Below are 72,089 nucleotides of genomic sequence, written 5' to 3'. Positions count from 1 at the left end.
AGGAATATGTATAAACAAAACACAGTTGTTGATCATTACTGTATGTAACAAAGGGAATCAATGCTTGCCTTAATTGTTTATCTAATGGAGACCTGCCTCGGGAGGGGAACCCCTGCCCATGAGTACTCTCCCCTTGCAAGTGTTAAAGAAAATAAAGCTGCCTCTGGCTTGTTGCTTCAAACTCAGAGTGAGGACTCGTTTTTCTCTGACAACTGTCTTGCCCCCTAGAACAGTCCAGAATCCAGAGGGTGCATAGGTAAGACAAATGCCATCTTTGTCTCCTTTGTAATGGGGCTTTGTCCTATATCTCCAGCAGGCAGTGGTTAGGGCACTAGCTTCAGTCTTAAGAGACCCAGGTTCAGTTCCCTGCTCTGCCACAGCCTGTGTGACCTTGGGCAAATAACTTAGCAGCTCTGTGCCTCAATTTGCCATCTCCACAATGGGGATAATTCCCTAATTCATTGGGGGTGTTGGGCCCCAATAAAAAAACTGATTTAATATAATACCACCCAGTTCTTATATAGTGCTTTTCATCAATATATCTCAAATCACAGCATGTCCATTATTTCCATTTTATAGATGGGGAAACTGAGGCACAGAGATGACGTGATTTGCCCAAAGTCACCCAGAAGGCCAGTGCCAGAGCCAGTAATAGAACCAGGTCCCTTGATTCCCAGTCCTGTGCTCTATCCATTACACCACATTGTCTAAAGGGAAGGTACTTATGACAGTTAAGGAACGGCGATTCCTCTCTTGGATTGCAAAATTCATTAAAGTTTGCACTTCTCTGGCAGAGTAAATTCTTCCAATGAGAATAAATTGCACTAACACCCACTATAATGCCTCTTTTCACTGCCGGAACCGTGTAAAGGGGGCTTTAATGTAAATCAGTGAGGCCCATAACATTCAAGTCTGACTTGAACGTCAGAGGTTTAAAAGTTTTACTGAGTTTGTAAACAGGTGAATAAGATTGTCCCAACTTCGCTTTGCCTATTCTGCATTGCCCTTTCATGTACAGCTCCATTACGCAGTTGTGACTCAACGCACCAAACACCAGCAGAGACTCCGCAATCAGACCCTCAGGCCTGTTGTACAGAAATCAGAAAACTCTTGCCCTCTAGAGACAGGAGACCTCCAACTCTGCTGAATAAAATATTTGCCACAAAGTCCTTTTGAAGCTGATGCTGCAAATGGATACAGTTTGATTCCCACCCTAGGGCCCAGGCAACCAACTTTACAGTGCATCAATGTCTCTTCCCCCAGACCTTGATGTCCAATTCACAAGAGAAACAGCTTTCACAACCATTCCCTTCCAAACCGACAGATTATTTGGAGAATTGCTGAATAAAGCAGCTGCAAACAGTGGCATTGCTTCTTTAAGAATTTGGCCCTCTCTTCCTATGATCTAATGGATAGTGCACTGGATTTGGGACTCAGGAGAATTGGATTCGAGCTAGCAAACAAGACCAGCAAATGAGAGATTTGTAAGGGAGTTCTCCAGATTAAGGAGGAGTGACTATGTGACCCTTGGAGTGAGATTGTTTGGTGTTGTGTGCTTGCTTGCCTTGTGCCTGCTTGACTGAAATTTATAGTGCGGTCTGTTTGTGGGGCTGCGTGCTGAGCCTAGCGATCTGCTAGGCAAGGCTAAGAGTTTCCTAACAAGGCTCTAGCCTGCTGTCCTTTGGTCCCTAGTCCTTTGGCAAGGGAGCAGAGCCAACTCAAGGAAAACAGGGGCTTAAAAAGACAGCTGCTAATTGACCAGAGGAGCTAGAGAACAGGGGAATTTTACAAGGGAATTTTACAAGGGAATATGAGAGCCAGATCTAACAAACATACTTGAAACTTAAGCCAAAAATCACCCTCGCCCCCAAAAAACAAAGAACAAACAAATGAACAAAAAGCCTGCAAGACTAAAAATAATGCAGGCAGAAGCCCAGCAGCAGAATGGGGACTGATTGCAACATGTATGATTACCTGCCTTGTGGGCAGGTGACATGTGTCTGCATTTGTTGCAAGCAACTCATGACCCTCAGAGACCAAGTATGGGCTCTTAAGACCCAAGTGGCTGAACTGGAGTAGCTAATTGAGACAGACGGGTACACAGTTGAGACCTCCAGGGACACAGCAAATCTGACAGCCTCAGTGTTGTTGAGAAGGATGAAAGTCTCAAAGGAGAACATCAAGCTGGAGCAGAGGGAAATAATATCATGGTTGGGATCCTTCCTCCAGATGATGTCATGGTATCCTCTCACACTGAGGATACCCAGGGAACCCCAGTTATTAGGAAGAGCCAGGTAATAATAATGCGGGATTCGATCATTAGAAATATAGATAGCTGGGTTTGTGATGGCCGAGAGAACCACATGATGAATTGCCTGCCAGGTACGAAGGCTGCAGACCTCTTGAGATATCTAGACAGACGTATATGCACTGCTGGGGAGGAGCTTGTTGTTGCAACCCATGTAGGTACCAGGAACATAGTGAAAGGTAAAGGTAAATCATTCCTCTCCAATCTATTAGAATTCTTTAAGGATGTCAACAAACATGGGCAAAGTGATCAAGTGTACTTGGACTTTCAGAAAGCCTTTGAGAAGGTCCATCACCAAAGGTTCTTAAGGAAAGTAAGCAGTCATGGGATAAGAGGGAAGGTCCTCTCATGGATCAGTAACTGGTTAAAAGATAGAAAACAAAGGGTAAGACTAAAAGGTCAGTTTTCACAGCAGACAGAAGTAAATAATGGGGGAGTCTCCCAGGGATCCGTACTGGGACCAGTGCTGTTCAACATATTCATAAATGATCTGGAAAAGGGGGTAAATAGTGAGGTGGCAAAGTTTGAAGACCATACAAAATTACTCAAGATAGGGAAGTCCAAATCTGACTGTGAAGAGTTACAAAGGGATCTCACTAAACTGGGGGATTGACAAGAAAATGGCAGATGAAATTCAGTGTTGATACATGCAAAGTCATGCACATTGGAAAACATAATCCCAACTATACATACAAAATGATGGGGTCCAAATTAGCTGTTATCACTCAAGAAAGAGAACTAGGAGTCACTGAGGATAGTTCTCTGAAAATATTTGCTCAATATGCAGTAGCAGTCAAAAGAGCTAACACTGTTAGAAACCATTAGGAAAGGGATAGATAATAAAACAGAAAATATCATAATGCCACTACATAGATCCATGGTAGGCCCACATCTTTAATACTGTGTGCAGTTGTTCTGGTCGCCCCATCTCACTGGAAAAAGTACAGAGACAGGCAACAAAAATGATTAGGGGTATGGCCAGGGGCGGCTCCAGGCCCCAGCACGCCAAGCACGTGCCTAGGGCGGCATGCTGCGGGGAGGGGGCTCTGCCAGTCGCCGGGAGGGCGGCAGGCAGGGTGCCTTCAGCGGCATGCCTGCAGAGGGTCCTCTGGTCCCGAGGTCCACTGGAGCCGCGGGACCAGAGGTCCCTCCGCAGGCACGCCTGCGGGAGGTCCACCAGAGCCGCGGGACCGGTGAGCGGCAGAGCACCCCCCGCGGCGTGCCGCCGTGCTTGGGGTGGCAAAATGTCTAGAGCTGCCCCTGGGTATGGCACAGCTTCCGTAGGAGAAGAGATTAAAAAAGACTGGGACTGTTCAGCTTGGAAAAGAGACAACTGAGGGGAGATATGATAGAAGTCTGTAAAATCATGACTGGTTTGGAGCAAGTGAAAAAGGAAGTGTTATTTACCCCTTCACATAACACAAGAAGCAGGGGTCACCCAATGAAATTAAAAGGCAGAAGGTTTAAAATAATCAGAAGGAAGTACTTCTTCACACTACACACAGTCAGCTGTGAAACTCATAACCAGGGTGAAGGCCAAAAGTATAACTGGGGTCAAAAAAGATAATTCATGGAGGATAGGTCGAACAATGGCTACTAGCCAAGATGGTCAAGGATGCAACCCCATGCTCTGGGTGTCCCTAAGCCTCTGACTGCTAGAAGCTGGGACTGTACAACAGGGGATGGATCACTCAATGAATTGCCCTGTTCTGTCCACTCACTTTGAAGCATCTGGCCCTGGCCACTGTCAGAAGACAGGACATTGGGCTAGATGGACCATTGATCTGACCCACTGTGGCCCTTCTTATGTTCTATCTGTGGCTCTGCTGCTGGCGTGCTGGATGGATGACCAGGGACAAGTCACGTCACCTCTCTTTACCTCAGTTTCCCCATCTGTAAAATTGAGATAACGATACTGGCTGACCTCCTTTGTAAAGCACTTTCAGAGCCACTGAGTATTATTGTTGTCATTATGAGTGTTCTGAACCAGTTTTGCCCACTCAAGAGGTCTGGAAAACATCTAGATGCTTATCTGAGTTAAATCTTTGAACATTTGGAGGTTTGCCCAGGACTAGTCAGTTGAATCAGCAGCAGGAAATAGTCCTAAATGCAGAAGAAGAAGCTGACAGGCCCAGAATACTACATTCCTCCAAAAGCAGGCAGATTTTAGCTGACTGCTGTACCTGGCTGCCAATCAGTTAAGCCTCAATCAATTCCCAGTGGCTTGTGGGGAGGGGAGGGATTGGTTAAGCTACAGTGAATTTGTGAAATTGAAAAATTGATTCATACTCTCGCCTCGTAGATGCCTCGGGGACATCATTTTAATCTGTTTCCCAAAGTGAAACCTGCTTTGGGAAACCAAAGGAATTACAAGTGCAGAGTCAAGTTTCCCTGTATCTCGCCATTAGCAGGGTTTTGAAGGTGGAAAGATTTTTCACCCCAAAGGGCAGCATATCCTAATATCCATCCACTGTTACCAGTGGCTAAAGAGATGAGAAGCATTCCTAGAGATCAATGCCTGCCCTTTCTCTCACAGCGTAGGATCTACTTGGATAGCCAGCTCAGTAAAGGAGGCTCATACTATCTGGCAGAGAGATTGTAGTGGTGTGTGCTGTCCCTTCAAAGCAGAATAAATGCCCAGCATGGGCTTGGTCCTGACTGAATATTAGTGAGAAACTGCATAAAAAGGAGATCTATGAGACTGTGGAATTGTATCCCAGTCCAAGTGGTGGAAGCCCCATCTCTTGAGACACTTTAGGACTAGACTGGCCAGAGTAGTAGAAATTAGATGATAGGGAACAACTAAAACCTCTCCAGGATCTACAACCTATCTCACAGACCTTGGGAGTCAGGCCAGTCCTCGCTTACAGACAGCCCCCCAACCTGAAGCTAATACTCACCAGCAACCACACACGACACAACAAAAACACTAACCCAGGAACCAAACCCTGCAACAAGTCCAGATGCCAACTCTGTCTACATATCTATTCAAGGGACACCATCATAGGACCTATCAGCCACACCATCAGGGGCTCGTTTACACATCGACCAATGTGATATATGCCATCATGTGCCAGCAATGCCCTTCTGCCATGTACATTGGCCAAACCAGACAGTCTCTACGCAAAAGAATAAATGGACACAAATCTGAAATCAGGAATCATAACATTCAAAAACCAGTAGGAGAACACTTCAACCTCTCTGGTCACTCAATAAACAGACCTAAAAGTGGCAATTCTTCAACAAAAAAACTTCAGAAACAGACTCCAACATCAGAGGGGTAGCCATGTTAGTCTGGATCTGTAAAAAGCAACAAAGAGTCCAGTGGCACTTTATAGACTAACATATGTATAGGAGCATAAGCTTTCGTGGGTGAATACCCACTTCATCAGACGCATTCACCCATGAAACCTTATGCTCCAATACATCTGTTAGTTTATACGGTGCCACAGGACTCTGTTCCTTTTTTCAGACTCTGACATGAAACTGCAGAACTGGAATTAATTTGCAAACTGGACACCATCAGATTAGGCCTGAATAAAGACGGGAAGTGGTTGGGTCATTACAAAACCTAAACCTATTTTCCCAATACTAATTTCCCCCTATTGTTACTCGCACCTTCTTTTTAACTGTCTGAAATGGACCATTCTCATTACCACTTCAAAAGTTATCTTTCCTCCCTTGGTATCCTGCTGTTAAGTGAATTGTCTCGTTAGACTGACCTCACAATTGGTAAGGCAACTCCCATCCTTTCATGTATTTATACCTGCTCCTGTATTTTCCACTTCATGCATCTGATGAAATGGGTTCTAGCCCATGAAAGCTTATGCCCAAATAAATTTGTTAGTCTCTAAGGTGCCACAAGGACTCCTCATTGTTTTTGCTGATATAGACTAACACGGCTACCACTCTGAAACCTCTCAAGGGAAACAGCATTGAAGATTCTATGGTACTTTCATCAAGAAAAGGCATATGTTAGCCATGGTATCCTGTCGGATTCTGTGGTCCTAACTATCGGAAATTCCTCCTGAAATTTCAGTAAGAATGTGGTAATCTTCATTTCCTGATCTAAACTGCTATATAGTTGCTGTGCATCAATGAGTATCTGCTTTGCTTCATGCCAGAAATGGTTACATTTCAGTAATTCCTGTATCGATTGTGTATCTTTTCCTGTTGAAAAAGCACTTTAGGATTATCGCTGATCAGAAAATGGATTTCCCATCCTGTGAAAAATATTGAGTTTAAAAAAAAAAAAAAAAACCACAACCCTTTTGTACTGAATCAGGAAGAAAAGTCAATTTTTTTTCACAAAGCAGAATTCAATATATAGATAGATTTATCTATATTTAGGTCAAACAAAATGTTTTGTTTTGATAATTCAAAATATTGTGTTTTTATTTTGACCCTTTTAATTATTTTATTTCTATAAAATAAATTACTAAAAGGAAAGTTTTATTCAAAATGAAAAATGAAAATTTCAAAAAAAAAATTCAAATTTTAAACAAAATTGAAGTGAAATCAATATGATTTTGCAAAAAAAATGGAGTTTAGTAGAAATGGCATTTTCACATAGCTCTAATTATTATCATCATCATCCCTTTATGGTAGCTAGATGCTTCCCAGACATGCAATAAGAGTTGGTGCCTGACCCAAGGAGCTCATGGTATCATATATGCATAAGAGATTTAATGCCAATAAACAAAAAAAAATTACATACCTCAAAGACTGATCGTCTCAGTGATATATGGAGTACAAACTTGATATGTTTTGAAAATTCCATGTATGAGAAAGCAGTGGTTGTTGGCTAAAAGCATCCAGTTAGGTTACAGAGACCACATGCTATAAGGAAAAGCATTGTGATTTGCCTTGTATAGAAGTAAAAGGAGGATGTTTCCCAATGTAGCTGAATTACTTAATAGCATGGAAATGGGGAAGCTAGCAAAACCAGAGGAATTAAAATCAGATCCATCTGCTTGGAATTAGCTTTGCACTGGTAGATTGTACTAAGGGAGAATGGGACTATGGATGGGTGAATTTGAGCCATTTGGAACACTGTCAACTTAATTAGAGTTCATCTATTTTATTGAAGCCAAAACATTTCGTGGAGACGTATCCATTTTGGCAAAGTTTTCATCAGGAAAAGGTGTTTGGTACAGGACTCTCTGATCATTGCTGATGAAAGAACGACAGAGGGAGACCTGAATCAAAAAGTTCAGGTTTTGATCCAAAAACGGATGTTTTGACACAATTCTGTTTTGTGAAACCCTTCAAAAAGTTTTGGTTTTGTTCCAGTGTAGAAAACAAATTTCGAAACCTCAAAAGTTGCTGCAGAATGGAATTATCATTTGGACACTTCTAGTGTGAATGTTCCAAGGCTTAGATGGTGAAAAGGATCACAAACTGATCTAGGTTTACATGGACATTGGATATCAGCAACCCACCCTGCTCTCTCAGCTAGTGCGTGGATCAGTAGGAAAACTAGGGACCTTAGATGTCTTCAGGAAGGCAGGTTTGGAGATTTGTGGGGGGTAGAGGAGAAGCAAGATGAGCCATCTCAGGGATAAATGGATGTTTTCACAGCTCTGCCTATGGTCACCAAACTTTCCCAAGCAAGAGGTCCAAGAACATTTCACATAGCTCCATTAGAACCCAAAATTTACCACTGCCTGCTGCTTACATTGGAAAATAAACAGGACCCAGCATAATTAACTGGGGTAATTGGGATTTCTGTGCTCTAGAGGGAGAGGTGGTCTGAGTAAAGGGCTGGAAGCCGGGAAGTCCTGAGTTCTAATTCCGTTTCTGAACTTGAGCAAGTCACTCAATCTCTCTGTACCTTAGCTTCTCCTAGGTAAAATATGGATCATACTTGTCTTGCAGATGTGTTGATTGTTTTGTAAAGGACTATCACATATGATCTTCAGTGTTTGGTCTCAGCACCATTATCCATAAAACTATAAACCTGAGGCTGTTTTTCTGGTATTCAGGCCTTGTTTAGAATGTAGTGTGCTATTCCAAACTCTTAGTTTCTGACAGAAATATTGCAGGAGCTACCAAAGTGCAGCTGGCATTTCTTCCTCTTCAGATCAGATCCCTATCCTTTTCCACCGTCTCTCTGGGCATCGTCTGTAATTCTGGGCCTCTCTGGTTACTCAAGGCTTGTACCATAGGGAGTAGAGGGGGAAAGGGGGAATCTCAAGGAGCGACTTGAGTTCATTCCTGGCCTCTATACCACAAAATCCTTTATAGATCAGCATTGCTAATATAGTTTCCCACCTCTTCCCCCAAAAAATGAAAAGAAAAATCAGTGTATCATAGTTATCATCGTCCAAAAGAAAATAATAATATAGCTTTCATTACTAATACAGAGATTGCATTTTTATTGCAAGTGAATAAGAAGAACCTGCAGGAACCAATTAACTTGAAATGATATGATTGAAAGGAAAAGCTTTCTGTACTTATTAACCAAACCACAAAATTGCTGCGACATGGTTTTTAACACCAGTTTAACATCTTGTGAGGTTGTTTTTAAATCCAGGAAGAGAGCTTGGCCTTTGCCTAGTACCCCCTGTCTTATGTGCTGCTTTTGTAAAGAAGAACATTCTAAGAAAGTCACACTGGGTCATTATCCTTGGCTTCTTGGGCAGATAAAGTAAATTAATATACTGCTTTTCTCATTAAATTCCTCTTCTCCTCCTTGCCACCCTCCTTGCTAAAGTGAGTCAGAGTTTTTAAGACACAGTATGATGGTAGCAAAATTAGCATCAGGTTCAATAATATTGTGCTGCAGGGTTAAAGAACCACAATTATCATTCGTTTTTCTCTTTAGCCTAAGTTGCTCAAGGATCGACAACAAAGAATTGACTTGCTCTCCCACCTGCCACATACACACCGTTTTGGGTTGGTAAATCAAACAGGAAGAACAAGAAAATCCTTCTCCCTCAATTTTTCCAAACTAAAATCTTTTCTGCTTATTAGTCTCCTGGGGATATTATTGCTCCAGGCTGCAATGACTGATCTTAACTTAGAATTCTCAAATGGACACAGCACATTCTGTTTAGAGCCATGGCAAATTTTTGTATCAAAATCCGAAACTGCGAGTTGATTTTCTTGAAGCTTATGAGCCAGATCCAGTTTACGGTTTTTGCATGGAAAACATAAAAGCCAAACTAAACTAAAAGGCTGGGGGTTGGAGGGTTTTTCAATTAGAATCTTATCCCAAGCCACAAAGTTCAGCGAAGACTTGGATCCAACTTACTTCCCCAAAGTTTGTGGCTGTTCAGATATAGGGTTTTTGTTCAGGCTTGTTTTTCAGTATAAAGAGAACTTTAAAATCCCACATCCCAGCCAAAAAAAGTAGTATGCACAGACATCATGCAAATCAAAGGCCCTGAGCCTATAAAAGGTTGAGCACACTCAACTCTTATTGTGGTCTAATAGCAAGGTGATAGCTACATTAGAGATTCACAGGTGTAGGCCCCAAAATTGCTCGAGTTTTGCAAACTCTAAGGAACAGCGATTTTCAAAGGCACAAATAACTCCAGTGTAATTAGTTCATGGAAATGCCAGTAAACTGAATGGGTTTACAAACACAATTCCCATTTTGATTGATCATTGTTGGAAGATTAAGGGGGGGATAATAGTTTCCATTCACAGGGAACCGCTCATCTGAATATCTCAAAAGACTTGACCAATATTAATTAATCCGTAGAACACCTCTGTGAAGTAGGTACTTATGTTCTTTCCCTAAGGCACAGAGTCAAATATCAGTCAATGACAGAGCTGGGAGTAGAACGTAGGAGTCCCGACTACTAGGCTTAGCTCCACAAAGAGATTTAGCTACCTAAACCCCAGAGTTAGGCACCACTACGATCTACAAAACAGCCAGGGAGCCAGAGAGAGTAAGAATGACGCTCTAGGATGGTGGCTTAGAGCACCCACCTGGGAGCAGAGGCACGCCTGGATTCCTGTCTCCTTGTTCCAAATATAATTATTTATACTAAATTATTTATTTAGCGGGTGCATAGTCGTCTAGCCAAGCGATGGCATCTTCAGTGGCGTGATGCAGTTCTTCTAGGCTACCACTGAACCTAGTCAGCAGATGTTCATCGACAACATGTGTCATCATCTGTGTTGCACCGCAGCTGCACAAAGAGCTGTCATGAAGGCCCCAGCGATACTAGTCGGCTGCACAGAGACCTTGCCCGGTCCAGAACCGTTCAACAGGGACCATGGGCAATGGGGTAGGTCAAAACCAGGTGGGTGAATTGTGGGGTCGGCAATGAGTAACCGGTTGGGGACTATAACCGATATCCATTCCTCTCGCCAGAGGGTTTCCGCCCTAACATCCTGGTGTGTGGGATGAGACCATAATGGGCACCGTGATGGCAAACGCGCAGCTGGTAGTTTAAAATGAAACAGCTTCAACAGAAGAGATTGAGGGAGACCCACGTCTGACTATCCCCTAGTTCAGTTGTTAGGGCACTGTCCTGAGAGATAGGAAACCCCCATTCAAATCTTTTCTCCTGCTCCTCCTGTGTTTCTTGCAAGAACAGAGCTAAGGCCATCTGACTCTCAGAGACGGTTGTGGATCGCAAGCAGAGATAGGTGCCGGCCTGTAATCCAGACTTTGGCACCTAAATCCCTGAGTGGGATGAGGTTTAGGACACACACTTTTTGTTAGCGTCTTCCATTGGCTAGCTCAGGCAGCTCCCTGCCTAGCATGCTGGCTTTTGTGGATCCCATTTATAGGTTCATAGCTTTCCTCATGCATTGTGTAGGGAATCTAAGTGCCTAACTCCGGGTTTGTGGATCCCATTGTTGCTCCAGCTGTGTTGATGCAGTGTTTTAAGTGTAGACCTGCCCTCAGCGTCACAACACTGAAGTCCTCTGTGGACCCTAGAGCCTGATTCTCCATTGCCAGGCATCTTGTATAGCTACTTACCCCTGTGCAGAGTCAGTGTAAAACAATTATGTGGAAGCATTTTACTGCAGCCACTTTGCACTTGCATTGCACAGCTGTAAATGAATGCTCCAAGAGAATCAGATCTCTATCTCGCTGCTCTAACCACAAGGCCTACTTGGTAATTCCCATTTGTTATTACTGTGAGTGGAAGACTCTGATTCCTTTTATACCTCTACTTGGCATTTAACATGTGGTCTGAACCTACAAGAGTTATTCCTTAGAAAGAATTACTGAGCAATTGACTGTAAATTTATCAGCCTCTCCTCCATTGACAGAAGAAGAGAATTTGTATTTCCTCCCTCTAATTGTGCCCTTAGTCCCTTAGGGTATGTCTACACTACCCGCCAGATCGGCGGGCAGCGATTGATCCAGTGGGAGTCGATTTATTGCGTCTACTCTAGATGTGATAAATCGATCTCCGAGCGCTCTTCCATCGACTTCTGTACTCCACCGCCACGAGAGGCGCAGGCGGAGTCGATGGAGGAGCGGCAGCAGTCAACTCACCGCAGTGAAGACACCACAATGAGTAGGTCTAAGTACGTCAACTTCAGCTATGTTATTCACGTAGCTGAAGTTGCATAACTTAGATCGATCTCCCCCCTCAGTGTAGATCAGGCCTTAGATAGCCAGCTATTTGTGGTTAGGGTTGGGTCCGGAGAGTGTTAAATAGCACAATACATCATTCCTTCTTTATGAAATATATCATGCTTTTCCACTGTAACAAACAGCCCATTTCTTTTCACTCCACTCTAGCACAGGTAATATGCAATTTCAAATTTAAACTGCTTTGTAATCCATGTGACAGTGGAAGTTGTTAGGAATAAATTGTGTTCTCCTGAACTTTCATTCATTGCCATAGAAGGAAAACATAGCTCATTTAACCATTAGGGTGACCAGACAGTAAATGTGAAAAATTGGGATGGGGGTGGGGGGTAATAGGAGCCTATATAAGAAAAAGACCCCAAAATCGGGACTGTCCCTATAAAATCAGGACATCTGGTCACCCTATTTAACCATACACTTTGGTATACAAGTTGGCATTCCCAATGGTATTTGTTCTTTGTGCTGATTAGCAGTACTTCATTCAAAGTGTTATGGGAATATGAGAGAGAGGAGGTAGGTGAGATAATATCTTTTATCTGGCCAACTTCTTTCAGTGAAAGAGACAAGCTTTTGAGCTACACAGAACTCTTCTTTCTCTTTCACTGTCAGACGCTGGTCCCATAAAAAATAATATCTCAGTCACCTTGTCTCTCTCATATCCTGGGACCAACAGGGCTGCAACAACACTGTAAACAATAAAGGAATATAATAAATCTATTAGAGCTTCCAGTCCTCTGTAAGATCGTCCCTGACACTGTATAGTGTTTTAGCATTTTCTAGTGTTCTGTTCTGGTGGTTTTTAAAGCACTTTCTATTTCATATGACTTTCCAAAACAGACACAGAAAAACCCTATTTTCAAACCCTGGCATCTTACAAATCAACTCAGACTAAGCACATACATATCAGTTTTAGATGCTGATTTAAATGCCCAAATGTGGGATCTGAACATTCTCTGCTGGGGGAGGGCTTTGCAAAATAGACCCAGTGTATTTTACTGCTAGCTTCTTGAATTGCAAATGAACTTTAAACAGCAACATACTTCAGGGCCCAAACTGGTTTTATTTGTGTCTTATAGAATGACAAGTACATTAACATTAGCAGGGATCCAGATCCAATTACTAACACCCTCAAAGTTTAGGTGTGTTTGGATTCAGGGTTTTGCTTTAATCTATTATAGAGATAGGGAACAAATGTAACATTTGGAAGTGGAGTTGGCATTTTTACAGCTGAGTACTCATGAGTGTAAGTATCTCCATGAAGCCAACCCACAATATTTAAAAAAAGTTTGAGCTGAGTCCAGTTCTAGAAATGGGTGAAGGTTGAAGGAGAAATCTTTTTTTCCCTTCTGAACTTTGTTTGCTCCTTCATCATGTAAACGACTTTGTTTATTGGAGTGTTTTACAACAGATGTATTTAAATATCCAATATGCAGAGCTATAGATAAGATATGCACCCAGTCCGAAGAAAAGATTCTAGGCACTACTCTTCCAATAATTTACCTCTCCTTCTGGCATCCACAAAACAGAAGCTAGGAATGAATAGCATCCTGTGATGCATGCGGGAATTTTAGTAATATTTTTATGATTCATGTATGCCTGAGTTTCCCTAGGTGTGTTGTAGGAGTGTAAAGGGCAGGGCTGAGGTGTTTGACTCATGTAGCCACCTGATTGGACACCAGCATTGAACTGAACAGAGCCTATGCACGTGAAGGGAGAAGCCAGAAGAGACAATGGAAACTCAGATGACTGACTGCGGAGGCAGCTGAACATGTGACCATAGCATGCTAAAGAGGTATCAGGTGTCTGTGATAAAAGCTGGGCTCACAGAGGCACAGCACCTCCCTCCTGGGACTAAAAGACAAAGAACTAGAGCCAAGAGAGATTCCACAGCAGCTTGGGTTAGTGGAACTCTGGCTTTGGCCACTCTGAAGTCTCTAAACTTCTGGCTTCTCTGTGCTAACCAAAGGTCTTCTTGATGCTGTATTTCAGTTAGCTAATAAACCCTACTCTGTTTTGAAAAGCCTGCATGGAGTCACTGCAGATACTTGCGAATGTGCAATTATCCCTGAAGGGGATAAAGCAGGGCCGCCCAGAGAGGACAAGTGGGGCAATTTGCCCCAGGCCCAGGACCCCGCAGGGGCCTGCAAGAGAGTTTTTCAGGGGCCCTGGAGCGGGGTCCTTCATTCGCTCCGGGGGCCCTGGAAAACTCTTATGGGGCCTGGGCCCCCGGAGCTTCTTCCACTCTGGGTCTTCGGCGGCAATTCGGCGGTGGGGGGGGGTCCTTCCGCTCCGAGACCCGCTGCCGAAGTGCCAGGTCTTCGGCGGCAATTCGGCAGTGGGGGCCCCCTGCCGCTGAAGACCCCAGGCCCCCTGAATCCTCTGGGCGGCCCTGGGATAAAGTCTCTGAACAGGCAGTCTGTGTCACTCAGACTCCCTGGGCAGAGCTCATGGTGAAAAAAGAGGGCTGGAGCCCGAAGGCTCAGCCTTGGAGGCGTTGAGGCCGCATGACCTACCTTTGTGGAAGAGAGTGACCCCTTGGGAGACCATCTATGGTCCCGGCCATAGCACAGATCCTGTAAATCCATGATGACCCATTGGCATTGAATCATGCAGAATTAAGCTATGGGCTCCAACTGCAAACTGAGGCTCCATATCTAGATTTTGAAACTGTCTGCTCACTCTATACCTTAATGTTCAGAGGACTCCAGTGCTGGAGTTGGCTTTCAGCCCACAATATATAGATATATATATATTGGAGCCGGGTTTAGCTGCTGAATAACCCCCTCTCTGAACTCCCATAGAGCTTAAGGCCAGAAGGGAGCATTAGTCTGACCTCCTGGATACCACGGGCCATCCATTTTCATGCAGACACCCATGCATTAAGTCCAGACACTTTGGCCTGGTCTACATTACGAGTTTATCTTGAATTTAGCAGCGTTAAACTGAATTAACCCTGCACCCGTCCACACAACAAAGCCCTTTACTTCGATATAAAGGGCTCTTAATATCGATATCTGTACTCCTCCCCGATGAGGGGAGTTGTGCTGAAATTGGTATTGCCATTTCAAATTAGGGTTAGTGTGGCCGCAATTCGATGGTATTGGCCTCCAGGAGCTAACCCACAGTGCACCATTGTGACCGCTCTGGACAGCCATCTGAACTCGGATGCACTGGCCAGGTAGACAGGAAAAGCCCCACGAACTTTTGAATTTCATTTCCTGTTTGCCCAGCGTGGAGCGCTGATCAGCACAGGTGACCATGCAGTCCCAGAATCAAAAAAAGAGCTCCAGCGTAGATCATATGGGAGATACTGAATCTGATCTCTGTATGGGGAGATGAATCTGTTCTATCAGAACTCCGTTCCAAATGAAGAAATGCCAAAACATTTGAAAAAATCTCCAGGCTGTGATGAACAGAGGGCACAACAGGGACTCAACACAGTGCTGTGTGAAACTTAAGGAGCTGAGACAAGTGTACCAGAAAGCCAAAGAATGAAATGGACGCTCACAGAGAGAGAGGCGACTGATGACTGTAGCTATCCCACAGTTCCTGCACTCTCCGAAAACCATTTGAATTCTGGGCTGAGTTCCCAAAGTCTGAAGGGTCAAAAACATTGTCGTGCGTGGTTCAGGGTATATGTCGTCAGCCCCCCCGTGAAAGCAAAGGGAAAAAAATTGTTTCTCACCTTTTTTCAATGTCATTGTATGTGTACTGGATGCTGCTGGCAGACGCGGTGCTGCAGCACTACACAGCAGCATCTCCTTGCCTTGCCAACGGCAGATGGTACAGTATGACTGATATCCGTCATCGTCATCCCATGGGTGCTCCTGGCTGGCCTCGGTGAGGTCGGGTGGGGGCGTCTGGGCAAAAATGAGAATGACTCCAGGTCATTCTCTTCTTTAAGATTTATCTAATGGTGATTCAGTCCTGCCTGGAATATCATGTCAGCTGGAGGCTTCTGCCTCAAGCTGCTGTCCCAGTCAGCAGCACCACGTGGTCGCACCTACCCCTTGCTACCAGGGCTCAATATCAGATACTTAGACCCCTACATTTTGCTGCAAATAAAAAAATTAAGCTGCCTTTTAGAACTGTCCCCCAACATACATATCCTGGGACATTTTGTATTTTACCAGTGTCAACCAAAGGCTCACACACAAATGGAGATTCAGTCCTGCCTGTGCTTCTATCCTAGTGCTTGTCACAGATTCCCATTTTCAGCTATAGGCTGAGCAAGGGCAGAATGGTGGTTCACTCTACTTTGCTGTAAGCCAACCCCTCCCCCCTTTGACCTCTGCTTGCAGAGGCAATAAAGTCAGTGTTGTTTCTTATTCATGCATTCTTTGTTACTTCATCACACAAATGTGGGGATAACTGCCACAGTAGCCCAGGAGGGGTGTGGGAGGAGGGAAGCAACGGGTGGGGTTGTTGCAGGGGCACCCCCTAGAATGGCATGCAGCTCATCATTTCTGCGAAATGTCTGGGACTCTGACCCAGAGTGGCCATTTGCCTCTCTGGTTCTTTAGTAGGCTTGCAGTCAGTTCAGTCACCTAAGCACTGAAATGTTTTAATCTAACCAGAGGGTATGTCTACACTACGGGATTATTCCGATTTTACAGAAATCAATTTTTGGAAACAGATTGTATAAAGTCGAGTGCACGCGGCTACACTAAGCACATTAATTCTGCGGTGTGCGTCCATGTACCGAGCCTACCGTCGACTTCCAGAGCGTTGCACTGTGAAGATGTCACAGGGAAAGAACAGGAGAGATCGAGGCACCACCAATCCCTGAGACCCCTGTAAAGGCAGGGAATTGATGAGATGAGATATACCCACATGATCCAAGCAGAGCGCCAGGTCCCATGTGCGGAGGAAGATGGAAAAAAACCCAAAGGTCCCAGCCAATCTGATGTAAGGAAAATGTTTGTGGGTGTTCAGATCTGCAGGCTTTGATTCAATTCCATTTGTACTCTTATTTTCTCAGACAAAAAGGGACCAGGATAAAAAGCTGCAGTAGTCATCTGCTCATTAGAGCTGGCTAAGTCTGCACTTCAGGTCACTACCATGTTTTAATTTTCTTTGGCACACTTACAATGGTACCAATTATCTACTGAAATAAGGAGACCATTTCTGCTTTGCAAGTCTCTTTGGGAAGAAATACTCTGAGCTTAGGAAAAATACACAACACTGTTGCATTAAAGTCCCGGCTGGTGTCAAAACATTTTGCCTTTGCAAGCCTAATTAGTTATTTTTGCCTGCTGAGTTTTTTTAAGCAGAGCAGTTAAATATCATTCAGTCAGGAGGGTTGGTTATTTGCTTTGTTTTTATTGCTTTGTTAATTTGCAGTAAATTGTATTATACAATCATAAGAATTTGGTTCTGAGGAAGGGAATTACTGATGTGTGTATTTGAGTAATAATGGCCAAAGAGCCGGAAAACCTAAGAAGAGGAATACATTACTAAAATATTCACACCTTTAGGAAGAAATGACAACCTGTTTGCTTTAAGGGTGTGAAAATGCTCATCAAGCCTGTCTCGAATCCCTGCAGCCACAAGTCTGCCACTGAGATGTAAATCACATGTTTTCAATAAGCAAAGTTGATAATAAATTAGTGGAAGAAAAACAAGAAACCAGCTTAAAAACAGAACTGACCCGATGAGTTTGTAACCGCACTAGGAGTCTGGAAGTTGTTGATTTATTCTGTATAATGCCATTTGGGATCCTTACATGAAAGAGCTTATAGAAGTGAAAAGAGTAAAGAACAATTATTTAGTATTTGTATTCTAGTGATACCTGAATATCCTAATCAGCACCTGACTTGCTGTACAGAAATGAAGTAAAAAGGCAGCTCCTACTCCATATCACTTGGTTTATGACAAAACACAACAGGTGGATGAAGAAGCAAGCAGATGTCAGAAGAAAGAAGCAAGCTTTGCCCAAGTAGTCAAGCCATCATAATCATTGAGAGGGTTTCGTTGGCAGCACAGAGTTGAATCTGAAGGAGGATGAAGCACTGTCTTTACAGATTTTGAGGGGTGGGGAAAGAGAGTTTTTCATGTAAAAACCTCCGTAAACCTGCTTTAAGTGTGTGTTGTCTAGTGGTTAAGCAGGCACCTGGGAGCTGTGTGTATGCCCCCTGCATAATACCATTTGTGCTTTGAGATCCTTGGCAATAGAAAAGTGCAAATCCCAATGAAAACTGTCTAGTAGTTTAGAGCTGGGAGCCAGGATTGCTGGGCTGTGGGCTCTAGAGAAGTGCAGAAGATTGCAACGATACAATAGAGAAATACACGCTAGGGCGCTCTTTAAAAAAGGAAAGCAGTTATGTGACTTCCTCTTGATCTATGCCACAGAGTGGGGAAGGGGGAAGAGAGTCAGACTGTATATTTCCCCATTGCTCTATTCGTTTATCACTGTGCAGAGGAGAAGGCTCCTGCCTCCTTGTTCTAATGAGCAGATCAGAACTGTAATGCACCTGGGATCAAACTCTTCTCTTCAAGAAGCTTCATACCACAGGACCATCTCTAGCACCTTAACCCAGATGATACCAATGGGAGCCAACCTATAAGAAAAGCCTTGTCAACAGGGCCAGTTGAAAATGTTCTTGTTCTCTAGCCTATTCATTGGCAAGGACTCCCAAGGAGTGAAACTAAATGAGAAAGCATCGCAGTGTTGATTGTTAACGAAGACCAGCAACCACAGACTAGGCCATTTTTTTCCCCCTACAGCCATGTCAGAGGGTGTCATTTAATCAATGGGAATTATCATAGCGGTTGAAGGGGGGGATTGTGGATACATCTAACCCAAAATCCACATAAATAAAATATCACATGTAGTCTAAACAGTGTGAGCAAAACTCCCCTGCTATCTTGGGATGATATTTCCCCTTCCTGTCCCCTAACTGACTCTCCGTCTCATCTAAAACCAATCTACCTATGCTTTTCTTTCTTTCTTTGCTGTTATTTACTATTTAGCTGTGTAAAATCATCGATGGGAGAGAACTCGATTGCTAGGCTATGTACAAAACAAAGTTGTATTTGCTCCTTTAACAATGATTGCACTGTTGCCAATTCTTGTGATGTTTCTCCTGAGCCTTGGGATATTTGTTGTCATTTTTTTTTTCAGTTCCCAACTTCTGGAGGCCTGTGATTATGTGACACTCTCTGGAAGAAAGCCTGAAAAATGTGAACCCTAACAACTGAAAAACCAGAGGGCAAGTTAAAAAGAACCCAATGTTTATTGTTTACAATCTCATGATTTGGGGGGTAGGCTGATTCATGATTTTTGAATGCTTGGGGCTGGCAATACAATATTGTGTCACGTCACATGAAGTCATCCTTTGATGTTGGTATAGAGCATGGCCTAGTGGATAGTGGACAGGGACTTCATCTCCAGGTTCTCCTCCCAGCTCTGTCACTGACCTGCTGGGTAACCTTGGACAAGTCACTTCCCCTCCCTAGGCCTCAGTTTCTCCTTCTGTAAGATGTGGATAATGACACTCACCTCCCTTGAAAAGCACTTTGAGATCTATGGATAATTTCATAGCTTTCTATTTGTATTAAAGCGCTATTAATTATTATCGTACAATGGGTTGCAAGTGGGTGTGCTTTGACAAAGGCTTGGAGAATGGAAGTTGGAAGAGAAGTTGTTCTTGGGTGTGCTGCTACCTGGGTGTGGAGCAGCTGCTCTTGTTATGCAAGAGTGTTGGATGTGGCTGGAGAGTTCAAAGGCTCACCCATCACATAGCAATGCAGGGCTCTGACTCCTGATCACAGCAGGGCGGCCTGCTGCAGCTAGAAGTAGCTTTGGTTGTTGCTTGCTGGATGGATATAAAAGGATAAAAGAAATGGGAACTTTATATGATTAACACATGTCCTCCTAGTGTTCATGTGGAGAACAAGCTAGCCTGTAGTCAACTCTGGGGCTGTGCAGGAGTGGGAGTACTCCGGCTGCATTATAGACTAACTGGATTTTTAAGACAAAGTGGTCTCTCTCCTTCATTTGGTTACTCCTGATGCCACCCTACTCTTCCATTGGTATGACACTAGTTATTTATCTATGTATTTATACTACTCCGCCATCACCTTTTCTTCTAGAACATCCCATGCTGGCCAGTCTGTGACAGGATACTGGATTTGATGGAGCATTAATTTATTCTGGCAGTGCAAATTCTACGTATAATAGAAAGAGGCCAGTACTCTCAGCAGAGTTTCCAGGGTTCCAACTATTGACTTCAATGTGTTTTGGGTCAGATACTTCAGTCCAAGGGATCATGCTGACATCAAAAATTTTTACACCACTAAAATGACTTACTGTTGTCATATTTCTTTTAAAGCTGCTGTCTTTCGTAGTCATCTGCTGGGTTCTTTCCCCGTTTATGAGGGCCTGGGACAAGATATATTGTCAGTAAATAATGGGAAAACATACTTCTGCAGAAAGACTGGTAAATCAGTAACACCATCCATCCTTTTCACCTCCCCTCTAAAACACTATTGTGTAATGCTGCTGGCAGAGAGTCGCTGCCTGGAGGTGGCAGTGGGTAAAAGAGCTCTGCATTGAAAGTCTACAAAGTGCCAGGGGCGTCTTCTAAATGAAAGGTCCTATCTATCAAATGTAAGTGATGGTTATGCTCTAAATTGCTTAGGAGGGAAATTCAGGCAAAAGTTGCTGTTCAAACACAACAGGGAGATAGGGACTTATAAGAGATGACAGAACAATATACTAAATTGTAGGGCAACCGAAATTGAGGATGGCAGCACACAAAGCCCTGGCTCTAGAATGATGATCCCAGCAATCACTATGACATGAGAGGATAAATAAAACTCAGCCTGAATTCCAGCTCTAGGCAGGACAAGGCATCTGTATAAACAAAAGAGAATTTCTTCCCCAAAAAGTTTTCAAAGTTGAGATTTTTTAAGGCAATCAGGGAATTGGTGATTGTTGTTTTGGATAGGAAAGTAAAATTGCATACTTATAATGAACTGCAATAACAGACCTAAAGCTAACCCAATGAGGAGTACTTGTGGCACCTTAGAGACTAACAAATGTATTTGGGCATAAGCTTTTGTGGGCTAAAAACCCACTTCATCAGATCAAAGAGCGGAAAATATAGTAGACAGCTATATATACACAGTACATGAAAAGATGGGAGTTGCCTTACCAAGTGGGGAGTCAGTGCTAACAAGACAATTAAATTAAAGTGGAGGTGGGCTATTCTCAACAGTAGAATACAAAGGGAGGAAAAAATCACTTTTGTAGTGGTACTGAGGGCAATGTAATCAGGGTGGCCCATTTCAAACAGTTGACAAGAAGGTGTGAGTAACAGTAGGGGAAAATTAGTATGGGGAAACTAGTTTCTGTAGTGACCCATCCACTCCCAGTCTTTATTCAGGCCTAATTTGATGGTGCCCAGTTTGCAAATTAATTCTAGTTCTGCAGTTTCTTGTTGGAGTCTGTTTTTGCAGTTTTGTTGTTGAAGAATTGCCACTGTGAAGTCTATTATTGAGTGTCCAAGGAGTTTGAAGTGTTTTCCAACTGGTTTTTGAATGTTATAATTCTTGATGTCTGATTTGTGTCCATTTATTCTTTTGCATAGAGACTGTCCGGTTTGGCCAATGTACATGGCAGAGGGGCATTGCTGGCACATGATGACATATATCACATATATCACCTAAAGCTAGTTCTGTATGAGGAGCTGATGAGTAAAACGTTATTATTTCTATTCCAGTATTGCCTAGAAGCCTCAGTTGCAATCAGGACCCCCATTGTGCTAGGTGCTGTACATGCACATAATAAGAGAATAGTCTTTGCCCCAAATTGATTTCAGTCCAAATGGACAAAACCAACAAAGGGTGGGAGAGAAAACAGAGATAAAGTGACTTGCAAATCAGAAGCAGGAACAGAACCCAGGTCATGTGATTGAGTGTCTGGTACACTATGCACTGGGCCATACTACCCCTTGATACACGTAGGCAGCTATGCAATATACAAATACCTCATTAAAGTGACCATTTTAAAATACATCGCTACAACATACGGTGCTCTTTCCATGTATGTGTATATTCCCCCACACTAGAACAATTCTTTTATATAATACCTTTGAGCCCAGAAGGATCCCAACATACTCAACATACTGAAAGCTAAATTCAAGCTAGAGCAGAGAAAGTGGCACAAAACCCCACCTTCACTGTGAAAGGACTTTGTAGAAAAGCCACATTACTATTGAAGAGACATTCAATCTGGAAACCTGGGCTAGACGCAGAAGATAAACAAGAAAGTGGGCCGGGGGAGTGAAACTGAAGTAGATTCTCAGCTCCTGATCGATCTGCTTCAGCAGTAGGTAAAATCAATCTTCCTGAGGTTAGAAATAGGCCTCTCTGTGGTTGGGTGTTACCAGATCATCTGAGTCATAAGTCATGCCAAGAAATTCATTAAAGCTATTCTTCCTGAGTTCCATGCAAATAAACATATAAAAATATCTATCAGTGCCAATCCATCAGCCTTCAGACCCACAGCGATCACACAATATTCTCTGAGCCAGCTCCTCAGCTCGTGGAAATTGGCATAACTCCATTAATTTCAATGGCCCTTTATCTCTAAATATCTCTCCCCCAACCTCTTGTCTCTGTTAAATTACGTGAACGAAACCATTACAGTTTGGTGTTAGTGGCTCACTTCATTACTAACATTTCTAGGGTGTTCCACGGATGACTGGAAAATAAAAGTATCAGAGGGGGAGCCGTGTTAGTCTGGATCTGTAAAAAGCAACAAAGAGTCCTGTGGCACCTTATAGACTAACAGATCTATTGGAGCATAAGTGAATACCCACTTTGTCAGATGCATGTGTATTCACCCACAAAAGCTTATGCTCCAATACATCTGTTAGTCTATAAGGTGTCACAGGACTCTTTGTTGCTGGAAAATAAAAGTATTTTGTTAGTATGATTAGCGGGTTTAGGGATGAGGCCATGAATCAAGAGTTGTGTGTTACACTTAGAAATGGACCAAGTTTGGAGGATGGACCCAGCTTTCTCAGATATGGAGCATGTTCCAATTCAGAGCGAGTCTTAAATTCTTTAAGAGTGAGATTTTCATAGGCATGAGTCCCACTAACTTACAATCACTTAGGCACTTTTGCATACGCCATCTTGAACTCCAGGGCTGAGATTTTCAAACTCCTGTTTCCCATTGAGGTAAGGAGGAATTGGGCCTCCAATGCTTTGAAAATTTCAGCCCTCGTCTTTTATCAAAGACATTTGTAAAAAACCTGCATCATTGTTCCTGTGCATAATTTCCAGCACTCTAAGTGCTGCTGTCCTGCAGAGAGAATAACTCTAATCTGACTGCATTCAAACAGAACATGTAGATCTGTTCATCAATGTCTCTCCAGTAGGTTTAACTATAAGTGTTATAACAAACGAGGGGAAAAATAAGTCATCTGTAGTGAACACACACTACACAGTTCTGAGCCTCAGACCTGTGATAGCAGCACCCTACGAGGTCCATGTATTCAATGGTGACAGGTTTCAAAGTGGCAGCCGTGTTAGTCTGTATCAGCAAAAACAATGAGGAATCCTTGTGGCACCTTAGAGACTAACACATTTATTTAGACATAAGCCCACAAAAGCTTATGCCCAAATAAATGTGTTAGTCTCTAAGGTGCCACAAGGACTCCTCGTTGTTTTTTCATGTATTAAATGATTGTCTTCAGTATATGAGCAACTGTAACCCACCAGCAGTGATGCTGGCTCCTTTTTAAATACTCTGGAGTTGCAATTTACCTCCAACTCAGCTGTTCTATGAACCTCCGGCTTTCCTCATCTCTGGGGAAATCCCTTACCTGCTGAATGGGGGGAAAAGTTTAATGGAGCATATTTAAATAATTTTGCTCATTGGTGGGTTTTTCCTATTTACCCAGGTGTAAACTGAAACTTTCCTAAACCCTGGGGGCTGATTTCTCAAAGCAATACTTGTATCACTTTGTTTTAACAAAGCCAATAACTTGATAGATAGGCTTGTCATAATTTGATTTTTATTGTTTATAATATTGATGGATAATATCAATGTTTATTTTAAGCATTTTTGTCTCTTTTTATTGATTTAAATTTTCACAATTGTGGGAAATTATGGGGTTTAAGAATTTGTTTTTTATTATCAGTTTAAATGTTCACAGTTGTGAGAAATTATAGAGGGGTCAGATGATAATTATTTAATGACAGTAGCCGCTGGGATCTGAAAAGTTAAATCACACTGTTAATGTTGAAGTTAAATTAGAACCATTAAAACACATGGTCAACATCACATTAAAATATACAAAATAAATATCCTGAAATCAATAAGTTCTCAAGCAGCATTTTTCTTACTTTCCCTATATGTAAATTTCAATTATTATTGATGGAAATATTTTTTCCCTGGTGCCCGTGTGCACGGTGAAATTGACACTTACCAATGTTTACTAGTAAAAATCTAATACTTCCAAGCCTGTTAAAAAGCATATCAAAGAGCTGGCACCTAAACCAAAGATTAAAATATATAGAACTCCAGCAGCATATTGTAGCTTATTTTCCAATTAACTCATTTGGGGGGAAAGCCATATTTTTAGATGCAGCTAAAAGTCGTGATTATCCTCTCACTTACAGTGAAGAGGCTTTATTGACGTAAAGGCCTGAATTCACATTTATATTATGCGTATGTCAGAGATGTGACTGCAGCAAAGAGGGTTGCTTTGATCTAACATCAGACAATAACAGATAAGCCGTGGCAGCACAGTCAGCAAACACAACAAAAGGAGAGAAAAGTATTATTATTCACATTTTAGAGATGGGGGAAATCTGACACATGGAGACTAAGTGCCAGATTCACAAGGGGCCTTAGGTACCAAAAGCCTAGATTTAGGATTTAGGCACCATTGTAATGCACAAAGCCCCCCCGCCTGCTTGGCTTGTAGGTACCTCCACACATTCAGTGCCTACATTTTTTCTATAAAAATGCCTGTATGGAGACCAGTGATTTTCAAGGCACATAAAAGTCCTTTTGTGGATCTAGGCCTAAGTGACTTGCCAAAGATTGAATACAATGTCTGGGGTAGAACCAAAAACTGAACCCACATCTCTTGAGTCCTGCTCCAGTGCCTTAACGCTGAGACCATCTGTCAGAGTCTACCCTCACTTGAAACTGGGGGGTTTCAAGGTGAGGACCCGCATGTCTTCCCCCACCCCAAAATCTTAGGGTAGGTCTCCCTTTTGCTGCCACCACCTCGGTCAATTACGTGGGCCGGGACACTCCTGTTTTCCCCCTGTCTCCCTCCAAAGACACTCCCTGGGGAACACAGATCAACTCACAGAGGAGGAACCTTCCCCCTCCCCTCTCTGCCCGGAGATAAGCTGTCTCACCACCGAGAGAGAACGTCTTAGCCCCTCCCCCTATATCCACAGTAGAAGGGATTTAATCAAATCTTTATAGAAAGAATTTATTAAAAGAAAAACAAGAAAATACAGAATCTCTATGAGTCCAAGCTGGACACTCATAGGGTATAACCTTGCTAAGTTCTGGAGAGAATCCTCTCTCTTTCTCAGTACAACAAAACAGGCAGAATTAAGAATAATCAATAACAAACACACAGAATTGCAAGCATAGGATTATTAGGTGAGGACACAAAGTATCTTTCTAATACTCACTATCTTGACTAGAAGAAATTAGTTCAGAAAGGTGGAAGCTGGTAGAGACTTGATTAAAACGTCTGGACTCTTATAATTCCAAACGGCTAAAGACAAAACACACAGCAACAGAGGGAAAAAGTTCCCTCCTAGAAATTTCAAATTCTCTTCCCTGATTGGTCCTCAGGTCAGGTGCCTACCAGGTACTATTTTTAACCCTTTACTAACTATTCATGACACCATCCTTCCCTCTATGAACCTATGCTACTACTACCTAGGCCGTCTCTACCTGAATAGAGGTATGTCTTCACTGCATTGTAAACTCAGATCTGTGACACCCAGGCTTGTGTATTTGGTGTTTTCAAGCCCACCCTTGAGCATCCACACTGCGTTGCAAAACCTGGGTTAACAATTGCTAGGCCCAGGTCTCTCCACTGTGCTAGTGCATCTATACTGCACTACACAGACCTGAGTCAGGTTTGCGGCTTGAGCTGCATCCATACCTCAAGATGACAGGGGGACTTAAGACTGACCCATCCCCCTAGCAGGGTCCTAGGCCCTGAGTGCTTGCTGACCCAAGTCAGACTGGTTCATGTGTGAACGGAAAAGGGGCTTGGTCTCAAATCTGAGTCAGAGCCCTGGCTTAGTGTGCAGAGTAAACATACCCTCTAATGGATAGACCATTGCTGGACCTCCAATAGCATGTTTTATATAGGCATATAACAGTCATTGTCAACCACTCCTCTGACCTTGGTCTGCTCAATGGTCTCTCTGTTTCCATGAGCTCCTCACCGCAAATGAATTTATGTTTCTTTGTGGATTGGAACTGCAGTCTGGCACTCTCTCTCTCCAAAGGGGAGTGAAACAGAAGAGTGTCCTAGGACAAGGACATTAATCTTAAATAAGGCGATTCCTCCTGAGCATGGCATTGATAAGTGCAGTCATGAATCTAAATTTCTTTTTAATTGTGCAATTAAGGATGTGGAGTAAGCTTGCAGTGCGAGAAGGGTTGTACACGTCTAGACCCCTACAGTGAAGAAACATCAGCTCCATTTAAAATCAGTCTTGCTTCAAAACCTCTTACTCTTCTTATTTTGATACCATTGCCAGTACCTCCAATTCCTCTAACTCATCAAAAGCTAGGTCTGAACCACTTTCCTTCATTACTCATGGAAATGAGGACATTGGTTCAGGCTGATACCTCATGCAGATAGCCAGTGCAAGGCTATGAACCACTCAAATCCAACTTAAGCCCTCAAAATAGACCCTAAATAGGCTTTGTTGTGGCTCTCTGAATTTCACCCTGAGAACACATCAACGAGCCATGTAATGGAGATACTAAAACTTTATTTACCAATGAGAAAATCATGTTCTGATCTATAAGAGTACACAACATATGTATTTCTCAGCATGACTTTATTATAAAATACCAAGAACATGCCTTTAATAGAGTTTGTTGGAAAATGCCAATTGTTTTTTACAATACATTTTGTAGAACTTTTTTCCCCTAAACTTCCCTCAAGAATATTTGGGATTTTCAATGAAAAACTGAAACTGCATTTTTTTTCTAATTGTGGTATTTTGATTTGCCTCCTTTCTCTCCCTGTTCTCCCCCAATTTTCCAGTGCCAAAACTTTCTGCATTTTTTTCCCCCAATTTTTCATCAAGAAACTGAAAAACTTCAACAGAAATAAAAAATTTCCACAAAATTGGTTTCCACTGAAAAGTGATTGTGATGGAATTTTTTCAACCAATTCTAGTCTTGAGCTGTGAACAAAACAACTGGTTTTGATAGTGCCTATCCTCATTTGACTTTTCTCTTCACTCCAGATACCACTCAATCACACAGAACGCTCATTCCAGTGAAAGGCTACCATTGAAAATTCTACTCAGTGTAACAATATCTCACGAACAAGCATTTTCTGGTTGTGAAATGAAAACCCATAACACTTCAGGACTCTGAGATCTCCTATGAAAATCTGAGTAGCATGATCATTTTAGTAGTAATGCTTCCTTTCTCCCATTTTTGTCTGTCTTGTCTATTTGGCTGTCTTTCACTATTTGTTTGTACTGCACCTAGGGCCCTGTCAGAGGGTCAGAGCAGGCTCTCCCACTTTCGTGCCTGCACCCTGTGTTTAGGCTGGTAAAGAGCCTTCTTTTGCTGGATCACCCAAGTGTCTTTATTTACTGTACTTGTGCAGTTCCCAGATCCCCCAACAGTTAGTGCCCCCACAGACCCTCAAAGCTTCCTTGTTGATAAGGAGACAGAGATACTACCCTCCTATCTCCTCCCAGGCTAGCCTCCTCACTGAGGTTTGCCCAGGGCTTTTATAGCCCTCTCCTGCTTCAGCCCAGCTGTCACTACTTAGCTCCATATGTTTCTCTGAGCCAGCCCTCCTTAGGACTTGCAGCTGGGCTCCCTGCTGAGTACCTGCATCTCTACACCTGGCCTCCTGGCCCCAGAGCAGGCTGCCACCATCATTTTGGTAGGGCTTCAAGGGGGAGCTTACCCCTGCCCTGCCACAGGCCACAAGCAGAGCTGGGCATTCTAGAGTATTACAAATAAGAAATACTATCTTGGAAATACCTAGTAGGGGTGCATGAGCAAACCTTAGAAGTTTGAGCATTTGTGAACCTCTTGAGCTATTTTTGAGGTTTGCAAGGTTTGAAAAAAACTCTTATCTTCTCAGATCTTTTTCTTCTGTAACTTACTCCCATGAGATTTTTTTTGTTTTCAAACTAAGCTGGTGAATAATGAGTAACTGCAACTGTGATAAGATGAGGCTGGATTCTACTTTTCAAACTCATTCCCGAATAAAAACATTTGGGATCTTCTCAACTTCATATGCTTTTTTGTTGTTCTCTTATACTTTTCTTACCCGCAGTAAAGGCCAGCAGGTGATAGCGAGCTGTATAAAGTGGTGAGAGCATGGGGTCTAGGAGTCAGCACTTCTAATAGTGTCAGCTCTGCAGTTGATTTTCTCCTTGCTAATTTGCTGAGCACTCAAACCTTGCTTCACCACAGTTCACCAGTCTTTAAAATGAATATTACTCCCTGAAATCCAGATATTTAGTGATTTCACATGGGTGTTGTAAGACTAAAGGAATTAATGTTTGTAAAATGCTTTGGGATCATTTCCATATTATCATCTAGTATCTATATCGTCATTGCTGCTTCCCATAGGTTTGATGAGAAATTCTATTGGTATCATTTATCTCACTATAACGTATACATATTGGATTCTTTAGGAAAAAGCAATGAGATTTTAAGTGGCAGTGAGATACATATAGGGCCGGATTGTCAGCTGGTGTAAATTGGCTGATGAAATTAATGGAGCTATGCTGATTTACACCTGTCTGGCCCATAATGGTTCCTGTACATTTTCAGTGCTGAAGCCTGCCAGGTGTGCTTTGCTTCTTGACCACTGCACCACACAAACATTTATCCACTCCAGATGAAGTCCATCAAATGGAAAATCCAGACCCATTTTGATTTTCATATGATAACCTTTGATAATGCTTCAGATCCTTCGAAAAACACTGTTCCTTCCCACCACACACACACACACCTCATGGGAATTTATTCACAAATAGAGCTGTGAATTGTTATACACACACACACAGATCAACCCCTCCTCGGCTGTCTAGGTTTCAGCTTTATTGCATATTCACTATTCAGGGCAGGTCTGTCCAAGCACTGTGACTAATCCTTTTGTGAAACCACACATGTGACTGAAGCAATGCTCAGAGCTGGACCTCAGTTAGGCAATGATTTGGGGCTCAGTTTTGAGACCATATCAAGGAAAGGGGATGGTCCTGAAAATTGATGTGTGGTTTTCATCAAATTTCTACCACATGGGGTCAAAATAAGAGCTGGGTTTTTTTGATTTGCTGGAAATTCTGAAAAGTTGGGGTGGGGAGGAAAGGGGTTATTTTTCTTGCCTTGATGTTCAAGTCTTGGGAAGATAATTAAAATAGACAGCAATGTTTTGGGCAGCCAGAATCACATTTTGTACTCTGGCATTCAAACTCAAGAAGGGAAACAACTCATCAGCCCATTGTTTGAGCCCTTTTATTTTAATGGTCTGATTGACAGATTAAATTTTTCCACATACTGTCGTGAGCTGTTTTCAGTGGTTTCTTGCAGTGCCTTCAGTGAAAGAAATCCAGTAATCAGTGATTTGCTATGTTATGTGGTGTCTGTCGATGCTGGTCCATAAGGCTGTTCCTCCTTTCTCTCTCTTTCCCTGTGAAGCTGTAGAATTGGTGCTCTTTACATGCTGTTATACGGTGAGGGATTTTAATTCCAGGATAATATTGTGCAAGGATCATGCTAATAATAATTCCTTGCACTTCTCTGGCACCTTCCAAAGCATTTTGCAAACACCAGTGAATTCAGTCTCACAGCATCAGAGGGGTAGCTGTGTTAGTCTGGTTCTGTAGAAGCAGCAAAGAATCCTGTGGCACCTTATAGACTAACAGACGTTTTGCAGCATGAGCTTTCGTGGGTGAATACCCACTTCTTCGGATGCAAGTAGTGGAAATTTCCAGCGGCAGGTTTATATATGCAAGCAAGAAGCAAGCTAGAGATAACAAAGTTAGTTCAATCAGGGAAGATGAGGCCCTGTTCTAGCAGTTGAGTGAAAACCAAGGGAGGAGAAACTGGTTCTGTAGTTGGCAAGCCATTCACAGTCTTTGTTTAATCCTGAGCTGTTTAATCCTGAGCTGAGTCAAATTTGCAGATGAACTGGAGCTCAGCAGTTTCTCTTTGAAGTCTGGTCCTGAAGTTTTTTTGCTGTAGGATGGCCACCTTAAGATCTGCTATTGTGTGGCCAGGGAGGTTGAAGTGTTCTCCTACAGGTTTTTGTATATTGCCATTCCTAATATCTGATTTGTGTCCATTTATCCTTTTCCTTAGAGACTGTCCAGTTTGGCCGATGTACATAGCAGAGAGGCATTGCTGGCATATGATGGCATATATTACATTGGTGGACGTGCAGGTGAATGAACCGGTGATGGTGTGGCTGATCTGGTTAGGTCCTGTGATGGTGTCGCTGGTGTAGATATGTGGGCAGAGTTGGCATTGAGGTTTGTTGCATGGATTGGTTCCTGAGTTAGAGTTACTATGGTGCGGTGTGCAGTTACTGGTGAGAATATGCTTCAGGTTGGCAGGTTGTCTGTGGGCGAGGACTGGCCTGCCACCCAAGGCCTGTGAAAGTGTGGGATCATTGTCCAGGATGGGTTGTAGATCCCTGATGATGCGCTGGAGGGGTTTTAGCTGGGGACCGTATGTGATGGCCAGTGGAGTCCTGTTGGTTTCTTTCTTGGGTTTGTCTTGCAGTAGGAGGCTTCTGGGTACACGTTTGGCTCTGTTGATCTGTTTCCTTATTTCCTCGTGTGGGTACTGTAGTTTTGAGAATGCTTGGTGGAGACAGCATCTTGGTCTCACAGCATCCCATTATTCCCACTGTACATGGGGGCAAATAGAGCCATAACAAGTCATGCACATAGTGACACTGCATAAGTGGCAGAATTAGGAACAGATTGCCTGACTCCTCAGTCCTAGACTTTCACCACTAGATCATGCTTCCCCTCTCAAAGTTACTAATCTAAGAATTGTCCCTATGCCAGCAAAAATGATTGTGAATCAAGAAAAGACCTAAATTTGGCAAATGTTGAGTTTGATTAATGCTAATCAATCAGCTCTACTTCCAAGGAAGGGGCTCTTTTACCCCTTTTATGATGCTTTGGATGCTCAACCTGCACTGGAACTATGTGGCACCCGATTACATGTTAATATGAGACCATGGTGACTCTGCCATATTGGAATAAACCAGTGATGCATCTAGTCCAGTGTCCTGTCTCAGAGTAAGGCTACAGGAGTCCAACTCTTTTCATCCTTCTCCCTGTAGGCATCAAATCTGAAGGCAGCTTTTCACACACACACTTTTGTGACATCATTCAGTATTTTTCTATTCACGTGTTAGTTGATATTGGTATGGCACAAAACCGAAAGGCAGCAGTTCAATAGGTCAGAAGAGCCACAAGCAAAATGTCAACCCCCACAATTTATTATCTAAATACAAGATTTTCATGCTTAACTTTCCTCAACTTCTTCCTAAACCAGACTGTGTTTCCTAATGCAATTCCCCAACCATTTAGTTAAGCCCCTGGGAAAAGAGGAGGACCATTGCAATGTGGACCAAATGGGGAAAACATGCAATAACTGTCTATCTTTGTTTAGCTAATCTAATCTCTAATCCAGTGCATATATTCTATGGTGTGTGTGTATATGAATACTTGTCAGTCCTTGTTATTTTCTTCACGGTCATTTTATCTGGCAAGCACTGCATGTTTTATAGTGCAACAGAGCTGTGTGAGACTCATGGGGGGGGTTCCCCATGTAATTTCAGGTGATATTTTGCCAGTTCATTTTAGGGCAATTATCAACCCCATAAATTTTGTGAATGTGACAGTTCTGCCAACTAGCTATCTTTCCCGTTTGAAAAATACACTTTCTGAATTTTCACTCCTTTCCCATGCAAACCCGGTAAATCATCGCAAAAGACAATTGGGCATCCCATGAGTGCTCTTAGTTTCTGAGCAATACGGCAATGGCAGGAGATTACGGTAATGGCAGGGATACTGCTTGCTACAGCAGCAGAGCAGTAAAGTTGCTGCTGCTTCTTGACAGTGTGGCGCTGAACATTGCAAGTGGCAGGGAGCGGAGGTTTCAGAGAAGCTGGCCCCAAGCCCCTCAGCCATTGGGACACAGGGAATTAGTGTAATTGTGAGTCATCAAAACACCAGAGGAGTTAAAAAGGGTGTGAAAGGCTGGTGGAATCTCCGGCAGAGTTCCCCATCCCTGCATGCAGAGAGGAGACTGCAGTGCTGTGCTATGGGCTGGCTGTGAATGTCCTTCCCAGATGCTCAGCAACAGGAGCTGTGCATCCTCCCAGAAGGTGAGTGTGGGTGAAGGGCAAAGGTAGGACAGAGTCTCACGTCTGGAGACTCTAGCACGCAGGGTGAGGGTTGGGACAGATGTTGGATTGTTTGGAGCATATATGTATTATACCTCCTTCCTTTTTTGCCTCACTTATCTTTTTTCTGCCTTCTCCTTTCTTTTACTTGCTGGGAAGTTTTATTTCATGCACTTGGGAATGAAGTTTGATCATTTAATTCCCTGTTCCATCATCGGCCTTATAATAAATAATAATAATATCAGAAGATGCTTAAAACTATGGAGGTTTCATTTTTCACTTATGTGCTTATTCTAAACCTTCCTTTTCCCTGGAGTAACTCGAGGTCTCATTCCCTCCTGTGGAAAGACAAATGTAAATGTAGCATTGAAAGGAAGGCAAATTCCCACTGTGGAAAAAAGAGACCTTTTCTTCCCCACCGCCCCGTGCATCTGAATTGGGAATCTACAGGTGCTAAAATAAGACTTTTATTTTTATTTCCATCCCTGTAGAAAAATACACACTCCTGGGATTCGTAGCTGAGATGATTTTTGCTGCTGGATTGTTGGGAGTGTGTTTAATCAGACAGGAGAGTTAATTTGCAAGACATAATACAGTGAGCTTGCCCGTAAGAATTTACTGAGGCTCTTCTTATCTGGGAACTGAGGTCTGTGTTGCTATTGACGGCCTTTCAGATATCTGATCAGTGCTTGAACAGGAAACCTAGACCATCCCTAGCATTATAAGAGATGATTAGCTGTCACTTATAACTAACCTTCATGCCCTTTTTGCCTCAAATCCCTATCTTCATTCTCACATTTCCATCTGATGTATCTTTTTTCCATCTTTATTCAGCCAAGGATGAATTTGGCCTCCAGATGTTTTGAAATGCTATTCCAGCCAGTAAAAACTCATTCTTTCTGCAACACCCCATCGATTTCACAAGTCACTTTCCCCTGTAGCTTTCTAAAATGTACAGCTTATCCCAACTAATGAGCAGTTTGATCTGTAAGGGAGTCACTTTGGGGGATTCTATACTAAATTCTGGAGTTGCAGATTTGGTTCACAATCAGTTTCTAGTTCTGATTTCTGTCCCTTTGTATCTTTAATAAATGATCCCTGTAGGCAAATTAATGATCGGGGTTGATTGCTTTACCCTCAGGTCAATGGACGGCAGGCTTGTGCTGAATGTATAACATTGTTTCTTAGCTGGGGGTGTGGAGAGGTGGTCAGAAAAATTGATCAGGCAACAAAAATTCATATTGGTCTGTGTTGTCTGGCACAACATCGGCCAAATAGCAGGGCTTCCACTGAATGGAAGGGACTGGGATATTAATCTAATATCGTAGCTGATGTGGAAGGTTTACTAAAATAGATTCCCAGGCTCCAGAAAATATTTCTGCTTGGGAAACCACAGCAGTAGGTAGCCATGAGCTCTCTGAATCATGTTGTTCATGTCTTTTCACCTCCCTTAGGTGGGCCCCATGTCAGGGAAGAGCACAGTATCAAGGTGCAAACTTCCCCTTTCCTTTTGAGCCTACAACAAGCTGGTGTTAATAAGCCCAGATCCTCGGCCCAGGGGACCAAGCAGCAAGACAACAATTTTCCCAGAGGTTCATAAACTTCTGATCAACACATCAAGACCATGAAGCCAGCTACAGATGAGCATCCTTCAGCTGGAAAATCACAGAAATGATGGGCATCATTACCACTGCCAAGGTTTCGACAAAGCTAGGTGCGAAATAGAATTGCAACAAGAGAAGGCCAGTGAAAGTATCACCAACTTCCTTTTAGGAGGAATCCAAATTAAGACACTGGAGATTTTTACATTATTCCCTTCACCTCTGCAAACTTAGTCTTACTGTCTCCAAAAAGCAGGAATGATTTTAGCACTGCAGCTCCATTTCCCCTGGGACAGTTATCCTGGAAAGTAGGAGAAATGTCCTCATTGTGCCCCTACTTTACACCATACAACTGAGACCCCTGCATCCCAGGAAGAAAGCCAGTCTTGGAAAGTCTTCAAAATTGGGGCTATGTTGCTAATTAGCTGTCAAAAGCAACCAGAAGAGCAGAAGCTTAGAGAGAATTTTATGGCTTTTCCAATATGTTTCTGGATCGGTTACTTATCCTGGTTTTGTGTTTCTAAGTCATTATTATTGTTGTTATTATTAATAATTATAAGACCTTTTACCAACAGAGCTGGGCAAATGTTGCCTGCAAAACCTTCAAAGAGTTGATCTCAGCACATTAAGCAGTAGAAAGTCAAGTGGAGCACAAGAGTTGGATGAACTTTATCTGCCAACGACAATGGTTTTCCTCCCTGGAAATTCCTCTGACTGTTCAAATTGCACCCAGACTGTGGGGATAGTGAACAATTTTAAGGCCATATTATTAGGGGTAATTTTAGGGGGGCTGATTATTTTTGGAGTGCTGGGTAATATTCTGGTTATCCTCTCAGTAGCCTGCCACAGACACCTTCAGAGTGTCACCCATTACTACATAATCAACCTGGCTGTTGCGGACTTCCTCTTAACTTCCACTGTCCTGCCTTTCTCAGCAATCTTTGAGATTTTGGGCTACTGGGTCTTTGGGAGGATCTTCTGCAACATCTGGGCAGCTGTCGATGTCCTATGCTGCACGGCTTCCATCATGAGCCTATGTATCATCTCTATAGACAGATACATTGGGGTGAGCTACCCACTGAGATATCCAGCTATAGTGACAGAAAAGAGGGGACTCCTGGCTCTGCTAAGTGTCTGGGCTTTGTCTCTGGTGATCTCCATTGGGCCACTCTTTGGCTGGAAGGAGCCAGCTCCAGAAGATGAGACCATCTGTCAAATCACTGAAGAGCCTGGCTACGTATTGTTCTCTGCTTTTGGCTCCTTCTATCTCCCCTTGATCATCATCTTGGTGATGTACTGTAGAGTGTATGTGGTGGCCAAAAGGGAAAGCAAAGGCCTGACTTCTGGCTTGAAAACGGAGAAATCTCATTCTGAAGAGGTGACCCTCCGGATCCATCGCAAAAACACCTCGGTACAGAGCAGATCTACATCCTGCACAAAGAACAAAACGCACTTCTCAGTGCGTCTCCTGAAGTTCTCCAGGGAAAAGAAAGCAGCCAAGACCCTGGGAATAGTGGTGGGGTGCTTCATACTGTGCTGGCTTCCTTTCTTTATAGTCATGCCTATTGGTAAGTAAAGCAAAACACCATAACCTTTTATAATAACTTCTGGGGGGTAGGGGAATCTCTTTTTGCCTTGCTATGGGTTAGAGCCGGTCCGCAAAACATAGACAGAACCATTTTCCATTGGAAAATGCAGTTCCATCAAAACTGAAACACTTCTCAAAATCGTGTCAATTTCACCAATAATTTGTTTAGTAAAATCTTGGGGGGAAGTTTTTTTCCCACAGTGTTGAAGAATCTCGTTTTGACATTATTGGAATGACACAGTTTTTGATTTTTCATTTTGAAAGGATGGTTTGTTTCAATTTTTTATTATACATTTGTAAAAAGTGGAAACTGAAACAAAACATTTTTATTGAGCTGAAATAAAAAATTAAAACACAATCAGATTTTTCCTTTGCAGAGCATGTTACACATGTCGGGTTTTGTGACAATTTGGAAGAAAGTCAGTTTTGAATTCCTCCACCAAATGGAATTGTTGTCCTCTGGCCAGCTCTACAGACATTATGAGCCAAATCCTTAGCTGGCGTAAAGGACACAAGCACCGTTAACTTCAACACCAAAGTATCTCTTTGCAAATTTACGGCCGGATTTTCAAAGGAGCTAAGGGACCAGACTTTCAATTGCTCAGTACCCACAATCAGGTCCGGATTTTCCATAGTGCTCCCATTGTGACATGTATGGACAGATTTTCCAGAGCTAAGCACTCAACAAGCAACCAAAGTGCTGAGATCTGTTGAAAACCTGGCAATTTACCTTGGTGCCTAAATGAAAATTGAGCTCTTGATCATCTGCCCTTTAGGACTTGATCCAAAGCCACTGAAACCAATGGAAAGGCTGCCATTGACTTCAGTGGGTTTTGGATTAGGTCTTTATTGCAAAATAAATATTTTAGCTTCTCTATATTTTGTTGCAAAGGTAACCTTTTTTAAAAAAAGCCAGAGCGCGACTGCAAATATATTTCTCTTTGAAAAGAGCGATTAACTCAACTGTTTGCTAGTTGCAAATGGAATGACATACAGTTTCAAAGTTTTAATGCATCCCTTTAAAAAAAACGTACTCTGTATTTTAACAATGTTTATGATGTAGCACAAGAGTGTGGCGTAGGTAATAGCTGGATTAGCAGACCCAATGGAAAAAAGAATGAACCACTCAAATTCTAGTGGGTTATGCTCATGGTTATGTTTATTGTGGTTTTTAAATCCAAGGGCCAGGTAGGTGTTGGGAATCAATTCTACATATCAGTGTTTCTGTTGTTACAGATTTAGCTGCTAAGTTCAAACTTCAGCATTGGAAGGTTTGTTTAGAGGAAATGATTTTAATAGAGAATTACCAACTGCAATAAAATCCAGGATTCCACATGAATTACTGTTTTAGATGCCTGCAGAGCTTTTTTTCCCTCTATTTTGGGGATACAAGCAAAACACATATGAAAGAAAACCAGGCTATAGTTTATAAGCTGCGGTTATTAAATCAGTTCTTGTCCAAACTAGTTAAATCATCCTAACCATTGGCAAGCTAATCTCTTTGCAGTGGCCAATTTTTGCCAGAAAAAGTTTAAACAAGAGCTTTGAAATTGTGCCCTTATGGGAAAGCCTTCTGCGATTTCAGAAGCATGAAACTAATAAGGCTCTACAGCATCTTATGGAAATTACCCTAAAAACCTACAGAGTGAAATGGAAAATGATCTCCTTTTGTCTATAGCTGCCATTCTATAGGACTCTAGATAGGGATATAATTCTCAATCAAATTCCAAGGGAAAGTTTTAAAAAAAAAAAAAAACTTAGAAAGGTGACCATTTTCAATTAACTTCTATAGGATTCCAACATAATATTTCACTAAATCCTTTAGCTGTTATTGTCTCATGAATATCAATGACTGCAGAGTCTATCTAATTCTGTCATCTGAAATGCTGGTCAATACTGGGGAAAGACTTAGACATTGCATAAGAAAAAGCCCCGGGAGGACTGGCTCTTTCTGCTCTGAGTGTCATTCTGTTGGAATGTTTGTTGCCAAGATGTCCCAAACATACCCAAAAAGGGTTTGAGAGCACATGACGCACACTTTGGTAAAAAAAAAAAAAAATCCACAAATCTGGCTGCCCACACAGAGCTGCTGCTGTTGATCCATTTGGTTTAAGTTGAAGAAAACTTCTTTATTCAAAACTGAACTTTGAAGCTTTGATCCCTTATAAGAAAAGTTTCCTAAGGTTAGTCTCCCTATCTTCACATAGTTTCTCTGTTATTTTAGAATCACATTATAAGTTTTTCCAAAAATCTGTTTGTCCTTTTTGTTAAAAGAAAAAAGAGTGCTAAACAGAAATGTAGCACTAAGAGACATATATTATGCAAAACCACTATTACGTCTTGATCCAGGCTGTTTTCCTACCTACTTTGTATCACAGCCCCATAATGCTTAGCTTTTTTATACAGGGCTTTTCATCCATAGATTACAATGCGCTTTGCAAGCATCATTATCCCCATTTTGCAGATGGGAAAACTGTGGCCCAGTGAGGGAAAGTGACTTGCTCAAGATCGCAAAGGTGGTTAATGGCAGAGCCAAGCATAGAACCCAGAAGCCAGATTTCAGAAATGCTGAGCATTAAAAATGCTAGTTGAAGTTAATGGGAGCTCCAGGGTCTCAACAGTGCTGGCTAGAAAATAAGAATTCCATTACATGAAAAGTTTTGAAATTCCACAGTTTGTACAGTACCTAACACCATGGAGTCATGGTCCATGACTGGGCTCCTGGGCATTACTGCGATACAAATAATTATAATAAAAACATTTCCCAACCAATTCTATTTTAAACCTTTGAGGTATTATGCAACCATATAATAATCAGAATAATCCTCGAAATACCCCTTGGAGGGATGTGGAAGTAACCATCAGTGAAAGCCCATATTAGTGATGTTGCCTTAAAGACTAACAGATTTATTTGGGCATAAGCTTTCATGGGTAAAAAACCCACTTCTTTGGTTTTTACTCATGAAAGCTGTTAATCTTTAAGGAGCCACCGGATTCCTCATTGTTTTTGTGGATACTGACTAACATGACTACCCCCTGATACTTGATTAGTGATGTTGTGAAGTTTGTGAGAAAATAAATGCAATGCTGATCCCTTTAGCAGGATATGCAAATTTAAAATATTGAATATCCAAAAGAAAGAGAATCAACAACAGACCCTTGAAACTTATTGTAATCTTGCCCTTTATGGACTAAAACAACTATATGAAGAACTGCTAAACAACGTCAATGGAGGTATCTGTTCCCATGTAGATAGCTCAGTGCAAGTTGGGGTCCACAAATCTATCATCATTGTCAAAGGCAAGGTATAGTTAGGAGAGTACAGCAAGTCTCTGGACATAATGAGAGCATGTCTGGGGAAGCCTAGTGGTGTGGTGCTAGATTCTCTGGCTGCTGTGTAAAGTGCACGTCAGCCTGGTTCAGACAGTCCAGGTAGGGTGCAAAGCAAAGCTGAGAGTCAGCAATCAGAACAGGATAACGAGGAAGGCATACAGCAACCTGCACGACATGCTGTTCAGTGACTGATCAATGATAGGTGCAGAGATGCAAGGGGAAAGCTTTCTTCTCTCTGTGTTAGTAACCAATGTGTCCATAACAACAGTGTCTGTATCAATTACCTGTGCCTGGCCTGGAAGAGGGACACTCGCAGGACCAGTATAGACATTCCACTTGCATGCCTGCTCGCAGGGTGTACACAGGACTTTAAACAGACCCAGGCTTTACATTGGGGGAGCATGTTCTTGTGAGCGACAGGTAGATAATTTCATCAGCCACAAGTTGCCATGTGCCCTCTCAGATACCTTAGGCGGAGAGAGCCCTCCAAAGTAGTTCAAGACCAGCCTCTGAATGGAGAGTGCTGGACAAACCTCTAGGTGAAATTAACACATATAGGTGACAATCAGGAGGGGTTGGTTGAAAATCAGGGTAGGTAATGCCCTCCCAACCTTTCCTGAGGCTCTTCCACTGCATGGGCACTCTTTCATTTTAGGCTGAGCTTTTTGGAGCCTTATTCCCAGAATAGACAGCTGCAGGATAGGTGTTAAGCCCATTTTACCCCCTTTTGGCTTGGTTGGGATGCTGTTTAATAGAGCTGGCTGGAGAACAACAATTCTGTTAGGTGAGAGCTTCAGAGGTTTTGGGGAAAAACATGCATTACACATTGGAACAAAAAAAAATCCCCTTTTGAATGTTTTGGTCAAAGGGGGATAGTGTTAAAAGCTGTTCATTTTCTATGCAAAAAGGTCAGTTTTTTGCATCCACTTGCTCTCTCTGTCTCTGTCTCTTAAATTGACCAGAGAGTCCATCCTGGACCTCAGAAACCTTGCCAGCAAAAAGCTCATCAAAATCAATGTGTCTCCACAAAACAGTCCCACTTTGATGAAAACAGCAGGTCTGGAAAACAAAATTGTCAAAAATATTCCAGTCAGCTCCACTGTTGAGGTTTGCACACCCCCTTCCCGGACAACTCTCAGCTTTTCCTGGGATGCATGTGCCCAGTGACCCGCAGCAGAATGGTTTCCCTTTCCATGGTTGCTTAGTCCAGGCCAGGACTAAGGGAGACCCAAGTGGGGATTGTCTCTCAGCAGCTCAAGCTAAATTTAATCTGGAACCAGGAAGAACCAAAAGGTACTTTGTCTGTGTCCAGCAGCAACCTCTACAAATGGTTTCTATTATTATCTATCCTGTCTCTTCCCTGCCACAAGGGAAACTAGAGTTTGATGGTGCAAATGCCCTTTATGTGCTATTTGCACCTTTTTTTGAACTGCTTAAGTCCTTGGAAAAACTCTGACCCCAGTGCAGGAATTGACCCATTTTGGAGAAATTCTGCCTGGCTTCATCTGTGCTCCCCAGTGAATGTCACTGCACAGGAGTGACTGAGGACAGCCTTCAAACCTTAATGTTTATGGTGTCCACATTTGGTTGTGAAGGATGGAAGAACAATGTCCATGTTAGTCTTCAGCCATGATCCTAACACATTCATTGTGAGTCTGTAGTGGGGCTGCATGGGCCACTTCTTTCTAATGGGCCAGATTGCATCTGGGTTGCGATGGCATAAATGGAGGGAGAACCAGGATCAAAGCATCTTCCTCCATGTTTCACCCCTAGGGAGAGGCCAATGAGGTCTGCTTTGAGGCTGCTAGCATTAGCTACTCTATGAGCTCACCCAGAGAGCCAAGGCAGGCATGGAAATCCACCTGGCACCCTGTGGTGGGGCTGCAGCTCCCAGCATGTGCTGTCCTGGAGCTCACCGAAGAATCTGAGCTGAGTCAGCCAGAATTCCCAGCTCCTGCTGCACCTCCCCCCACAATGCGAGCTGGGGTTTAAAGCTGCAGTCCAGCATTACTGGGGGGAGTGGGTAGGGATATGAGGTGGAGGGCGGGCAATGTCTGCCTTTTGAATGGCTTGCTTTTTCCCTCTTAGAAACCCTGCAATATTTTCACACTCTGCCTTTCCACTGGCATGGACTGGAGTCTGCTCCTGATTAGAAATTACCGTGAGAACAGCTACCTCTCCGAGGACAGTTATGATCCATTCCTTCACAGGAGCTGGCTAGGAAGAAGCTTTTCACTGCCCAGGCTGGTGGTGTGCTCTCACATGCCGTCTCTCAGTGCAAAGTTTCCCACTGACCTTCCTCCCCTGGACAGCGCAGCCTCTCTAATCCCAGACGTTCTCTCCCTTCCCCTGCGGTTAGTCACTTACATTGCACCTGCCAGGGGTGCTTTAACTTCCCCATGTTGTTTACCTCCATTACAATCCTGCTGGGTGCTGATAACAGCTTTAAATGCTTTGAATCCCCCCCCCCAACATACCATGGTTGGTCTGCAATTGACAAGCTGATCATGTGGCAACATTCTGGCATTCGATTCAAATGGATGTGATGAGTGCAGGTTGTGTATTAATTAGCACGGGATTATGGAATGTGCATTGATTTACATAAACACAAATGCAGAGCCTAATTAAGGATGGTCTTGTCACTACAGCACAGGACGGGGAGTCTGGAGATCTGGATTCTCTTCCCAGTTCTGCCGTACCCTTCTTTACATAAATCTGGGCCAATTTCTTAACATCCGTGTGTCTCGCTTCCCCATCTGTAAAATAGTCTCATAATTCCCTGCGTTGCAGAGGCTTCATGTTTTGTTCAGGTACTTTGAGCTCCCTGGATAGAAAGTATTGTAGAAGTGCAAAGTAGCACTGATCATTTTTGCTCTTAAATATTTGAAAATATTTGATATTGGTCTCTTCAATTTATTAGCCAAAAGGTCTAACATGATCCACTGGGTGGAAGCTGAAGCTAGACAAATTCAGACTGGAAATAAGGCATATATTTTAAACAGTGAGGATAATTAACCACTGGAACACCAAGGGCCATGGTGGATTCTCATTTTTAAATCAAGATGGGATGTTTTTCTAAAAAATCAGCTCCAGGAATTGTTTTGGGGGAAGTTCTCTGGCCTGTGTTACGCAGGAGATCAACCTAGATGATCACAGTGGTCCCTTCTGGCCTTAGACTCTATGGGCAATAGCTAATGTAGATCTGTTCTGGAGTTAGAATTAACAATTCTAGAGCACAATAGGTGAATTTCATTCCTCCAGAGCTTGGTTCAGATGGCCACATACAAATCTGGGTGCTTATCAAAACCGTCTGAAATTGTACAGCTGAGCCAGAAATCTCAGAAGAACAGGTTTCCTGGCAGACTGTGCAGCATTTCTGCATCTGCTTCTGAACGGGAATGCCATCAGAACAGCCAGCCTCACAGCGGGTTCCTCCTCCTGTTTGTCTCTGCCAGAAACTGCAAGGGAAATGTAGGAGTATCTCAAAATATGAGAGCTTGAGTTAGGTTCTAGAAACGGAAAAAGGTTTGATGTGTTCATAGCTGTGGTGTAACCAGTCTGGAGATGGTGCAAAGCAGGGGATCACACTTTGGTATGTCAAACCTTGCTGCGGGGCTGGAGAATGCTGGGGAGCGGTAATTCATAGCAGTCTCTAGAAGCCTCCCTCTGGTGGGAGCTATTGAGAGATATCTCAGGCTCTTCTCAGGCAAAGCGATAACACAGAACCTCTCAGGAAGGGGGTCACAGTAGGATGGGGGGGCTCCTTAAGTACAGACTAAGTTGGGATCCTTGGGAACTAGCTCTACAGAAGCAGAGCAGCACAACTGATTGGACACCTACTGTAGAAGGCTGGACTGTATTTACTGGGACATAATTGTTGCCTCAAGGACTCAGGAATGGGAGAAAAACTAGAGTCCATCCAGGAGGCTGAGGATGGACACGATCGTGGGGACAGAGCGCTATGCTGGAAGGAAGTTTCCCCAGGAGAGCCCTGTTTATCACTAATCCTTCCTTGTTCTTAGGACACAGCGAACAGAGCGGAGGATACCCGAGGGGGTATTTGTGTTTGTAACATAGTAGTAAATTAATCTTGGGAACTGGCACAAATACTTTGGAGGGAACCATCAAGTGCTGCCTACATGCCTCTCTGCAGCAGGATTCTAATTACTGTTTTGTTGTTGTCGTCAAGGGCGGCTCCAGGCCCCGGCAGGCCAAGCTCGTGCTTGGGGCGGCACGCTGCGGGGGGCGCTCTGCCGGTCGCCAGGAGGGCGGCTCCGGTGGACCTCCCGCAGGCATGTCTGCGGGAGGTCCACCAGAGCCGCAGGACCGGTGACCGGCAGAGCGCCCCCCGCGGCGTGCCGCCGTGTTTGGGGCGGCGAAATGACTAGTGCCGCCTCTGGTTGTTGTGTCCGAAGCCCAAGAGGACAACAGCTTGCAAATGTCACTAGAGCTAAATCTTCAACTGCTTCCTTCTGGAGCATGAGAAGCCAAGTGCGGTCTGTGCTGTTGATGGGATGTCACAAGTAGCCAGAGGGAGGGGTGTAGTGACAGCCACAAAGTCAGAGATGGGGACGGATTTGTGGATGGTCATATTTTTCTTTTGGGTTTGCTTTGGCTGAATATGTTATAACTCATCGTGTCCCCCAAAGCTGCAGATTAGGGCCTTTGCAGGCTTCCCCCTCCATTTGGCCATTTCACAGAGAGGCCAATGGACTCACAGAATGGAATTCCCAAAGGCCATGCCGAAAACAATTCTTCCCACCTGTGCTACAAGAGAGAAATCCACCTATTGGGCCTGGCTTGATATTTCTCTTTAAACAGGAATATTGGAAATTTGATCTGGTTCTGTCACATGGGAGAATCCTGTCCCTCGGGAGCAATTTTTGGCGAGCCTTAAAGTTTGGAAATCCGTTAATTCAGCTGCCCATCCCTTACCTTTCACCCCACCTACTTACTCTACTCCATTGCCACTCACACTCTGTAATGGGAATCTCTGGCCCAGATTAGGTTCAGAGCATACATAGATACAAACATAAATGCTCTTGCTGGAAGGTTGCAACATAACATGACTTTATTCCTTAGAATTTAGACCAACACCACACAACAGCAGAGACGCACAAGGCCAGCTGCTCCCTAAGGCACAGTTCACCATAACCTGTTTTAAACTGACTCTTTCCAGGCGGACTAGTGTCTGCTGGCATGTTTTGCTACAGAGCTCCCTCCCCGGCAAGCAGGACCAAGAACCCCCACCCTCTCTCTTAGTTGGCTATTCCTCAATAGACTCACACAGATCACATGACTGGGGGGTAGGGAACTAGTCTGGTTTCCTGCCAGTGCCCCTGCTGCCTTGCAGTTTACACCACGCCTTTGCCAATAGGCCTGCGTCCTACCCACCAAGTACATCTGGGCATTGGTGACCTGATGGGTGGAGCCTGGAAGTACGATTTTGGAATAACGCAAACAGCCAAAGGCACTGGGAGCAATTGAAACAGGATGTTCAGGGTCCTCAAGAGGCACATAAACCAAGTGTTATGACTTTGCACAAAGGGAAACACCAAGAGGCATGAAGCTGGCAATTCATCCACCTTGCATGGCATAACCAGCAAGTCAATGGCAGTTGCCATGCCGTAAGAGATTAATGGGCCCAGCTAATCTGTGATCTCTCCCCAAGACTGGCAAATGCTAGATGCTCCACAAGAAGGCCTTTATTTTATGATCATGACACTTTGCACTGATGCAGCATATTGTGCCTTTTATCCCAGAATCCCAAAGCCCTCTGAATGGAAGGACCCACTGAGTCCTTTTGTGAGGTAAGGGTGGTTGTTCCAACTTTGTAGATGGGAAAACTGAGGCACAGTGCGGTAACATGACTAGAACAACATATCACAGTGAGTCAGCAGTAGAGCCAGGGACAGAATGCAACAGTCCCGACTCCCAGTCCCCCGAGCACACTGCCTTCCCATGTACTCATGGACAGTAATAACAAGGGGCCGGGGGGAAATAATAAAGGCTGAAAACTGAACACTAAGATTTTTCCACATTTTTTTCCACTGTGAAATCCTAAGGTGATTTAGGAATGTATCTATATAGCAAATCTCTCATTCTCATGAATTCACAGCAAGAAAATCAATGACAATGAAGAAAGGAATAAAGAACAGAAACAACCATTTATTTTAATTGGGGCAGTGTAGCACTGGACTGGGTTTCAAAAGACTTGTATTCTATTTCTGGCTCTTCCGATAACCTTGGTCATGCCACAGCCCACTCTGTGCCGCAGTTTTTCCATCTGTAAAATGGAGATAATGATACTGACCTTCTTAGTAAAGTGCTTTGAGGTCTATGAATGAAAAGCACTATATAAGAGCTGGATATTATCGTTAATAATAATAACAACAACTTAATATAGGTGCTAAACTAAATATTAGGTGTTGTGACAAAGTTCCTCCTCGACCTTGGTGGGTCCTGCACTTATTGGTGGATTTGCTCACCTCACAGATTCACCCTGTGGGTCGGGAAACAGCCCAGAGACCTTCCCCTCTGGTAGAAGCCATAGTCCAGGTCAATTCCTCCTGTGTTTGATCAGGAGTTGGGAGGTTTGGGGGGAACCCAGGCCCGCCCTCTACTCTGGGTTCCAGCCCAGGGCCCTGTGGACTGCAGCTGTCTAGAGTGCCTCCTGGTACAGTTGCGTGACAGCTACAACTCCCTGGGCTACTTCCCCGATGGCCTCCTCCCAACACCTTCTTTGTCCTCACCACTGGACCTTCCTCCTGATGTCTGATAACTCTTGTATTCTCAGTTCTCCAGCAGTGTGCCTACTCACTCTCAGCTTCTTGCTCCCAGTTCCTCACACGCACTTCCTCTGGCTCCCTTTGGCCTGACCGGCCTTTTATAGCATCAGAGGGGCCTTAATTAGAGGCAGTGCTTAATAGCCTCACCTGACTCTTAGCAGGTTAATTGGAGTGAAGTGTTCTCATTAGCCTGGAGCAGCCCCTGCTCTGGTCACTCAGGGAACAGAAAACTGCTTATCCAGTGGCCAGTATATCTCCCTTCTACTACTCTGCTGTTCCCAACTGGCCTGGGTCTATCACAGTATGGAACTCCCAAAATCCTTGCATGAGGGTTCTATCCCATCTACCTGGGTGGTGGAGTGGTCTGGAAGTTTTTCCTTAATTACTCTTTTGTTTCATGTAATTTCAGTGTCCTCACATTTTCCTTTGCCACAAAGTGCTGTCTAAAGGGTTTTGTGTCTTTTTTCCGCATCAAATATGTACAACATTTCCAACCTGAGACTTTTTGAATGTTGCCGTTTGGAATTGGGCCTGGGTTGGGATGAAAAATTCAGACGGTGTCAACATTTTTTGGCAAAACCGATTCTGTGCTCCAAATAGTTTCACTTGTGTTGCAGATCCAGCTGTGTATTGCACTTGTCACCCTCCACCACCATGGTATCTGAGCATCTCACAATTTTCAATGTATTTATCCTCACAAGAGCCTGTGTGGTAGGGAAGTGCTATTATCCCTGTTTCACAGAGGGGGAACTAAGGCACTGAATGAGGAAGGGCCAGACATTCAAAGGAATTTAGGCACCCAACTCCCATTGATTTTAATTGGAATTAGTTGCTTAAATACCTTTAATGTTCTGGCCCTAAGTGACTTAACTAAGGTCACACAAGAAGTCTTTGGCAAGGCAGGGATTTGAACCCACATTTCCTGTGTCCCAGACATAAGAAAGGCCATCCTGAGTCAGACCAAAGGTCCATCCAGCCCAGTATCCTGTCTACTGAAAGTGGCCAATGTCAAGTACCCCAGAGGGAGTAAACCTAACAGGCAATGATCAAGTGATCTCTCTCCTGCCATGCATCTCCACCCTCTGACAAACAGAGGCTAGGGACACCGTTCCTTACCCATCCTGCTAATAGCCATTAATGGACTTAACCTCCATGCATTTATCCAGTTCTCTTTTAAATTCATGGACTAGTATCTTAACTACATGGCACGGATCAGCATTAAAAGCCATAATAGTTACTGCTAGTTTAACTGACAGCATGGGACAAATATAAGTGCAGCTGTGAAGAAAACATGATGGCTTGAGATTAGAAGTTAATGTGAACCTTTATTCTCATTTCACGTCCCTAGGCTCCACTTTCTTGAAGTTTCCCGAGGAGTGATACTCGACTGAAACTGCTGTGTTTTGTTTGAGTGGAAGTCACCCAAGTTCACTTGAACAGGGCTCACGCTCACTCAATATATTGACTCCAATTCTGAGTAAGACAAGCCACAGCACCTTTGTGGTTTTATTATGAGAAAGTTTCACCCAGCTCGTGCGATCACTCTATTCCCATAGGCTCTGTGCTAGGAAAAGGCTGTTTCTCCTTTTTGAAATTTACGACAGTTGTCAGGAGAACTTGGCTGTCATATAATAAGAATCCAAACCCAACACAGAAAACAATTACTGCCAAAGCTTGCAGGAAGTCATAAAATGACAAGCAGCGGTGACATCGGTGTGCTTGGTTTATATTTTATTCCTATTCTATAAAATACCATAGAAGCCTCTTCTTCTGAAATATACTATATCATATCATGAAAGCCTTCTGCCTTATAAGCACTATCAATTTAATGCCAGATTCTATTACCCTTTTTGATGTTGAGTAGTATCTTATGTATCTGTTCTGGCTATTTAGATTGGAATCTCTTTGGGACAGGGACTGTCGCTCAGCGTGTTGATGATTGTACAATGGTCCTATCTCAGTTGTGGCCTCTCAGCGTTACTGTCATAAACTGAGATTCCTGATTAAATTAAATTCTGGTGGAATTATGCAACGACCTCAAGTAGAAGGATTTGTGGGGGATATAATTATTAATAATTGCAATTATTATTTAACAAGGCAGTGCCCAGGACCGTGCTCGGAATTTGCCCGAGAAAATAAAGACACATGATGTGAGCCTGGCTGCTCAGAGCTGACAATCGAGTGTCAGATGTGACTCAGCGAGTGTGCAGAGTGGAATAAAGGAGTCACAAGGGTTGAGTAATAGGGCTGGGTGGCTAGTCATTTATGTGCAAACATCGTTTTTCTTTGCAGTAGGACAACCCTAGTATAAAGTGGTCATCAAGGAGCTAGCTGGGTTAATCAGAGTGTTATGTGCTGAAGCCACCTGTCCTTTACTGCCTCTTTAGTTAGTTGCTGACTATGGGGTGGCGTGTAGCTGCTCCACCCCAAGAGCAACCAGAGAACAACATGGGACTTTCTCCTCTGCTCCCTGTTTGCACCAGGGAAGGAGTGAAGTACTTTGCCCCTTTTCATGCAACAGCCCCCTCTCTCCTGTATATCCTGCCATCTGCTCTGACCAACAACTAACCTGGTGGAGCCAAGGGTCCCCCCACTCCATGCCCCTCTCCGCCCCTTCTGGCTTGCCAGTTACTCCCTGCTCTGCAAGTAGCCTGTGCTCTCCCCCAGCCTGGCAGAAGTCACAATCTAAGCAGGGCTGTGCAGAGAAGAAAGGAGGAGACCTGATGCCCCCTTGATCCTCTGCACAGCAGAATAAAGGCTAAGACTATCCAGCCCTAAATGGTGTTGAGGTCAGAATATATTACATGTGGGCCCCAGAGACAGCATTCGGATTGAGACTCCCTCTATTAGCATCTTAGCATGTTCCATAATGACAGAGAAGCACAGTAGCAGAGCAGGGTGGCAGCAGGTCAGTGAGCTGAAGCTCATTTGTATACAAGATCTGGAGGGTACACGTGCATGAGTGTGGAGCCGTTGAATATAAAGAAAATAAACCGAGAAGAACGGCAGCTGGAATATCTCTTTGGAGTGTTTCTTCAACACAAGGGGAATCTGCCAAAGACATGGACTGCAAAGTCCTTGTTGGTTTCTGGATGAAATCCTGGCCACATTGAACACAACAGCAAAAGTCCCTTTGACTTCAAAGGGGCCTGGATTTCACCTGTGGAATTTAGACCTGGGTCCCCCGAGTCATATTCCAGCCAGTTTGACCTAAAAATGAAAGAAGAGGTTTTTAAACATTTGCCTTTTACATGGTAGTGACTTAAGCTCTGCATGTACAGCTTTCCTGGATGATTTACCTGTCAAATGGGAGGCTTTCTCTCCCCGTTAAAATGTTCTTGTCTTCTACAGGAGGGATTTCAAGTCACCACTCTTATGCCCCTAGAGTACATGAGCCAGGAGGAATGTCATTTTCCACTCAAAAAGATGTCAGAGTGCTTTTTATGCATTATGCATCAAGAGGTGGGAATGGATGATCCACAAAAGTTTGGGTTCAGTTCAAAAGTTTAAGGGACATATTTTATTCATTTGCACTAGGGTGTGAATCCCAGTATTACCAACCCCAAATGTTCAAAAATCTAGTGGCTTGGAAATGAGATTTTTTTAAAATAAATGTTGGGCTCTTTTTGTTTGTCTTCTGGGTTTTGAACCTTTAGAGTTCATATTTTCAAGCTTTTTTTCTGAAACCACGAAGGCTACTTTTTTAATCAAAGCTGGGATTCTCCCTTAGTCACATGACTCCAAGAGCTGGGGCCTTTAGGGAAAACATAAATAGCATGATAGAATCACAAGGGTTGCAGTATTGGTATCCCAAGTAATTTCATTGCAACCAGGTTTTTTGTTTAGTTTTTTTGTTTGTTTGTTTTTTTAATTTTATCAATAATGAAGTCGATCTATCAGTTGCTCCAGATTTACAATGATGTAACTGAGAGCAGAATTTGGCTCCAAGTGTTTAGCTGAACATTCTGAGTCTGCAGATCTGGGCTGCAAATCTGGCAGTTACTGGCTTGCATATGTGATATTTGGTGTTTGTTTCTTATGCCAGAAATATTTATTTTATGTATGTAACTGGCACTTATTGTAACTGGACACATCATAACACATAACATAAAATACCCCTTAAAAATTTCAAACAGAGCACCCAAACACCGGGATACCTGTAGATCGTAATAAATATTTCCCAATTCCAACACCCATCCCAGCCTCCTGCCCTCAATCAATCCAATCCATCAGTTGCCTTCCCCTGCAAAAGCGGCGGGGAAACAGGTGAGTTCTACCATAGGCGCCGACTTCTACTGGCGATGGTGGGTGCCCGACCCCCTCTGCCCCCAGCCCCACCCTGACTCCACCCCCTCCCACCACCATTCTAACCCCTTCCCCAAAGTCCCCTCCCCAACTCTGCCCTCTCCCTGCTCCTATTCGACTCCTTCCCTAAATCCCTGCCCTGGTCCCGCCTCCTCCCCTGAGTGTGCCACATTCCAGCTCCTCCCTGCTTCCTCCCAGAGCTTGCTACAGCTGTTTGGCAACAGCAAGCACTGGGAGGTAGTTGGAGGAGCGGGGACACGGCACGCTCAGGAGAGGAGATGGAGGTGAGGTGGGGCAGGAGGTGAGGGGAGCTTGGCTGCCGGTGGTCGGAGTCGGCCCCTCTGAGTTCTACTGCATGGTCTAGCGATCCTTGAATTCAAAGTCTGGTGCAGGAGAGCAGCTTTTCTCTTGCTATTTTGGCATTTCCAATTCCAGCCAATTTAAGAAGTGCAAAGAATTGGAAGGGGAATAAGAATGAGCAACTTATCCAAAACATTCCAGAATCCTGGAAGAGGGTTCATAGGCACTGAGGTTTCTCCATTCTGCATGCCCATTGGTGTTAAGAAATAAACCGCCCTTCTGTATTAGGTACATTAATTTAGTGCTACAAAAATCTGGAGCATTTCCTACTTTTCAAAGTTTATTTGATCCTATATTTGTTCCCACTAAAGATTCTTTCCATAGAGAAGGGCTGGGTGAGACGTGCTTCAGGGCAGTAAAAGTACAGAGCACAGCTGTGATCACTCTGAAGAAGTAAGATATATATATATATATTTCCATGGCATATTTTCTATTTGACCTGAGAATAAGGAACAGTGTAGGTAGGGAGTGGTCATGTGGAATAAAATCCAGGGCAAACTCCAAGCTTGGAAGCAAGAGCAAAAATGGGTTTAACCATGTTTGGTGAGCTCCATCTTGCAAGCTGCCTCACTTTAGATACAGAATGCCATAGATAATACAGGACCAATCTGCCTGAGGGAATGTCTGCCGCTCAGCCTTCTGTCTTCATGCTTTTTAATTTGTTTTAATTTGTATTTCCACTGGAGCCCTCAGGCACCTTCAGATGCAACCCCCTCATCAAATAACACTTAATAATAAGCCTCATTTGTTTCTGTCATCTCAGAATGTGCTTATGAAGCACTGCTCTTTACTGGATGGAATGTGACCATTTGTGTGTAGGTGATTATCTCCCACTCGTCACTGCATTTTACAGAGAATATAAGCCCTAATATTTCTACACAAGCATGAATATTTCACAGGTAACTGCTTGTTCCTTAGATCATCCCTGTGCTCTCACTCCACCACTGGACTTTGAACACACATATGGAAGAAACGAAGTGAGGAACATAACCTTGTAAATGACATTGTCTAACATCCCTGATTCGTAGTCCTCTACGTGATTTCAGAACATTCACCAATATACCATTCCTACAAAGGTCCTGAGGACACAAAGACTTAAGGGTTACTAACCTCATGCTGCTTCCTATAATGTGGAGTAGGATACCACTATATTAAATAATATGGAAAGCCAGAAACCTGTACAGGTTGGGGACTCCATATGCCAGGTGCTTTCCATTAACACATCCATACTTGACATCAGTACTGATGTTTGAATACACTGTAATCAAGCAACTCCATAACTCCTAAGTAATTGATTTACAGAGAAATCAGAGAGTGCCTTTGCGCCTGTCTTGGCATTTAATCAGCAGCAGGATGTAGAAAATGTACAGCTGTTGGCTCCAGAAAACAAAGTTGGCAAACATAAAAATAAAAGCTTACATTGGGAAACACAAAATCCTCACACATTGGGGGATAGAAGGAGGAGGGGTAAATGATGGGAAATGTTTACTCTGGAAAGCAAATTAAAGAACTGACAACACTAATAACAAATTTTATTTCTGAACAAGAGGAGACTGAATCATACTAATGACTCTCTTAATAAAACTTATGTTAGAATGCAAAACATAAACCAAGGATCATTTAACCAATCTACAATGCGTAGGAATTAAAAGCTGAGTTAATCTTTTTTTCCTGGTTGTCAGCACTACCTGGAGGGAATTTAGGTATACCGGTATGATATGCACATGGAAAAGCTTAGAGCCTGATTCTCTAGTGCCTTGTACTTTATGTAGTCATTTACACACTTGAAAAGTGAGTTCAGAGTGGGTGTAAAACACAACTGGTGTGAATGGAGATTTCTGTTTTGGTAACATTTTTTCACTCCCTTTGTACAGATGTAAATAACTCTCTAAGAAGAAAGGAAATGGGTTACCTAGGGAGGTGGTGGAATCTCCTTTCTTAGGTTTTTAAGGTCAGGCTTGACAAAGCCCTGGCTGGGATGATTTAGTTGGGAATTGGTCCTGCTTTGAGCAGGGGGTTGGACTAGATGACCTCCTGAGGTGCCTTCCAACCCTGATATTCTGTGATTCTATGAAATTAACAATGGTGTTTACCAGAATTTAACCTTTTACTTCTGCAAAAGAAATACTAGCTAAAACATAGGAGTCCATGAGGATTAGATTGAATTGGATTAATTATGAGATATAAAGCATTTCATGGCTTGATTGCTGGTTGTGATCCAATCTATGTCAGCAGTCACTTGAAAAATGGCAGATACTGACAGGTTTTTTTGCCGGCCTATGTCAAACAAATTAGCATTCTCAGTCCAGGCTGCTAGTGGGTGAAATGTTCAAATCAAAATTGTGACTAATTGGCAGACACAACAGAGTGGATGAATGTGGACTCTGAACTCCCTCCTCACCTCTAGGGAAGATGATCCATCCAGAACAGGGTTGTGGCACAGTGACAAGAAGCTTGCTCTGCTGATGCTCAAATTGTATCTTGTTCTATGCACAGAGTTCGACAGAACCCAAAGTATTTTTGTAGCAGTTATCCTTTCTTAACTCCCTGCTTGCTTCTTCTCCCATCCTTTGGCTCTGCTAGGAAACATTACAACTGCACTGTCAAACACTCACATATGCTAAGCAGTAGCAGCCGCAGTATGGGGAAATAAGTCATTAACCAGATGGTGAGGAGGAAAGTAGATGAACAATTCAAAGTGAATAATTTATTTAACACTCTTTTTTTTTCTATCTGTGAATTATCACAGACTTTGATTTTTACTAATTCATTTATTATCCAAAATTGTTTCATGGATTCAGTTTTTACAGGCAGAAAGGGCCATTAGATCATTTAGTCTGACCTCCTGTATAATGCAGGCCAGAGAATTTCACACAGTTACCACTGACCACCAGCTAGATGGCATGGCATTGTATATAGGAACAGGCCAGGTTGGGTTTAATGGATGAACAAGCCGTTGACAGAAATGAATGGTGACACTGTATTGTTCCCTGTGTCTACAAAGATGCCCTGGGATAAAGAGAAGATTATAACCCCAGTATTGAGCCCATTAATTTGTGTTTTGCTAAAGCGTATCTTCCAGAAAGGCAGTCTGTCTTGATCTGAAGACATCAAGTGATGTTTTGTTCAATGATTAATCATCCTAATTGTTAAAAAAGAGTATTACAGTAAAAGCTGTGTTATCCGGCACTTTACCAACTGGAAAGCTCTATTAACTGGCATTTTTGATATCGTCCAATACAAATCTTCAGTCTACTAACCGGGACTAGTATACAGCGCAGGAGGTTATGCAATTACGCATTCTGCACTCTATGTTCAGGGCCGGCTCCAGACCCCAGCGCGCCAAGCGCGCGCTTGGGGCGGCATTTTGCTAGCAGGGCAGCAGGCAGCTCCAGCGGACCTTCCGCAGTCATGCCTGCGGGAGGTCCACTGGAGCCGCGGGACCAGTGCACCTCCCACCGGAATGACTACGGATGGTCCGCTGGTACCGCAGCTTCGGTGGACCTCCCGCAGGCATGACTGCGGAGGGTTCGCTGGTCCCACGGCTCGGGTGGACCTCCTGCAGGCATGACTGCGGAGGGTTTGCTGGTCCGGCGGCTCGGGTGGACCTCCCGCAGGCATGCCTGCGGATGCTCCACCAGAGCCGCGGGACCAGCACACCCTCCGCAGACACGTCTGCAAGAGGTCCCCGGAGCCGCGGGACCGGCGACCGGCAGCGCGCCCACTGCTGCATGCCGCCGTGCTTGGGGCGGCCAAATTCGTAGAGCCGCCCCTGTCTATGTTTATGCAAAAGAGGCAGAGGACAAGTAAGCAAGCAAGCTGGTATCATGGATTTATTCAAAAAAGCAGCTTCCAGGGGCGTCATAGGGCCATTACAGATTCAGCCCAGCCTTCTACACCTTCCACATTGACAATGATAATTGATGTTGATAATGATGATTCTGAGGCACTGCAAGATCCTGAAGTGCCTTCTGAATCATCAAAGAAAGATTAAATTATGTTCAGTATTGTTTTAGTCTTAAGCGTAGTTTTAGTGATCTGGGTGACCTGAAGTGTCATAAGATAACCTACTGTATAGAAAACTTTCCCTGTATATACCTAAGTGCTTCAAGAAACCAACCACTCTGCAGTGCAGTACTACTACTGGATTGGTGAGTACCTGTATACAATTTTATACTTTATTCATTTTATTATAATCTATTTCTTTGAAAATTGGTATTCCATTGTTAAGTCTTAGTTAACCAGAATTTTTGATTAACCGGCACCTCCCATACCTCCAGCATGCCGGATAACAAAGCTTTTACTCTATTTCTAACTTGAATTTGTCTTGCTTTATCTTCCAGCCATTGGTTCTTGTTATGCCTTCAAATGCTCTGAATGAAATACCTTAAGACAAGTCTTAACACCACCAGTTAAAGATAATTTCCATTCAGCACTGAATGCAGCCACCTCTGGTCTTAAACATATTGTCTATTTAAATGCATACAGTGACTCTACAAAATATTAAAGGACTGGAAGAAAAAAATATCAGATCCAGTGGGTTCTCAACCTAGGGGTCATGAACTCCACTGGTGTCACCCTGCCCTACCCATTCAGCTAGATGGGAAGGGAGCGTAGGGATGTGGAGAAGTGTCATGGCATGGAAGATGTTGATAACTACTGCAGAACCCGTTGAAACTGCTGGGAGAGTATAATAGGCAGAATGTAATTGCCCTGTATTGGTGTTTGTGGTATATCAGGGCTAACACATTTATTGTTGCAAAATATACCATGGCTCTACAATGACTAGAAATAATCATAGAATCATAGAGTATCAGGGTTGGAAGAGACCTCAGGAGGTCATCTAGTCCAACCCCCTGCTCAAAGCAGGACGAACACCAAGTAAATAATGAAACCTTGGTTTCATATCTCATTGAACAACTCCAAATTTTCAGAGCCGAGCGGGAACTGGAATTTCTTGTTTTGTGAGACATTCCACCATTTCTGAATATATTTTTGTTCAGGGGATGGTGGTGAATTTTGGAAACTTAACATTTTAGGTCAGTTAAAACATCTTGTTTTGATTAAAATCAAAACATTTAGTTTCAATGTAGGCTTATTTAATTTTTAATGTTTTTATCATATGAAATTAAATTTCAAAATGAAAAGTCATTTCTAAATTAACATTCTGTACTAAAAATGTCTAAATGGAGTGCTTCTACATTATTAAAATGATTCGCTTTTTTACTGAACATTTTACCAAAATGACACTTTCCACAGAAAGTTTTGGTTTGAACAAAACAGTATTTTCTGACAGACTAGAATGTTTCTCTGGGTTGTTTTTTTTAAAGGATGCGTACGTACACTGCATATTGTATTGTTTTGTAAATTATGCTTTTCAACCAAATTCCTATATATTTGCATTCATGATTCTTACACTGTAGCATTATGGAACAAGAGCCAGTGTTGTTATAGTCTTTGAAAACTCTGTGTGTTCATTTCTCATATTTATGGTGCTATTTTTGGACAGAGGATCGGGCCTTTATATTTATTGGTAATGAGTTTATATAAGTCATCAAAGAAGTGCCATAGTCAGTGGGGTTCCTGTCTAGCTTTTTCCAAGCAATGTGATTTTGATTCACTCTTTCAAGGGCAGACAGTACAGCAGAATCGTGGCAGGAGATTACATTAGTCATGTCAAGCCTTCACTTGGCGCAGAATAAAAATTATACTGTTTTTGCACTTCATTACTCTTCCCTGGTTTGAGCACACTAAAGTGCCAAAGGATGTCATACATCACACTTGGCATATTTCTCCTTGTTTCACATAGCAGGTGGGTGCAATACAGTGACAGACTCGTGAACTGGTAAAATCACACTGCAGAATGTAAGATTTGTAAGTGCTGTATGGAGGATGGTTTTGTGATGAAGGCATAGGATGGGGAACCTGAAGATCTGGGTTCAATTCCAGATTTTGTGCGTAACCGGGGAAATTCACCTAAACTGTGTGTACTTTAGTTTCCCTAGCAATACAGTGGAAATAATATTTATCTCATGGAGGTCTTATGAGGGTTCATTCATTAATGTCTGTAAAGTGCTTTGAAACTCATGGATGAAAGATAAATAAAAAGTCTTTCTGTCTGTAGAAGATACATAAAAACATGGCATTCTCCTGTCACTCACGTCAGTTGACATCACAAGGGACCTTAGGGCTTCTGCCTGTATTAGCTGAGGTGTAATAATAGTCACTGGACATGAACATCAGCCTAGATCTTGGTAACGGGACAATCTAAAGCTTTGGATCAAAATATATCTCTAGCTTTGGGGTGAGTAAAGTTCTGGCTTCAAATCCTGCAGCACGAGACTAATATTTTATAGCTACAAAGCACTACACGAACGCTAATTACACCAACAGTCTTTATTATGTCCATTATACAGATGAGACACAGCTTAAAATATCTTGCCCAGACCACACAGTGGTTTAGAATGTAAGTATCCTCAGCCCAGTTTACCAGTGCTCTGCCCTTGTGCAAGCCAGTTATACTGGTGTAAAGAGGGTGCAAAATGCTACTATTTTGATTTGGAAGAATTTTACATTCACTTTGCCCTGATGTAAATGATGCCTGTGCAACACACTGAAGTAGACATACCAGATCTCCAGTTGGTATAAATCTGAAAAGTTTAATTGATGCCTGGCCCAGCTGATGTATGTGAAAGCACATTTTTATCTAAAATGTGGAAGTTGCATCTACCATGGAAATGAAAGAGTTAAGAAAGGAAGATGGTGGCTTCTACAGATGGCAACCCATGTTTACTGTTAAAGCTACTCAATGTCCTTTTCATGTACAATGTGCTGTTCCAAGATAGGAAATCGCTACACTGATCATCTAAAAAGGTTATATTAATAAATTAGCCTACAAATCTCCCCACCCACCCAGAAAAGCAGGAGCCTGGCTTTGACACTGGCTATTTTCTATTTTTAACAGTCTTTGGCAGAGTGTTAGCATTCCATTTAAAATGAGCCAAAAGGCACAGCAAACAAGATTTTTTTTTCACCCACTACTACATTTGGCTTAATAGAGCACTTCCTGGACTTGGATTTCATTTACCTTTTCCATTGAAACAAAATGGGAAAGGAATGGACAAACTGATGTCAGATTAATTCAATGGAATTGGGGCATCTTGGTCTCCTTAGGTTCTTTTGAAATTCCCAACCAAACAGAATCTTTCAGCGAGATAACGGACAGCTGTAGGGCATTTTGTTATTACAGGGAAATAGCATTTGTATATTAAGAAATTTCTGGAGTAGTCACGAAGAAAAATCATGAAATACGGATCTGATTTCTTTTGTACAACAGTTTGGATGATTCATTTGGTAAAGAATTAAAATATCAGTAGTGCATTGAATAGGAAAGGTATTTTTAACTATTTTCAATCAAAAAAAGGCACATTCACATAGGCAAATGACTGTAATGTGCAATGCACTAGTAGCAATTGTGATCCACAGCCAGACGTCTACCTGTTTGAAAATAAAGAGCAAGGTTCTCTGCTGTGCCTAACCTGACTGTCAGGGAATCAGCTACAACTCTCTCATATGCTGCCCCAATCATAGCCCTGGGTCATCTTAGGAGCATCCTAGTGGCTGCTGTAATTTGCACCAATTGGCTGTGATCCCTGAGGGACCTTGCACCAACTGAAGATAACTAGATTACATTGCACTCTGGCCACATGTCCCATTCCTCACTTGCCCCCAACATACTTCCTGTGCCCATCATTTCAGCTCAGAAAGTGAGGGTTTGTGTTATGGTGGGTAGACATCGCTTTGCATTTGACAGTAGGGATTACATTCAGCAGAAGCAGAATGAGAGTCACTATTCATTCTCATCATGTGTATGCCTGGTTTAGGCAATATCCTGATACTGTCTCACACACACATTCACCCAGAAAAACTCTCTTCAGTGCATGCAGCTTAAATAACTTTTCTGAATTTTCTAAGTTTCAGATTGAACATGTATCCAGAAGCAGTTGAGTTCAGATCCTACAGATGAATCCATAAATTCCCCTACATTTTCAAAAGTCACCTCATCTTAGGCTCCCCTGAGACCAGAATGAAACACTGGAAAGTTCAGGAACTGCTTTCTGGCATGGTTCAAGAGCAGAGAACATTAATGCAATGAAGTTAGGATCCACATCCGAACTTCTTCAGCTTGGGGGTTTGGTTGGGCACACAGAGGTCTGAGGGTGATCTGAACTTCCCCAATGTTCAGTGAGAATTTGAGATCTTTTGTCTTCATTCAGGCCCATGTCTCTAACAAGTATTGTTGTTTGTATGATTTTGGAGAATAAAAATGATGAATGCTTGTTTACTGGCAAACTTCATGTGTTGTGTAAATAAGTACTACAATATCCCTATCAATCTCGGCATGTTTATGATTTCACAGGGGCTGGGTGTGGGGATATGTCAATGTTAAAAGAACTATTGATCAAAATCTTGGCTGTAAAGACCCAAACAAGCAAATTGTGTTTTCTGGGAATTTGGGATTATGTTTATATCCAAGCTACATTGTCCAAAGTAATCACTGATTTTGGAATGATAAGGTCACATTATTGGAGGCAAGTACTTTGGAAGCATAATAATGAATGCCCTTTCCCTCAAAAACCTGTTAAGGATTTAATGCAATGGTGGATCTGCAGCAGAAAGTGGTTCTAGAGGCTTTTTTATTTACTATGGGCTCCCAGAACAGGCAATATTTTGACAGCATGGAATCCAGTTTTCTGTTTCATTCACAACCAGACAGCACTGTTTTCATTTCCAAGAAACTTAAACATCTGAGCTAGGGAATTGTGGGATCTTATTACAGGCGAATTTCTAGTGTTATTCTGGGACCACTAACAGCAGCTTTGTAAACAAGTCTCCAAAAGCATCAGTGTTACATCTTTGGTATCCTAGCGGTGTTTCTATATTTTGGTCATTATGGCCCTGATTCAGCAAATCCCTTAGGCACATGCCTCTCTTCATGTTACAAGCATCATTTGAATAATGTCAGTAAGCTTTCTTACTATAGCTCAAGTTTATGGGTGAAATGTACAGTCATGTAGCAGGCCAGTCTGAGGCCTATGCACCACTTACATCCTCAGAACAGAAGAATACCACACATGCTAGCAATACTTTTAGTCACTTTGCTTAAGTGGGACATACCGGGTGCATAGGCATTGTGCTGGGCCTCTGCCCACGAGTGAATTTTATTCTACAAGCGCCAAGCGTCAGTTGGAGAATTGTGTCCAGTCCTGGGCACCACACTTTAGGAAAGATGTGGACAGATTTGAGAGAGTCCAGAGGAGAGCTAAAAAATGATAAAAGGTTTAGAAAACCTGATCTATGGGGAAGAGTTTAAAAAACTGGGCATGTTTAGTCTTTAAATAAGGCTGAAGAGAGCTCTGATAGTCTTCAAATACGTTAAGGGCTGTTATAAAAACGACTATGATCAATTGTTCTCCATGTCTACTGGAAGGTAGGACAAGAAGTAATGGGCTTATGCTGCAGCAAAGGAGATTTAGGGTAGATATTAGGAAAATCTTTCTAATTATCAGGGTAGTTAAGCACTGGAGCAGGCTTCCAAAGGAGGTTGTGGGATCCCCATTATGGGAAGGTTTTAAGAACAAGCTGGACAAAAACACCTGTCAGGGATGGTCTAGGTTTACATTGTTCTGCCTCAGTGCAGGGGACTGGACTTGATGACTTTTCAAGGTCCCTTCCAGCCTGGCATTTCTATGATTCTATGTCAAGCTGGTTGAAAAAACAGTTTAAAAAAATCACTAATTTCATAAACCCTTTTTACTGTTTTCTTTTAATTTCAACAAAAAAAACAAAAATCAAAAAATGTATCCAGCGCTACCGCTGACCAAATAACTTTAAAAAAATAAAATAAGTGGTGACTTTTTTGAAAGAGTAGATGTGGCATCAGTCAAAATCTGAATTTTTGGCCATTTTAAAAACTTTGAACAGCTCTAGTAGGAATCTTTAATTAATCTTTAATCTTTCAGCACATCTTTAAAAAAATGGAAAAGTTAGCAGAAAATTCTTACTTTAAGTGTGTTTGGGGGAGTTGCTCGTTGTATCCTTTTACAAGAAGGTGAAAAGACTGCCTTTGCCAAAGACCCGAGTATCAAAGATTAAAGGAATGTAGTGAAATGCAGTGAAAATAGCATAACTCCCTGGTCATTTAGAGACTACACAACTGTCCTCCTCCATCACCATTCACAGCCTCATAACAACAGCTGGGATAGACCACACAGCCCCCGGCACTTAAGCTAACGGAAAGTATTTAGTAGGTGTTTGTAGTACAGGGTTTATGATACACATTCCAGCCTGGAAAATGGCAGGGGTAGGTATCCACACAAGCCAGTTCATTACAATAGATGTACCGTACTCTTAGTCAAAAACAAATTGCTGGCATGCTTTGTGGCTTTTGTAAATCTGTGGGGACAGAGCGTGCCCTGAACGGCTGGCTGCTTTCTTTGACAGGAGAAGGTTTTCTTAAAAATCAATACATTAATTGAACAATTTGCATTTTTTTTATCAGCGTGTTAATCAAGGAGGGAGATTTTTAGGTCTTGCACACATATCTATACATTTGCTCACTTTGCAGGCAAGCTGGAGCCCACTGTTATTAAGCAGAGGGAGACTGGTCATGTAATCCCTTTAAAAATTATACCTGTACGGCCTTTTCATTGACAATCAGTGTTCCCTGTAGCTGACGATAGTTGAACAAAGCATCAGCCCATTTTGGCTTTGAGCCACCTTTCCCTTCCCTTTTTAATTAGCTCCATGTGAAACATCCTTACAATTCTAGCAACTTCAGTTAACCACTGCTAAGCACTCTCACTGCAGCATAGTAAAGATGTTTTTAAACTCCTATGGTTTATACAGCAATTGCTCAAGGGCCTGATCCATGCTCACTGCAATCAATGAGAGCCTTTCCATTGGCTTCTGAGAATTTTGGATTAGGCGCATGACGCATAAAAATCTGTAGGCTGGGATTTTTGAAGGATCCTAAGTGAGGGAGGCAGCCAGGTCCATTAGAATCCTTTAAAAATTCCTGTCTGAAAGGGATCATTGGGCTTTCCATTTGCTGGGATCCCAGAGGTGATGATTCCCTGGCCATTTCAAATCCTGTTAAGTTGTCTCCTTGCTTATCTGAGCAGCCTGGTGCTTTAGCTCCTAGGAGGAAGTAATTTCCCTTTGTCACCTCATTTCACCAAACTATGGACTCTGTAGAACCTAAAATATGAAATTACTGCTTCATTTGTAACTGAACAGATAGGTTCCCCTGGAACAGTTATTACGTCTATGTAATTGTAGAGCACCATACATTCTGAAATGTTCTCTTCCCCAGGAGGGATGTCTGTTGTCGTAGCATCCAAAAGTCATGAACTTTGTTGTTTTCATTGTTATCTCTTACACGTTGACTATCTGCAATTTCTCACCAGTTTTGTCTTAACACTCCCTGTATTTTCCATTCCAGGCGTTTTCTTTCCTGCACTCAAGCCCTCAGAAACGGTTTTTAAAATAACGTTTTGGCTCGGGTATTTGAACAGCTGCATCAACCCGATCATCTACCCATGCTCGAGTCAAGAGTTTAAAAAAGCGTTCCAAAATGTCCTACGAGCCCAGTGTTTCACAAGAAAGAAAGCAGCCAACAAGCATTCCCTTAGCTTCAATCTGAACCAGCCAGCTAGCCCCAGTATGGATGGTGCCAAGGATGTTGTCCGTATCCCTGTAGGATCGGGGGAAACCTTCTATAGGATTTCCAAGTCCAATGGGGTCTGCGAGTGGAAGATTTTCTCCACCATGCAAAGCATGTCTACAAAAAGTGCAATCTCTAAAGACAAGTCCAGCTGCACCAGAGCCAAAGTGAAGAGCAAAGGTTTCCTCAGGACATGCTGCTGTACTGGCACATCAAGGAGCGTCGCTCGGGAGAACCGTAAAGTGCCGACCATTAAAATACACACTATCTCTCTCAGTGAAAACGGGGAGGATGTCTAAGGGATCGAGATCGCTAATGGGCCTAGGGAGGATGGGGGGGAAATCTTTACATGCAACTGTTCAGCTCTGGCAACCCTGCTCTGCTGGCATAGTTCTGCTAGCAGGAAGTTGTTCTTCTTAATGGGAAGTAGGGATGGATGCTGAAGTAGAGGGAGTGACCTGAATCAAAGGAGTAGCATGTCCTAACACAGTGTGGGTCAAAGCTTTTTAGAACTGAAGTCACTGAGAGTTATGGACTTGATCCAAAGCCCATTGAAGTCAATGGGAATCTTTCCATTTATTTTAATGGGCATTGAAGCCCTGAAGCACCTTTAAGCACCGGCCCCTTGAAATGACTGTAACATCATTTCCCTACCGTTTAAAGGCCTTGATTTTCACTGTCTCTTCTTTTTAAAGCTCCAGATATTCTGATTTTGAAGTGCAATCGGGTGGAGGGATGGGGACAAGAACATCTAATGCATCTTGCAAGATAGAAACCGTGATGGTTTCAGCATGGGTACATTCGGAGAGCTCTAACTTTAGAGCCACTTCACGATATAAACTTTTTTTAAGGTTGGACCTGTTGACCCAACAGCAACAGAAGGTAAGGGAAAGGGGGAAAGAAAGCATTCATTGGAATGTTATGTATCTCTGAATGATCTCAGTTAATGGCGTTCTGACATGAAGACTTTTCAACTTCCAGTCACCTCTGCTGCTCAGTTACGGTCCAGTCCTTAGAGACAGTGAGCACCCTAGATCCCTGCTGATGCAAATAGGGAGTTGACAACACATTGGGTCAGATCCACAGTTGGTGCAGATCAGTGTAGTTCCATTGACTTCAGTGCCAATGGAACTACGTTGATCTACACCAGCTGGGGATCTGGCCCTCTGTGACTTGCAGAAGTCCCCTGACCCCAAAGCTGTCTGAAGTTCAGTGGGTTCAGCTTTCAGGGCTTGGTGAGGATATTCCCTTCCTCTTTGTGTTTTGGAGTCTAGTAAATTCCATCTCAAGGAAACATTTGATGAAAGGGGTGAATTTCACCTCATTTCAGAAACTTGCCACAATGTTCTTTTCTTTTTTAAACACACTGGTCATCCCAGACTCATTCAAAATGTTTCTGAGCCTTAATGCTTTTAAAACAAAACTCGAAACCAGGCAAGATGTGCATATCATGGGGTTTCCAGGAGACCTTTGTACTCAGTCATATTTTCCAGTTTCTATAAGGTCCAGGGGGGGCCATTTAAAAGTTCAACACTTCCTGCTCCAGCTACTTGCCAGAGCCACAAAATCTTCCTGTGATGTAGCACAAGAGACGCAGATGTCAGGCTGCCCTGCTGTGTATTTGTACTGCATTCTCTTCTTGATGCCTTCTCTGCAATGTACTGAGCCTCTCGCACGGTTCTGAGCACTAGGCCGTTCATTCCTATTCAAATCAATGGGAGTTACATGCACAAATGAGTTAAGGATGTACCCCAGTGAGAATGGGCCCTCCCTTGATGGATCGCCTAAGGAACCACCACAAAAGAGATGTGGGTGAAAAAAGCATTTGGGAGCCTGTTATATTTTCCCCTAGCTATTCAAACAAATAAGCAATTCAGGATTTGAAAGAAACGGGGGGAGGAATTATTTGCACAATATCAGAAATAAGCAGCTCATAACATAATTACCCACTGGGCCTGCCAAGTAATAACGCAGCTTCCTTGGCATGAAGCACTGACGTCTTTCCCAGTATGGAAGAGCTCATTACTGTGAGGCACTGAATGCCTATTGATTTGAATGGGAATTATAGGTGTCCAGAACATCGAGAGGACATTTGGAATTTTGCAGGGCAGGGCTTTGAAAAGGCACCAAATAATATTGACAAGGAATCATTATTCATTCATCTGTCATTCAATAATAACTCCTATATTTGGCAGTGTTTGATCTCCCCCCGTGTCTTTCATTTATGCATCCCTAAGACACTTGTTAGCTTTTGAGAACCCACGCGTCACCGTCGGGTCCTTACAAATTGTCTTGGAGACTTTGCAAAACTAGAATTTACAGGGTCGCTTCACCTGGAGGTGAGTGTAAATGTAATTTGCACCCACACTGAGGCTCCTTTACACAGCTAGAGTGGTATAAAGCAGTGGTAGTGTAAATGAGAATCGAGCCCAAAGTAAACAAGCAGAAAAAAGAGCTAAACAGGAATAGCATTTTCTGTTCAATAAACTCCCAATCAAACCATCATCACACCTTGGGGGCAAGTTCACAAAGGTATTTAGGCACCAAAAGATGCAGATTGACACCTAGTGGGAGTTACTAAAATGTCTAAGTGAGTTAGATGCTTAACTCCCATTGACTTTAGGCACTTAATCAGCTCAGGCACTTCTGTAAAATCTAGTAGGGGCCCATCTGCATATTTAGGCACCTAAATCTGGCCTTTGGTGTCCAACCATCAGAGATCAGATTCCAACTGTCCTCACAACAAACTTGCTCACAAACAATCTAGAAGCCATGAATTATTTGCCGAAATGAAGTCATTTTGAATGATGAATTCAAGAAAATTTGCAGACAGTTCACAAACAGAGGCAAAATTGTCCAACTTAAATTTTTACTCTGCTCTAATCTGAATGCATTAATATCGTTGTTTAAGATTACTGAACTCACAGTTGTTAACACAATACGAAGTGCCCAATCCCATTGAGGCAAGATCCTTGCTACCGATCTCAAAGGGATCAAAGTGAAACCTGTAAAAGGAAGGCGGGGGGGGTGGGGGAGGAGGGGAGAAAAAGGGAATGTGCTTGTTTGCAGATCAAATTGCTGGTATCAGTTCAGATAATGCCGGTGTGTTTCAAAGATTTCACAAAAGTGGAGAGGCATGAACCATCTTGAGAAGCTGGCATTTTCTTTCCTCTATAACAATCAAGAGCACTTTGGGCCCTCTACGGGTGCCTGTCATTTTCCTCACAACTGCCATTGCCTCAAATAAGTGGTTTATGAGCGTTTACAGGTGGTGAAAGTATGTTCACAGCAAATTTGCAAGGTGACAGTTGACCTATTAGGGGTGATCCCTAGGAGCATAGATTCTACTTTGCTCCTCATCTTATAACAGTTTGCAGATTTTCTTAAGCAGCTAGGCAAGAGGCAAAACATAGGCCTAGCAATGTGCTTGTTCCCGCTGTATGATATGTTGGGAACATGAGATGTGTACAGGTCTGTGACGTAAGCAGGGGAGAAGCAATTTGCAGTGGCATGTGGTCCGAATCCCTGTAGGATCAGGGGAACCATCCAAAAGATTTCCTAAAACAATCTCATATTCCAAACCTGAGATGTTACAGATGGCATACAAATAGTCAGGTCACCTCTGGATGGAAATCAAATTTCCAAAAAAAAAAAAAAAAAAAAAAGAATAGAGTAAACCAAGAAAAGGGCTAATCCGTGAACATTTCCTGTAATGTAATCATTACCCACTTGATTAGCCCTGTTAATTTTACTGGGATTAAGGGCTGCAGGATCAAGTGGTTAATGGCCGCCCTCATTACTAGGATCACTGATCATAATGGGGAGCCCAAGTTCTCCAGGTAAATGACCAAACAGCCAACCATGCACCCAGTGAAGCTTAAAGGGATCTTCATTAGGCTGCTGCTGTGATTCCCTTTCTTGCCTCTAATTTGCGCCACCCAATACCATTGCTTTTCAACCTTTGGGCCTCTGAGCGGTAGTCATTTAGGCTGGTCACTGTCACAACGTTTTGGGCACCCCTTTAACCCTTCCAGGGGGCTGCCTGCCTGCCAATGGCGATAGAATGTTGCTGCAGATTACGGATACGCCTCTTATTACCGGCTGAGTTTAGGAAGAAATTCTGTTAACCTAGCAGCGTTAGGGCGCATACCCTCTGAGGACCAGCTCATGTGGGGCCCTGTTGACCCCAACCGAGCAAGCTTCACATTCTCTCCAATAGAGGATAGTGGTACAAATACACACTATCCTGTATGTTATAGCAAATCAGGATACTCTCTGGGAATACGACTTGTTTTGAGAAAGTGTGAACTAGAGTCTGTGACATAATTACTGCTGCTGTTTAGCCCTTCAAGCATACTATTTAGTAGTGGTATAATTGCTAATCTTGCTGACATTAATTCATCGCTGTTTCCACCTATAAAGATGCTACCTATAAATAGAGGTTGACAGTACACTTGAGCTGTCCAGCATGAAAGCTAAATTAAATTATAAGAGGGGCAGTGCTGAGGTTTTTCCAATTCATCAAAGCTTCATTGTATTCTGCAGGTCAGTAAATGACACTTCATAGCTTTCTTTGCACTGAGGGAGTGAGGCAACGAGTTTAGTTGATTGGACTAATTAAACACAGCCATTTGTTCAGTTCTCCCATATGAATGTTTTATAAGAAAACTGGAGAATGTCTTAAATAGTTTAAATTAGAGATGGGATCAGATCAAAACCCTGGATCTGAACCCTGACTTTCAAATGGTATATAGGCCTGGACCCCAAATTTGTGACACTAGCCCGTCAGTTGTTAAACCACCCTTTAGAACTGAACCTTTCCAGAGATTTTGAAATAAAGTCCAGGATTTGAAACCAGCAAGTGCTGAAATACACCATGAAAACATTTATTCTCATGGTATTTCAAGCCAGGACGAGAAGCAGAAGAGATGGAAATCTCACAAGAAAGCCTTGCTCTTGTGAGGTTCCCAGCCAAGTTTTGCAATCTCATGGGGTTCAAATATTTTGGATAGCAAACCTGAACTCTAAAACATTTGAAAAATGCCCATCAGAGAGTTTCTTAACATGAACATTACTGGCTAGAGCTTGAAATCTTCAGAAGTTGGATGCACAGTCAAAGCCTACGTGACATCAAGTTACTGACCAATAACATCAGATGGACAAACTGTTGTTTTCGTCACGCATCTCCTCACGTCTTCTGGACTGCACGGTTTACACTGTTGCTTTTTCAGAAATGTATATTTTTATATGCTGTAAAACAGGGGATTACTGTACAGCTATAAATAGGCTGGAGCAAATGGGACAATAATTTCAGAGTAATCCTAAAATAATGTTATATTAAAAAACTGAGATGTTATTCAAAAGATGGCACCATGTTCAGGTGGTATAAAAACAGACAGGCAGTCACGGTCATCTCTGGCTCAGAATGCTCCTATATGTGAAAATCAAAGGCCAGAATGATTAAGAGTTTAACCCCAAAAGTTCCTCTTCAGCCTTGTCGAGATACTGAGAATTGCCTCCCAAATAAACACTGGCTATTTTACTGTTGGGACATGATCGCTCATAGTCCAGTCTCTCAATGCACTACATCCCAAGAGTAAACTAGAAGAGGACCTTCTGGGACAAAACCCCAAATCTGGAATGGCAGGAGGTCATTAGAAACTGATGGGGGGGGGCATCTCTCCACCAGAGCTGCTACTCCCTGCTGGTCTTGCTTGTCGAGATATTGAGCTCAGAAGCTGAACTTAGATTCTCTGCAGAGCAGTGTAACCAGATAGTTACTAGTCTGCTTGGCCTGGTTTAAACACCTCTCATGGAGAGGGAGAGGCTGAGGGAACTGGGCTTGTTTAGTGTGCAGAAGAGAAGAGTGAGGGGAGATTTGATAGCAGCCTTCAACTACCTGAAGGTGGGTTCCAAAGAGGATGGAGCTCGGCTGTTCTCAGTGGTGGCAGACGACAGAACAAGGAGCAATGGTCTCAAGTTGCAGTGGGGGAGGTTTAGGTTGGATATTAGGAAACACTATTTCACTAGGAGGGTGGTAAAGCACTGGAATAGGTTACCTAGGGAGGTGGTGGAATCTCCATCCTTAGAGGTTTTTAGGGCCCGGCTTGACAAAGCCCTGGCTGGGATGATTTAGTTGGTGTTGGTCCTGCTTTGAGCAGGGGGTTGGACTAGATGACCTCCTGAGGTCTCTTCCAACCTTAATCTATGATTCATGGAACACTGTTAGAAGAATCAATTTGAGGAACCTCCCTTTCAGTCATAGTCACCGTATGCTAACATGGTGTATTTGCCATTCTGTCACCCTCTGCAAAGGCCATCTGTGATGACAGAACACGATGCTCCACACACATACCCCTTTTAGCTTCCATTCAGAGGAGGGGATAAAATTGCTCTTCTTTCAGAGGATCCTGGAAATAGTCAAACTGTGACACTAGCCACTTCTCCGCTAACACTATCACTGCTGTCACATTTGCCAGCAAGTATAAATACACAGTTGATTTTGCTCACCCAACAGGGAATCTCTGTATGAAAACTGCCGAAAACTTTGCTGAACATAGACGCTCGTCAAGTTGACGGACGTTTGGGTTGATGGTTTCCAAAGCTATTCCGGGAACTTTGGGGAAAAAATAAAGTAACTAGCAGCCCGTATGTTTCTTGTTTAAAGTGAATTCGACATTGAGGAATGATTGACAGCCTGGAGGTGTGAAGGTCTTGATTATCCATCAAATAGGCATTCGCAGTGCAGCTTCTCTCAATGCCCTGCCAGTTACTATTGTTTGTGTTACCAGAGCACCCAACTGAGATCAGGGCTCTGTTGTGCTAGGTATTCTTCGAACGCATAGTGAGAGAGAGCTGCTAGCTCAAAGAGCTTACAATCTAAATAGACCAAGGGTTGGAGGGGAAGTAGAGGCACATAGGGCTTGCCCAAGGTTAATGGCTGAGCTGGAAACAGAGCCCAGGTCGCCTGACTCCCAGTCCTGTGCTCTGCATACCAGACCATGCTGCCACTCTGATGTAACTGTTCTGAAAGAACCCCACAGAAAGCTGAGAGAGGAGTACTGCCCATTCAGTCATTTTACTGAGTCAGACAACCAAGATCCCCGTTCCGAGTGGAGCTGAGCATCTCCCAGGGAGCCCTGAGCATCTTCAGCTCCAAAAGTCTCTGAGGAGAACTCAGTATTGTCAGCACCACACAGGAGGCTCTCAGCTATTTGCTGGCTTCAAATGTATAGATACCATTGGCCAAACCTAAGCAAAAGGCCACAGAAGGAAGCAGAATTTGATCAGCATTCCACCGTCTGGAGTTTGGTCAGACTTTATCATCTATTGATTTTTCGGGTTTCTATTCCCTCTAGCAAACATTTTTAGAATCCTATTGTCTGTAACTGTGGATTTTTTCCATTATCCTGTAAATGTCTGACACTTTTTCTGATTCATGCTAAGCCTTGGCCCCAATGGTATCTAGTGGGGGGTGAGTCCCATTGGTTAATTACCCATTGTGTAAAAATTATCCATTGGGTAAATGGGTTTCTTTGGGCACTTCCAGTCTTACTATGATAGTAAAACATCCCTGCCTTGGCCTTATCTATTTTGTGGAAGGGAAGAGTTTGTTGAATTAGATGTTCTGTGGGTCATATCCTGCACCCATTGACGTCAGTAGCATAACTCTCATCAATTTACAGCAGGATTTATTTTAATTATAGACATATCTATGATGCTCATCCCACCACAGCAGCTGAGCACCTTGTTAATGAATGAATTCACATAATGCCCATGTGGTAAGAAAATTATGTTCCCATTTTATAAGTAGAGAAACTGAGGCACAGAGAAGTTAAATGACTTGCCGAAGGAAGCCTTTAGCAGCTGTGGGTGCAGAATCCATATTACCTGGCAGCCAGTTGCATGCCCTAATCACAAATTAATCCTTTGCTCCTAAAACTGTTTGAGTGAGGAAGAGGATGAGTAATTAACAAAGCTGAAAATTAACCGCAGGCATGACAGGTTACAGCCAGTGGCACTTATTTCTCCTAGTTGGTTACATTTCTGCAAAAATTCCAGGCATCAAAGATGCTGTGCTGAGCACAATACATCTGTAAGAACTCAACAATAAACTATAAGTGTTTGCCAAGCAGCAAAGAGATGGGAGGGCATAACAGCTAGCAAGAAAATGTCTTGTAATGATCCAGCCTTGTTTACTGAGCTGCTGTTTATTTTTGATTACCACAATGTTTAGTCACATTCTATTTCAAATCATAATTTCACGCAGCACCCTTTTAATCTCACTGGCATTTTGGCTTTTCATTTGTTTTCCCACCAAACCCAATAGTCCTAGGACGACTCCCATAAACCCACAGCCAGTTGTTTACAAGGCTCGCTTTCTTGCCAAATTAAAATGAAACACTCAACGAACTCAAGGGAGAAGGGTGGAAATATCTGTACAAATAATCCAGTGGTTTCCTAGCTTGACACATAAGTGAACAGAATCATCAATATCTATAACCTGCAACTAATTCAAAAACATCATCAACTCCTTTTAAAGGGTATTCACAGGCAGATATTGTAGTATTCAGGACAGTATTATGAAAATCCTAGATTCTGGGAGAAAGTTTATAGTGCATTTAAAATAAAATTCTTCTACCCAGTTTGATTAATGGAATTGAATCACTGTAGCTCCCAAGAGGAGATTCAACATTTGTATTAAAGGTTCAAGCAAACAGTCATGCCTTATATAGAGAGTCACTGCATATTATTCATGTGGGCAAAGAAAGGGGAAAAAAGAGAACACATGAGCTGTGGAGGAAATGAAAAAATAGAAGGAAGAGCTATGTACTGCACTCTACTGAAGTATGAAATAATGTATCTTTTAAGGTATGACACACAGAAAGGAGCTAGGGTGATGTGGATTATTATCTCTCTGTAATAGCAAACACAAATCCTTGTTGAAAAATATCTTCTGCTTTAAATGATACCTTGCAATCTCTTTCACCCATAGTCCAGAATGGCCAAGTATTTATACTAAAAACAACACAAAAATGTGAATTCATAGTACTCTGTGTTTCAGGCTGAACAGCAAAATGTGCGCCTCTTGATCCATATTTATCCGGTAACACTTGGCCTTTGTAAGACAGTTCTGTGAAGCAAGACAGAGCTCAGAAATCTGACCAGCATTTCTACAATTTTCCACATGAAAAAGCCTGCCCCCGATATGTGAGATCTCAGCTAAGGATCACAGCACCATTATGTTTTGTGAGACTATAAATATCTTTGCTGAATGTTGCTAGCCAGTCAGTTGTACTCTATATGTTATGCAAGTCAGAATTATAATGTTTTTAACACTTACCTAGTTTTTGGTAGCAGGAATATGCTCGGTTTCCTTCCGTTGATTGCGGCATTTTACATCCACACCGTACAAGATGGGCTGCCAAAATTTAAGATATTTCACTCTCCAGGAATGAGCACCACATGTTCTGAATATGGTGTTTCAATGTTATTGAATTTTCTATATGCTGTTTTTATAGATCCATTGTTTGATATGTGACATGTTTGAACAGTCATGCCGGTCATTTTCTTGAACAAAATTGAATGTTTATGAAATATTACCAGGTAAACAAATAAATTATTGGGAAAAAGGAGATATTTTGTGAAACATTAACCAGAGTTTTTTTTTCAAAATTGTTTGGGTTTCCTATAAATGTGAGTTATCCCCAGTTACAGCCTTTTCCTATGTGCCGGACCAACATTCCATTACTCACACTGAGTCAGACCTTACTCCACAGATGATCCCATTGATTTAAGTGATGCTGCTCTGTGATAGGGTGTTCACCCCACACCAGAAAGGAAGGGGTTAAAAGCAGGCTAGGGAGGCTGTGCAGGGAGCAGC

General features: G+C 42.8%; 1 protein-coding gene across 1 annotated transcript; it reads left to right on the top strand.

Annotated features, from left to right (window-relative positions):
• The first annotated feature begins 34,741 nt into the window (after nt 1–34,741).
• ADRA1A (adrenoceptor alpha 1A) lies at nt 34,742–62,505 on the top strand. Its single transcript, XM_045006745.1, has 2 exons — nt 34,742–35,675; nt 61,985–62,505. Exons 1-2 carry the CDS (start codon nt 34,793–34,795, stop codon nt 62,503–62,505), a joined length of 1,404 nt encoding a protein of 467 aa, XP_044862680.1. The 5' UTR covers nt 34,742–34,792.
• The last annotated feature ends 9,584 nt before the right edge of the window (nt 62,506–72,089 follow it).

The sequence above is a fragment of the Mauremys mutica genome, chromosome 2 (assembly GCF_020497125.1).
Source record: "Mauremys mutica isolate MM-2020 ecotype Southern chromosome 2, ASM2049712v1, whole genome shotgun sequence".
NCBI lineage: Eukaryota > Metazoa > Chordata > Testudines > Geoemydidae > Mauremys > Mauremys mutica.
The sequence above is the reverse complement of the archived record's forward strand: the minus strand, read 5'-3'. Positions and strand labels throughout refer to the sequence as shown.

Coding starts and splice junctions, on each gene's coding strand:
- ADRA1A (XM_045006745.1), top strand. CDS start 34,793: ATGGTTTTCCTCCCTGGAAATTCCTCTGACTGTTCAAATTGCACCCAG. Junction 35,676..61,984: donor CTTTATAGTCATGCCTATTG/GTAAGTAAAGCA, acceptor TTTCCATTCCAG/GCGTTTTCTTTCCTGCACTC.